Below are 60,948 nucleotides of genomic sequence, written 5' to 3' on the forward strand. Positions count from 1 at the left end.
TGGTGTGGTTTTGGTTTTATTTTTGTTTTTATTTTATTTTATTTATTTATTTATTTTTTTTTTTTGGTGTTTGTGTTTTGATACAATCCCAAGCGAAACTTGTGGGAGTCCCTAAATTTTTTTTTTATTTTTTTTATTTTATTTTTTGTGAGAATTGTAACATTTGGGGTAGTGGTCTTCCAAGTCATTGAAAGGATTGAACCTGCTTATATCCTTAGGAATGCAAGAGTATGTGAGCTTGATGGTTGTGCAATTTCTAGTTTATTACTTGACTTTGTTGTGTACTAGCTGAGAATGTCTTCACTCCCTTGCAAAAAAAAAAAAAAAAAAAAAAAAAAAAAAAAAAAAAAAAAAAAAAAAACCTGCATTAGTTTCTTATGTTTGAATAAACTACTCTGCTATTTGAGTTGCTTAGTAACCAGGGTATTCATGAGACCCATGTTTACTTTTGCGTCAAACCCTGGCTAGAATTATGAGTATGCAAAGCATTTAGGTGTTGTGACATTGCTGAGTAACCGGGGGCAACAATCACCAATGGGTTCATTCACGTAAAAAGGTAATGCGACAATCTGATGAAACTCATCAAATAATAAATAATAATATAATATAATAATAATAAAGACAAAAGAAAAAAAAAGAGGAAAAAAAATAATATTGGGGGCTAAGTATAAGTCTTGGTAAGGCAGATTGCACAATAGCGGGGTTGTATGTTTGGATGCATGAATTTCATTTAAAGCATGTTGGTTTTCTTTCCTTGACTTGGAACAACCACAAAATCCATGCTGATTGCTGAGTTTGTTTCTCTAATATTCTCTTACTTAGGGACAAGCAAAGGATTAAGTTTGGGAGGTGATAAGTTGCATAAATTTAGTGTTTTTAGGTTTGCTTTTATAGCCTTCTAGTTAATTTCTCATTTGTTTCTTGTTTTGATGTTGTTTTTGTTAAGTTTATGATGTGAGTGGTCAGCTATTGATTTGGAGAATTTGTGATTTTCAGGCTTTAATTGAGTGAATTGGAGCGTTAAAATGAAACTGGGATTCAAAAGCTTGAAGAAATTGAGATGATGACAATTTTGAAGGCAGGCCATGCTTGGGTGTTCACCACGACCATGGTGGTGGAATGAGGTAAATATCGAGGATAGAAAGCACCATGACCTAGGCCATGGTGATGTACATTTGGACGGCCAGGGCCGTGTTAGACACTTTTAGGGTTTTTTTTTTTTTTTTTTTGTTTTCTTTCCTTGTTTGTTTAGGACTCTTTGGGTTTTAAGTGTGATTGAGATTCTTTTTTGGGGGCCGAATTTTGCTATTTTTGGAGAGAGATTATTGTGTAACAAAAGAAAAAGGAGAATCAAGAATGAAATTCATCACAGGTTGTCTTTACTCTTTCAATATGATTTATTTCTTGAATTCTGCTTTATTCTTTTATTATGACATATTTTTCAGGCTAAGACTAGGGTTAGTCTATTTATAGATATGTGATCAATTTTTGCTATGGTCATTGAATATATTTCTAATGATGAGCTATATTTATGTGCTTAATGCTATTAGAACCTGATCAATTTCTGATAGAATTGTTTTATGTGATTGAGACAAAAGCAGATATTACATGAATGCTTAGTAAATAGGCATGGTTAATTGGATATAGAGATATATGAATTGATACATGAAATAGTTTTGTGCTAAAAGCTACAGGTTTCATAAAGCTTAATGCTCGTTATTTCATCAAATCTACATAGAGATACTAGGTTGTGAGATAGAAGTAGAATTAATATTGCTTGAGAAAGAATATGGTTAACCTAGAAATTCGTTGTCACATTAATTAGATAAATTCATTAACCAAGTAAATTGAGGGGTGCAGAGAAGTTTGAGGCCTGAAGTCTTAGCCATTTTCTTCATTGAATTCTTAAGTTTAGTTTCTTGCAATTGTTCGTTTAATATTTTAGCTTTTAATATTTTTAGTTTTAAAGATCACCATTCTAAGTTTTGATTATCTAGATAAAGTTAAGACTAATTAACATTTTAGTACTTGTTTACGCAATCGCTTGGGTACAATAACCTATACTTTGTTACACTATATTACTTAAGACTAGTGCACTGGTGTAGTTGTTTCAAATGACACAATAACAAATCCTGAGCATAGTTAGTAGTAGTTGTTTCAAATGACACAACAACAAACCTGAGCATACATAGGCTTCCAACAGCTGAAGCATAAGGAATGGTTTTCCTTTATTCCTTTTCAATCTCAAGTGTAGGACATTGGTTCAGATTGAACCTGTCACACTTAAAAATGGGTGCAACACTAGGTGAACAATCCTTTATCCTAAATCTCTCAAAAATTTTATTAATATAGGCTTGTTGAGATAGTCCCAACACATGTTGGGGCTTATCCCTATGAATCTTAATGCCAATGGCATAAGACGCCTACCCATATCCTTCATATTAAAATGTTGAGAGAGAAATTGTTTCACCTCATGCAGCAAAAACAAATCATTGGTTGCAAGTGGAATTCATCTACATATAACACAAGAAAGATGATTTTGCTCCCATTGCCTTATGGTATATACACTGATCCATGACATTTTCTACAAAACCAAAAGATGAGATAACATGTGAAATCTTAAATACCACTATCGGGAGCCTGTTTAAGTCCATAAATAGAATTCTTAAGCTTGCAAACAAATGCTCACCATCATTTGAAATGAACCATCAAGTTGTTTCATATAAACCCTCCTCCAAATCTCTATTGAGGAAAGTATTTTCACATCCATTTGATGTAAATAAAATGAATGTACAACTAATGCCAGATTGTGAAGGGGATCGTATCCTAGGTTATTTAATAAATAGTGAATTGGGTTATGGCTGTGTCTAGTCTAACGACTTAGTAAGGAGAGATGGGACTTATCAACGTTTGGTATTTTCTGAGCTAATGTGATCAAAAGAGTAGAAAGTTAAAGAGTACTTTTATTATATGTAATTCATGTCTAGTGGTGGAGAATAAACCTTCAATCTCATTTCTCTCATTGATTTCTTTTTCGTGATTAGTTGTTTGATTTACATTATTTTCTTTTAGTTTGTTAGTTTTTGTTTAGTTCTTATAATTTGTGACAAAACCCCATTAGAAGTAGCTAATTAGTTAAGTTCACAAATCCTCTACGAGAAAGACCCTTACTTGCTCTTTGTTACTACACGACTTTGCATTAGAATTTAGTGAAGTAAAATTAGGTATTGCATTTGCACACATCATGAAGTTTCTTAAAAACATCAAGAAATTTAAGAAAACTCTTATCCTGATTTTGTTTCTTCATCCTTTCAGGAAATGGTACGATGGAGTATGATGTGTAGGTTTCGGTGGAATCTCAGGATATGTTGACTTCATTTCCTTCTCTCTCATTGGTGCCCTCTCTTCTTACAACTCTTCATTAGCTTATCCTATGACTTTCTCTTCAACTTTAACCACTTTTTTTTGTCGAGGTTCATCTGCCAGTCCTTAAGGTTATCGCATTAACTTGCTCTTTTGGGTTTGTGACTGCTGTACTTGGCAATGCACCTTGAGATCTTTCCGTCAATTATTCAGATAACTGACCAACTTGAGTCTCCAAATTCCATATAGACACTTCTTGATTTCTAAAATTCGCCCTCTTCTCATTCATGAAATTGGTAGTTTCTTGCATAAAGCTTCCAAACATCTCCTCCAAGTTAGGTCTCTTCTTTGGTTGTTGAAATTGAGCTACCGATCTAGGTGCTCCTTGATTTCCCAAGAAAGATTTAGGTGGTTCCTCCATCCCGAAATATAAGTGTTGGAGTATAGGTTGTTTTGCGGCATTTGTGAACTTCCCATGTAGTTCACTTGTTCATTTGTTAAGAAAGAGGACAGATTTCCCACTTGGCACTCCACACTTGCCTGGTTTCCTACACAAAATTCACATATTAGTAGGAGATTGAACTAATTCACATTCATATCTTCCAATTGCTTCTAAAGTACTGAAATTTGAGTGAAAAGTGCAATAAAGGCATCAACTTCATGCAAACCCATATTCTTCTTAGGCATTGCTCAATCATTGAGTCTTTGATGGTTATTACTCACCAATACTTCAAGCAATTCATAAGTAGCTTCTGGGGTTTTGTTGTTTAATGCTCCTCCCAATGTGGTATCCACCATTGTTTGAACATTAGGAAGCAAACCATTGTAAAAGGTTTATATTTGCACCCAAATAGTCGTGATGTGGGCATTTTCTTACCAACTCTCTATACCTTCCCTATGCCTTATACAAGGATTCACTATCGCTATGTACAAAGGATGTTATATCATTTCTCATCTTGGCTGACTTAGCCAATGGAAAATACTTTGCAAGGAACTTTTGCGCTAGTTTATCTCATGTAGTGATAGCTCCCATCGGTAGTGACATTAACCATCCTTGAGCTTTATCCCTCAATGAAAATGGAAATAATCTCAACTAAATGGCATCATCCATCACTACGTTGTGCTTGAATGTATCACATATCTCCAAAAAAAGTTAGTTATTGTTAGGAATTAATCAAAGAAATAGGCAGTGGAAAACAAAAATTTACCGATTAAAACCTAAAGCCCCAAAATCCAAATATGAGATATACGTTGTTTACATGTTATAGAACATCAAAAACCCATTCAAGGTTTTAGATTCTTGCCCACGTTGATGGCTCCACTGCTTGATAATTGAAAAACGCTCACACTTCAAGGATAGAAGTGAACTCACGATATACACACAAAGGCAAGAATCAACACACAACCAATTTGCTAGTTTGATTTGTGATTGTTTAAAGAAGAAGAGAGTAAGAAAAATCAAGAGAGAAAAATTATCACAACTTTTTGGCTTGGGCAGCATAATGATAGAAGATATCCAGTTGATCCGACGTAGAATGAAGCAAGCTCAAGATAGACAAAAGAGCTATGCAGATTCAAAGAGAAAAGATGTGGAATTTGCAGTGGGTGATAAAGTGTTTATTAAAGTTTCCCCCTATAAGCGGGTGATACATTTTGGCGGTAAAGGAAAGTTAGCACCTAGATACATTGTCCCCTTTGAAGTGTTACAATGAGTTGGAAAGGTAGCTTATAAGTTAGCGCTACCACCTAATATGGATAGGGTGCACAATGTGTTCCAGGTTTCGATGCTCTGCAGATATGTCAGCGATCCCTCCCATATATTAAAAGTAGAAGAAGTGGACTTAGAAGAGAATCTCGTTTATAAGGAGCAACCAGTACAGATCTTAGACAAAAAGATTAAAGAGCTCCAAAACAAAAGTATTCCACCAGTAAAAGTCCAATAGAGGAATCATAAGGTAGAAGAAGCAACATAGAAGGTAGAGCAAGATATGTGAAACCACCATCTTGAGTTGTTCGTTTGAATTTCAGGGACGAAATTCTTGTAAGGGGGGAGAATTGTAATGCCCACATTGAGGTACGTAATTTTACTTATGCCCAAATATCCTTAGTTAAATTTTATTAAAGTTATCTTGAACAAGTGTGAAGAAAATCCCTTAAACTTTCATTAGGGGTAAAATGGTCTTTTCACTCATAATTAGTTGAAAATGTGGGGAGTGAAAAGAGATAGAATTTCATGGAGAATGTAATAAAATGAAAGCATTATGGTAATTGACTAACGGACATAGATGAAATTTCATAGAAAGTGCAAGGGCAAAATGGGAAACTAATAAATAATATTATGTTATATCAAGAATTGAAGAGTGAAACCCTAGCCACTTCTTCTCCTCTTTCACGCCNTTTTGCATATATTTGTACATTGAAGGCTTATGGTTTTATTGTGTAAAGTTGTAGAGAAGAGACAAGCATTTTAAAGGAAAGGAAAGTGCTAGTGAGATCTCTTCATTACAAGGTAAGTAAATCCCAATCCAAGTTGATATTTGAGAACTCTTTTGAGTAGAGATTTAGTAGAAATTGTGTATGCATGTTAGATGATATGTTATTGAGAATTGAGATGGAGATGAATAATTGCTTTGTGGTTAGTAAATACACTTCAAGTATGAGAAGTGTGATGTGTGATGAGAATGTAGTTTGAGATAAAATTGGAGGAGATTGAGAACTCTTTTTGGAAGTGTTATGTTGTGACAGGAATTATAGCTTGGTGAGGGAGTTTTCTCCCATTTTGGATGGTTCAAGAGAGGGATATAACTATAGATAAAGTAGAGTTTATGTATGCACACTAGTTGTTTGATGAAATGCCTAAGAGAATCATGAGTAGTAAACCTTAATTCTTGCAACATTGCATGTTGGCATTTCATGAGTGCATTAGTGGAGAAGAACCATCCATATGTATTAATTGTGCATTGAGAAGTGACTTGAGAAAGAGTAGAGACTTTTGTGTGTGAACTACTCTAAGAGTAGAGAGAATGAGAAAAATACTAAAAAACGGGTTGATGCTTTGTGATCTCCACCCGAAAGTTACGAAAAGCGGGTTGGTGCTTTGTGATCTCTACTCGGTAGATACTAAAAGCGGGTTGGTGCTTTGTGATCTCCACCCGAAAGTCACTAAGAGTGGGTTGGTGCTGTGTGAACTCCACCCGGCCGTGCCTCTGGTAAGATGAGGCCGTGACATAGAGCACAAGTGAAGTAAGAGAGCTGTGTGAAAGAGAAAATAAATGAGATGAGAAAAGTGTAAAGAAAGAATTAAGAGAAAGAGTTACGGGGACAGTCAAGTAGAGGATTTACTTACTGGGCATTATTTTGTGCTCACACCATTGTTTTTCTTTGTAGTTGCAGGATTTAGGTGAGAATGCGGTTGGATGGACGTCGGCAAGCGAGGAACAATAGCTACACTGTCCATTGTTTTAATGGCATTTTGTAAATGATATTCTATTTTGTATAAAGAATGTTTATATGTAAAAGAAAATTTTGGGCCTATTTACTTTTACTAATATAAATGTATTTTACTTAATATATTGCTATGAGTATCCTAGTATAAAGCAGTTGTTACAAGAGATATTGGAGATTATGTGACTAAGTGTTTGGTTTGTCAACAGGTAAAAGCAGAACATCAAAGACCATCAGATTTGCTTCAACCACTTTGTATTCTTGAATGGAAATGGGAAAGTATATCAATGGATTTTATCACAGGCCTTCCAAGAGTTCAAAAGGGATATAATGCAATATGGGTAATAGTAGACAGATTAACAAAATCAGCCCATTTTCTTCCAATAAAGGATAGCACTACCTCAAATCAGTTGGCCCAGATTTATGTCATGGAGATAGTCAGACTCCATGGTGTGCCCAAGAGCATAGTGTCAGATAGAGATTCCAGATTTGTTTCAGCTTTNCGGCAACAATAATAATAATCCAGTGATTCCGCCACTTTTGGAGGATCTTGCAGAAGCTGTAGCCCTACGTTCTTTAATGGATTATGGAATGTTGTCATTGAGTGGCACTGCTTCTAGCATTAGGATGCCAGGCATTGCAGCAAATAACTTCAAATTAAATCTATGATTATTCAGATGATTCAATTAGCCTGCCAATTCAGTGGTTTGGCCCACGAGGATCCAATGCTCACATTGGAAATTTCTAGGAGATATGTGATACATTCAAGTAGAATGGTGCCACAGACTATGCAATTAGATTGAGACTGTTTTCTTTTTCATTTAGAGATAAAGCCAAGGATTGGTTAAATTCTTTTGCTTGCAGAATCTATTACAACTTGGGATGCATTGGCTCATCGCTTTCTAGCTAAGTATTTTCCTCCCTTAAAACTGCAAGGATGCGTAATGATATCACTAATTTTATGCAAGTAGATGGAGAGTCGTTATACGAGACATGGGAGCATTACAAAGAGTTGTTGAGGAGATGCCTGTATAATGGATTATCAATTTGGTTACAGGTACAAACTTTTTATAATGGTTTAATCCTTGCTAACCGTTCTATGATTGATGTAGCTTCAGGGGGCACTTTAATGAAGAAGACATTAGAAGAAGCGTATGAATTATTAGATGAGATGGCTTCAAACAATTACTAGTGGCAGTTTGATAGAGGGCCACAAAGGAAGGCTGCAGGATTATATGGAGTGGATACAATCACAACAATTTCTACTCAACTGGAAGCATTAAACAAAAAGATTGATAGTATGAGTGCCCCAGTCATGCAAGTGAAGAGCATGAGTTTTGATCTATATGGAGGAAACCATCCTAGCAATGAATGTCAGGTAGGTAATCCGTTTGGTAATTCTACTAAAAGTGCTAATTATGTTGGTAATTTTCACAGACAACAACATAATAATCCCTACTCTAGTACTTACAACCCTAGTTGGCGGAATCACCTGAAGTTTTCATGGAGCAATCAAAATGCAGTGAAATCGTCACCTTCGGGTTTTCCTCAAGAAAAGAAGCCCAGTTTGGAGGAACTAGTGACGAATTTTGTAAGTTCCATTGAAACACGATTTCATAATCAAGAAGCTTCGATTAGAAATTTGGATCCTCAGATAGGGCAATTGGCAAATTTGATATCAGGGAGAGCTCAAGGAACGTTGCCTAGTGACACAGAGAAGAATCCCAAGGAGTATGTGAAGGCAATCACACTAAAAATTGGCACGGAAATTGGGCATAAAGAGTAAGAGAAAGAGAAAGCACCTAAAGTGCAACCAAACAACATTGCTAAAAAGTTGCTTGAACCTAAGAAGATAGAGATTCAGCCTCCTTTCCCTCTTGCATTGAAGAAGTAGAAAGTTGATCAGCAATTTGCAAAATTTTTAAATATTTTAAAGAAATTGCATATTAATATTCCATTTGCAGATGCTTTTCTTCAGATGCCTAGCTATGCAAAGTTCTTAAAGGAGATCCTTTCCAGCAAGAGAAAACTGGAAGAGCAAAAAATAGTAAAACTCACTAAAGAATGTTCAGCAATTTTGCAAAATAAATTGCCACCAAAATTAAAAGATCTAGGGAGTTTTACAATATCTTGCATTATTGGTTCACTTTCGTTTTTCCAAAGCTTTATGTGATTTAGGTGCTAGCATTAATCTAACGTCTTTATCTGTTTTTAGGAAACTAGGGCTTGGAGAACCAAGGGCCACCACAGTATCTCTACAGTTGGCTAACAGATCAATTAAATATCCAAGAGGTGTCGTGGAGGACGTGCTTGTCAAGGAAGATAAGTATATTTTTCCTATAGATTTTCTTGTGTTGGATATGGAATAAGATGTTGAGATACCTCTCATTCTAGGACGACCATTTTTAGCCATAGATAAGGCATTGATTGATGTACAAAGAGGTGAGTTAATTCTTAGGGTAGGAGATGAAAAAGTAACATTTGATGTTTTTAAAACTATGAAACACCTTTTAGAAGATAACACATGTTTTAGAATCNCGGCAACAATAATAATAATCCAGTGATTCCGCCACTTTTGGAGGATCTTGCAGAAGCTGTAGCCCTACGTTCTTTAATGGATTATGGAATGTTGTCATTGAGTGGCACTGCTTCTAGCATTAGGATGCCAGGCATTGCAGCAAATAACTTCAAATTAAATCTATGATTATTCAGATGATTCAATTAGCCTGCCAATTCAGTGGTTTGGCCCACGAGGATCCAATGCTCACATTGGAAATTTCTAGGAGATATGTGATACATTCAAGTAGAATGGTGCCACAGACTATGCAATTAGATTGAGACTGTTTTCTTTTTCATTTAGAGATAAAGCCAAGGATTGGTTAAATTCTTTTGCTTGCAGAATCTATTACAACTTGGGATGCATTGGCTCATCGCTTTCTAGCTAAGTATTTTCCTCCCTTAAAACTGCAAGGATGCGTAATGATATCACTAATTTTATGCAAGTAGATGAAGAGTCGTTATACGAGACATGGGAGCGTTACAAAGAGTTGTTGAGGAGATGCCTGTATAATGGATTATCAATTTGGTTACAGGTACAAACTTTTTATAATGGTTTAATCCTTGCTAACCGTTCTATGATTGATGTAGCTTCAAGGGGCACTTTAATGAAGAAGACATCAGAAGAAGCGTATGAATTATTAGATGAGATGGCTTCAAACAATTACTAGTGGCAGTTTGATAGAAGGCCACAAAGGAAGGCTGCAGGATTATATGGAGTGGATACAATCACAACAATTTCTACTCAACTGGAAGCATTAAACAAAAAGATTGATAGTATGAGTGCCCCAGTCATGCAAGTGAAGAGCATGAGTTGTGATCTATGTGGAGGAAACCATCCTAGCAATGAATGTCAGGTAGGTAATCCGTTTGCTAATTCTACTAAAAGTGCTAATTATGTTGGTAATTTTCACAGACAACAACATAATAATTCCTACTCTATTACTTACAACCCTAGTTGGCGGAATCACCTAAAGTTTTCATGGAGCAATCAAAATGCAGTGAAATCGTCACCTCCGGGTTTTCCTCAAGAAAAGAAGCCCAATTTGGAGGAACTAGTGACGAATTTTGTAAGTTCCATTGAAACAAGATTTCATAATCAAGAAGCTTCGATTAGAAATTTGGATCCTCAGATGGGGCAATTGGCAAATTTGATATCAGGGAGAGCTCAAGGAATGTTGCCTAGTGACACAGAGAAGAATCCCAAGGAGTATGTGAAGGCAATCACACTAAAAATTGGCAAGGAAATTGGGCATAAAGAGTAAGAGAAAGAGGAAGCACCTAAAGTGCAACCAAACAACATTGCTAAAAAGTTGTTTGAACTTAAGAAGATAGAGATTCAGCCTCCTTTCCCTCTTGCATTGAAGAAGTAGAAAGTTGATCAGCAATTTGCAAAATTTTTAGATATTTTAAAGAAATTGAATATTAATATTCCATTTGCAGATGCTTTTCTTCAGATGCCTAGCTATGCAAAGTTCTTAAAGGAGATCCTTTCCAACAAGAGAAATCTAGAAGAGCAAAAAATAGTAAAACTCACTAAAGAATGTTCAGCAATTTTGCAAAATAAATTGCCACCAAAATTAAAAGATCCAGGGAGTTTTACGATATCTTGCATTATTGGTTCACTTTCATTTTTCCAAAGCTTTATGTGATTTAGGTGCTAGCATTAATCTAACGTCTTTATCTGTTTTTAGGAAACTGGGGCTTGGAGAACCAAGGGCCACCACAGTATCTCTACAGTTGGCTAACAGATCAATTAAATATCCAAGAGGTATCGTGGAGGACGTGCTTGTCAAGGAAGATAAGTATATTTTTCCTATAGATTTTCTTGTGTTGGATATGGAAGAAGATGTTGAGATACCTCTCATTCTAGGACGACCATTTTTAGCCATAGATAAGGCATTGATTGATGTACAAAGAGGTGAGTTAATTTTTAGGGTAGGAGATGAAAAAGTAACATTTGATGTTTTTAAAACTATGAAACACCTTTTAGAAGATAACACATGTTTTAGAATCAATGCTTTTGATCCTTTGGTTCGTGAGTATTTTCAAGACAATGGGTATTAAGATCCATTGGAAGCTTGCTTGGTTAATTCAAAAGAAGATAGAGGGGAGAATAAGCAATTAATTGAGATTGTAGAAAGTTTGGAAGCCAATCCACCTTATAAAGGGCCATGCGACAAAAATTTGAAACATTGGAAAGGCTAATATTGTCTCAAACAAAGCCCTCAATTGAAGAGCCACCAAATCTTGAACTAAAACCTTTATCTACTCATTTAAAATATGTATTTCTTGATGAGTCTTCTTCTTTACCTATTATTATTTCATATTCTTTGATAGATTTGATGGAAGAGAAATTATTAAGGGTGTTGAAGGAGTATAAAGGAGCATTTGGCTAGACAATAGCTGACATAAAGGGAATAAGTCCTTTGATTTGCATGCACAAAATTCTCATGGAAGACAACTACAAGCCGACAGTTCAACCTCAAAGGAGACTCAACTCGAGCATGTAAGAAGTGGTAAAGAAAGAGGTGATTAAACTACTCGACGCATGTATTATCTATCCTATCTCAGATAGTTCATGGGTAAGTCCTATTCAAGTAGTACCGAAAAAAGGAGGTATAATTATGGTGAAAAATTAAAATAATGAATTGATACCTACTAGGATAGTCACAGGTTGGAGAGTGTGCATAGATTATAGAAAATTAAATGATGCCACTAGGAAAGACCATTCCCCTTTACCCTTTATTGATCAGATGTTAGAGAGACTTGTTGGGCATGAGTTTTATTGTTTTCTTGATGAGTCTTCTAGGTATACCAAAGAGCTATAGCTCTAGAGGATCAAGAGAAAGCCACTCTTACTTGTCTTTATGGCACATTTGCATTAAGGAGGAAGCCTTTTGGTTTATGCAATGCACCTCCACTTTTCAAAGATGCGATGTCCATTTTCATGATATGGTAGAGGAACTTTGGAAAGTTTTATGGACGATTTTTTTCAGTTTTGGTTCCTCTTTCAATGCATGTTTTGAAATAACTTTGGCTTAGCTTTGCAGAGATTAAGACCTACCTAATTTTCAATTGGGGAAAGGTCTTTTCATGGTGTAGGAAGGAATAGTTTTTGGGTCTAAATCCCCCAAAATGGATTGAAATGGATAGAGCCAAGGTGGACTGATTAAATTACCCATCTACATCATTGACGAGTCGTGGGAGTTTTTCCTTGGACATGCGGATTTCAGATGATTTATTTAAGATTTTGCTAAAATTTCAAAGCTTCTATCCTCAATTAATTAAAGATACTCCTTTTTGATTTTAAGGTTGATTTTTTTAGGTCTTCCTCACTCTGAAAGGAGAACCATTGTCCAACACCATGTATGGTTGGCCCCTGATTGAGTTTGCCATTGATTGCTGTTTGATGCTAGTGATTGTCAGCTATTGGTGTCATCCTCGGTCAGATAAAAAACCAGGTGTTTCCAAACTAACACTATGCTAGTCGGACCTTACACGTGGTCAACAGAAGTATGCAAAAACTAGAAAAGGAATTCTAGCATATGAATTTAGCATTTGACAAATTTTTCATTCATACCTTGTTTTGATTACAGTAATTGTCTACATTGACCATTCAGCCTTAAGATATTTACTTGCTAAGAATCCAAACCTAGTTAATTAGATGGATTTTGTTGTTACAAGAATATTTTGGACCTAGAATTAGATACAAAGGTGTAGAAGAATGGGTTGTTACCATTTTATTTAGGATAGAGGACACAAATTCCTAAAAAAGTAGATGGAATAACTAACAAGACTAGGAGTTTCCTGATGACATTATTTGCCCTTTTAATGCTCTATTCCATGGTATACATAGTATGCAATTAATATTCGTCATAGGTTTCTTCCTTTAATCTTACTTTTCCTCACCAATGAACGAAATTTTAGTCCAATGTTAAGATTCTTTGTGGGAAGAACATATTTGTTCAAAGTTTGTGTAGCTCAGAGTATTCGAACAATGCATGCCTAAGGATAAGAGACTTCCATTTTCATCACTACCATGACAGAGAGTATGGTTAAGCCACCATTAGCCAACCAGAGAGCTGCAAAGGTACTACAGACAGGTTTTACTAGCCTATGTTGTTTTTAAGATGCTTAATGCTTATGTCATCTCTGTGATAAGTGCCAAGAACAGAATATAGCTAGGCACAGAGATGCCCTTGACAATATTATTGATTTAAATTATGTTGTGTGGAAAAGACTTTATGAAACCATTTCCTACATTCTTTTCCATCATATACACCTCATGAGCATTCTACTATGTTCTTCTACTGGGTGGAAGTGTGAGGCATTTAAACCAATGATTCTAGGGTGGTTGTTAAATTTTTAAAGAAACGTAATTTTACTAGATTTGGCAACTCTAGGACAGTTTGTGATGGTGGACACATTTTTGCAATAATAGTTGATAACTTTGACAAATATGGGATCACACATAGGTTGCCCTCCTTATCACCCACAAACTAGTGTCGTAATAGGTTTCTAATAGGGAACGAAACAATTTTAGAAAAAATTGTTATCTCTGAGAAAAGATGGTCTTTGGGGGTGATGATGTATTGTGGGCATATAGAATAGCTTTCAAAACCCCGATTGCATGTCCCCATATGACTAGTTTTGGAAGCATGCCATCTCCCTGTTGAACTTGAGCATCGTTTATATTGGTATAACTTTGATATGTAAGTTGTACGTGAAAACAGGTTGCTACAATTGAATGAGATGGATGAATTTTGGAGTTAGGCGTATGAGAATGCGAAGATCTACAAAGAGAGAACAAAAAAATGGCGTGACATGCATATCACAAAAAGAGAGTTTGTTGAAGGAGAAATGGTCTTGCTCTATAATTCTAGACTAAGACTTTTTCCAAGTAAGTTAAGGTCTAGATGGTCAAGACGTTTTACGGTCACCAAAGTGTTTCCATCTAGCACCATTGAGATTTCTCATGAGGAGAAAGGCACATTCAAGGTGAATGGACAGCGTCTCAAGCATTATGAAGATAGAGGATTGGAAAAAAGATAAGATCTCCATTGCACTAAATGAACCAAAATAAGCAAGCAAAGAAAGTTAAGCTAATGACATTAACTTAGAAATTTATTTTATTTGTCTTTTATATTTTTTTCATTTTTTAATTATTATTATTAATTTTTCTTTGATGCATTTTAACTCTATTGTTGTTTTTGTTTTGTTATCGTCAGAACAAGGAACAGGTTTGGGGGAAGTTTGAGTGATCAAAGAAGAAGACAATTTTGGGCAGAATAGAACATGACTATCCTGTGTCATTTTACACGGCCATGTCCATCACCAAAAAAAAAAAAAAAAAAAAGGCTACAGACTAGTGTCAATGATCGCCTACTCAGTCTTGAAGCCAAATTTGACCACTATATGAGCCCAAATTTCTAGTTGTTTTGTCCTCTCAATTCAAGAAAGTTTCTGTCTCGCATTTTCAGTTTTTTGTTTTTCTTCTCTTTATTTTTCATGCATTGAGGACATTGCATTCTTTAAGTTTGGGGGAATGGGTAGTTTGGTTTGTGTTACATTGTTGATGGTCTATTTCTTTGGTTTGGTGTGTTTGTTTTTAGGAAGTGTTTATTTTATTTGTGTGTCTTTTGTTTTTATTTTGTTTTGTTTTTGTTGCATGGTGTTTATTGTGTTTATGCTTTTGATACAATCCCAAGCAAAACTTTGTGGAGTCTCTAAATTTTTTTTTTTTTTTTGTGTGTGTGTGTGTGTGTGTGATGAACTTTGTAATTGAAAGTTTTAAACCCTTATTATGTTGATTAAACCTTATGCAAAATTAAGATTACTTGTTCACGTTGTGCTTAATGAGTTGCTAAACTAATGATTTAACATATAATCCATCCACAACATATAATAAAGCTCACAACTTAATTTTACATGGTTCAGCAACAAGCCTACATCCATGGGACCAAGTCCAAAAGAAGCTAATCCAGTATGAAATACTTATGTGTTCAATTGCAAAGACAAGAATAAGTATCAGCTGTAAAAACTCCCTGTTTGGACAACACTTCAATCTTCGCTCTTTGGTTGAACCTCAAACCTTCATAGTCTAGCTTCTCCACCACAGGACCAGTAGGTCAAACTTGAGCTCCTCTCAAGTTTCAACAATGACAAATTACTTTGGCAGCAGTAGCAGCTTGAACACGTCTAGATCTCAACATGGAACAAGGTTTTAGAATCAATTCATGCGAGCAAGAGATAAAACACGGTAATTCAAAGCCTACCAAAGCATATCGGAAACCTTCAAAAACTAAACAACCTCAAAGAAAATATTCAGAGAATAATGGAGGTAAATAATATGGCTTCCTTAAAGAGTCACAAAAATAAAAGGATTATTTATACTTAAGTGACGTTGAAAGGATAAACAATAAACCAAATCTATTTTGGAAANTATACATATACAACCTCTTTTACTTATGGCATTTGTGAGATACTAAACTCAAAACGCTAATTTATAATCAATATACTCATGTATGGAATATTAATTAATAGAAGGGAGAGCCGAGACTTTCAAGGAGAAAGTTGAAGCAGATGATGAGCATATGACTATAACTCTCCACGACATTGAAGGAGATATCTTCAAGAACTTCAAGTTTTGGAACCAGTCTTTAAAGTTGCACCAAAGCAGCAAGGTAGCGGCAGCATTGTGACGGTGAGCATCGAATATAAGAAGCGAAACAAGGACGTTCCTGATCCAGTAGCCTATGTTGATTTCATGGCGAGCATGACTACAGATGTTGCCTCTCATATTATGAAGGCATAAAATCAAGGGTCAGCAAGATTTCTTCAATCTCTCTAGCTTATTATACAATAATAAGCTAGAGAATTTGAGTGGGTTTTGAAAGTTTTAAACCTTTATCATGTTGATTAAAACTTATGCGGAATTAAGATACTTGTTCACATTGTGCTTAATGAGTTGCCAAACTAATGATTAAATATATAAACCATCCACGACATAAAATAAAGCACACAACTTAATTTTACATGGTTCGGCAATCTTGCCTACATCCATGGGACCAAGTCCAAAAGAAGCTAATCCACTATAAAAATGATGTGTTCAAATACAAAGTCAAGAATAAGTATCAGTTGTAAAAACTCCCTGTTTAGACAACACTTCAATCTTCGTTCTTTGGTTGAACCTCAAACCTTCATAGTCTAGCTTCTCCTCCACGGGACCACCAGGTCGCACTTGAGCTCCACTCAAGTTTCAACAATGACGAATTACTTTGGTAGCAGTAGCTCAAACACGTCTAGATCTCAACACAAAACAACGTTTTAGAATTAACTCATGCAAGCAAGAGATAAAACACGGTAATTCAAGGCCTATCAAAACATATCGGAAACCTACAAAAACTAAACAACCTCAAAGAAAATATTCAGAGAATAATGAAGGTAAATAATATGGCTTCTTGAGATCCTATACTCCTTTATTGGACATGATTCTTTAATCTATAATCTCCTTATAAGAAAAGAATTCTTGAAATCATAATCTTCTTTTAGGAAAAGGAATCTTGAAATCATAATTTAATAAAGTCTTTTCCAGCTCACATAATACCTAATGCCCACCAAAAATCTTTCCACAATTGGAATTATAATCACATTTAATTAAGGCAGGTGCAATATGCATGAATATTAAAATAAAATCTGCCAGATGTGGTGTGATCACTGCGATTCTGTTTGTGAACACCTTTAAACTAAAACTAAATAGATTGTGCACTAATTTGAATGAATAAGTTGACAAAACCAAAATACTTACAATCTTATGCAAAACACAATTAATATCATCAATCAAAAACATTTGTGCATTAAGTAAAGAACAACTAAACTGAATAACTCCTCCTCAATTAGTATACTCCCCCTGAGTAACTAAACCAAATCACTACCAAGCGATTAATAATCAAAAGCACAAGAGGGTTAGTTTAGTTCTCAATCAATCAATGTAAAGTCAGATCACAAACCAATTAAGTATAAAGACAATGACTGATTGATTCACTGCACATGAAAGAAACAACATCAGCAAGTTCAATAAGGATCAGCAAACACAATAAATAACTTGCATAGGTAACCACGGTTCATAAAAAAAAAGTTGAGCATTAACAACTTTTTATCAACATGAAAACATAGAAAACTCCTCCTGTGTGAAACCAACCAAGGAAACACAACAAACACAAATAATTCTCCCCCTCTTTGTTCATAATGTTTGGCAATCCTAGAAAATTTAGGAACTTGAACAGTGTATGGATCGTAAAAATCAATGTGGGGACATGTAAGATTGAGGTGAGCACACCAAGAGTCGTTTGAGCAAACTGAACCAATTTAGACAGTGTGTGGTGACCGTCAACATGCATGTGAACACAGTGAATGAAGGTGACAACTTCACTCTCAAGGTGGAGACATAGGTACAAAGGCAACAGATTTTAAACACTTATTCTACTTTAAGCAAAAAATAAATAAATAAATAAAATAAAATATCATGAGATCAATAAAAAATTCATTGAATTTTAAGGAGGCAAATGATACACATCTGTACATATGACATTTTAAATAATTCTCAATCTTTAACAAAGATGCATAAGAAGAGTCTCTTCCATGTATTTCAACAATCAAAGTTTCATAACTCAATACATACATGATAGCAATCAGCAAGAAAACTTGATCATTTGTGTGTGTTTTGTCCTCAAGGGGGTGAATCATGACACATTGGTCAAATTGAAACAATATATATTGTATATCTCCGCCTTCCCTCATGCCTTTTTCCTTTTTTATTTTTTTTTTAAAAACAAAATCTCAAAAGTTTTGAATTCTTTTCCATATCAACTAAGATTAAATGGGCAAATTCTCTCAAGAAGTAACCAAGTGTAGCTTTCACACTTGCAAGGAGGTAGCCCTCTAAATGGTAGATTTTCCAAAGACATAGGGCTCTTTACATCTTAGAAAATTACTCAAATATGACTTCCACACTCCAAGCAAGGTGGCTCTTTCACAAGGTGATAAGAATCAAGCATTATGCACTCAAGGATGTAAAAGAGTCATTATAATTCAAGAGATGAGAAAAACAAGGTGGACACCACACTCGTTGCATACATTTCACAAGAGAGAAATATTTTCAATGACACTACACATATCAAATACACTTGCAACTCTAAAACAAGAAAATTTTCTCATGATCTAATAAATAAAAAAAATTCTCCTCAAGTTGAATAAGCCCAATGGACTTCCTCAATTTCACAAATATTTGAAAATCCAAAGCCTTTACAAACAAGTCTGCCAGTTGAGAGTTTGCGATTACATGTGTTTCTTATAAAGTAAAGCCTGATGTGTTTGGTTCTAAAGTGTTCTACAAGATCCTTTGAAATATTTAAGACACTTGAGTTATCACAAAACACAGTCACACACTCTTGATCAAAGCCATAATCACACAACATGTGTTTAAGCCACAAAACCTGAGTATAACAGCTCTCTACAACAATGTCAATATGTTCAAGCTCCTTATACACAACAACAACCCAGTAGTCATCTTTAAGAGCTTACTTAGCATTCTTTGGTTCTGCAAAAGAAACAAAACACAAGTTATTAATCTCATTCATTCTTTTGCTTCTTTTTACCATTACCTCTTCGAGATTTCCAATCACAATGGATGGTGGATGAGCTTTCTTGATCCAAGAGGGTGGTTCTATGCTTGTGGAGGTCTTTCTTTGAGTGATCTCATCTGAAAGCTTAACAATTAGTTCATGCCCATCACTTCGCAAAACTGATGCTTGTCCTTGTTGAGCTCCAGTTGTGCTCACATCATGTTTTGATGTCAACACCTTAGCTTGAGTTTGAGCTCCAGAAAAAATCGATGTGGTCACATCATCTTCACTTGTGGTCACCTCAATAAGAGTAGATATATTATTAATTTCATCTTCCTTCATGAATCCAAGCTTCTTGTGCCAAAGATCCACACAATCTATTTTGGAGCTTAAACAAGAAACTTTGTTAGACAATAAATAGCAATTATCATTAGATCTCTTTCCCTCAAGCAAGGAAGTGCCATCACTATTCAAGACTTGACACATATTCTTTGAAAATTTCACAATACAATCTTTATCACAAATTTGACTAATGCTTACAAGATTTGCTTTAAGTCCTTCAACATAAAACACATCATTCAGCTTTGGGAAGCCAGGAATGACAATAGAACCTTTTCCAAAAATCTTACCTCTTTTGCCATCTCCATAAGTTACATGACCAACTTCCCCAAATTCAAGATTAGTCAATAAAGATTTGTTACTTGACATGTGTCTTGAACAACCACTATCAAAGTACTATTGGTCATTTTGAAAAGCAAGCAATGATGAATGAGTAACAAGACAGTAAGCACTTAACTTAGGTCTCCACACTTTTCTATTTTTGAAAAAAATATTCTGATGTGGTGACTTTAAAGAAGAAAACTCATGATTTCCCATGCATCTTTTTAAATACGAAACTAGTTTAAAGCAATTTGGTCTGATGTGTCTTTTCTTGTGAAAAAAATGACATATTGGTATGAAATTTTTTACCTTTGAAATCTGCTCACACGGTTAAGCAATACATTTGGAACTGATTCAGATGCTTTAACGAAGGTGGTCACATTGGATTTAGAGGTGCTCGCACCAAGAGAAAATCCCAAACCTGCTTTATCATCGAAAGTCTTCCCTTGTGCAAGGACTTCATCTAACTTGTCTAAACCTGCATTTAACCTCTCAAGCCTTAGCCTTAGTTAGTTCATTTAAAGCTTGATTTAACAAAATTTCCTTGTTAGACAAATCAGAAAATAAGACTTTCAACTTATCACTCAAAATTTTCTTATCTTCTATCAAGATGCATTTTTCAGATTCAAGAGATTTAATCTTCTTGATATGACTCATACATCTTGTCATAAGCCTCGTGTTGCTCTTTGTAGACATCACATGAGCCATCCGAGGATACACTATCACTGTCCTCTTGGTTCACCGCAAAGGCTAAGTAATCTTCATCCTTATTAGAATCATCAACTCCACTTTCACTGTCGTCACTCTCACTTAGGATGGCAGCCATAGCTTTACCCTTTTTCTTCAGAGTGTTGGCACACTCAGACTGAATATGACCATACCCTTCACACTCAAAGCATTTTATACCCTTGCTTTTCTTTTCATAATCTCTCAATTTTTATTTTTTTTATTTTTTTTTTAGAAGCCTTCCTGACCAGTTTGATTAGAAAACTTTTTCACAAAGGGTTTTTTTTCCCTTTTTACCCTCACTCGGTTTTCTCATATTCTTCTTTAAGAACTTTGCAAAGTTTTTAGCAAGCAAAGCACACTCATCATCATCAATGTCACTTAATTCAACATAAACAAGGGATCCAAAGATTACCTCATGTTTCAGCGCAAGTCCTTTACTTGATTTATTATCCCATCGTTTTAGGTTTAGCTCAACGGTTTGCAAGGATCCAATCAGTTCATCCAATTGCATCTCATCGAGGTCACCACATTCTTCAATAGAGGTGGCTTTGGACATGAATCTCTTGGGTAAAGAGCACAACACTTTCCTGACAAGTTCAGCATTAGTATATATTTTACCCAAAACAAAACATTCATTTGTAACATCACACAATCTACCATGAAAATCAGAGATAGTTTCATCATCATGCATAACAAGATTTTCATAGTTAGTTAGTAATCTTCAAAGCCTAGTCTTTTTCACAATGTCCATTCCTTCATTTTTTACTTGGAGTCTATCCCATGCATCCTTAGCCGTTTCACAGTTTGCTATATTTTTCATTTGATTAATACTAACAGCATTAAAAATAGCATGAAGAGCTTTTGAGTTAAAATTAGACTCTTCTAACTCAGCCTTAGTCCATTAATCTATGGCTTTTCCTTTGCTTCCACTTGCTTCTTCAACTTTTGGTTCTTTCAAACCAGCAATGCAAGCCCTTTCATCAATTGATTTCAAAAAGGCATGAATCCTAGGTCTCCAAAAAGCATAATTGGTTCTCTCCAACAAGGGTGGTCTATTGGTAGACCCTCATTCACTAAATAAACTCATAGTAAACAAAATAGCAAAGGTCGTCACACAGGACTGATGTGGTCACACGAGATCTGTAGTGAAAAAACTGTAAAAAAATGAAAAATAAAAGCAAAAAAGCAACAGCCACCAAATCAAGATTTAAGCACAAAAAAAAAACAAGCAAGGATCTACTGTGAACATATTTAATTAAGGCAGGTGCGATATGCTTAAATATTAAAATAAAATATGTCAGACATGTTGTGATCACTATGATTCTATTGTGAACACCTTTAAACTGAAACTAAATAGATTATGCACCAATCCGAATGACTAAGTTGACAAAACCAAAATACTTATAGAAATTATTGCCAACTGAATTAATTTAATACAAGAAAATTGTCATTTCAATTGGTAGTTTTTCTCTTAAATTAATGTAAATCAAAACATAACAAAGATTTGGATAATTTCATGAAAATTGACGTCTTTTCTGGCAATAATTGATAAACTGATGGGATTTACTTGGCATTAACATAATTTTTAAGAGATCCATGACAATAATCATCCTATTTAAGATAAGAGGTCACGTGTTAAAAAATAAAAATTAAATTATCTTTTTTATTTATTTATTTATTTTTTTTATGTTCTTATAAAAATATGACTATTAAAATACCATCTCAAGTTTGGATTAAATAGCTATGAACTTTATTGTTTAAGTGATTTAACACATATTGCTTAAGAGATAAGCTTATATATAAACTTATATCGCTTAAAGGAATGATCATTTAGTAAAGAATTTCAAATTTGATGGCTATTTATTTCATTCTTATGAAATATAGAAGCAGTTTAGTAGTTTGGTTTAAGGGAAAATATGAAATATAGAGGCAGTGTAGTGGTTTGGTTTAAGAGAAGATATGAAGTATATTTGGGGTGTGTCTGCAAAGTATCAGACTTATGTAACCTTGGGGGTGTGTTTGTAAAATATCAGACCAAGTGTAAATGCGGTGCGTTTTAACTTAATAATGTGTATGAATACTGTTAACTCTTGTAACTGATTCATTTAAGTAAAAATTTCGTTTCTCTTCTGTTGAAACAGACTCTCTTGTTTTTCTGTCTCTGGTTTCTCGCTTCCTTTCTTGGTTTTTCTTCAATTCCTTCATGGTATCAGAGCTATAGACAAGCGTCAATGGCTGATTCTAATCCTGTGCTTTCCAATTTTGCTACGAAATTAGAATCCGAGCAAGTTGCTAGCTCCGGAGCTAGTAATTTAGCTACTCATTCAACACTACCGACACTCTCGGTGAAGCTAATGGAGAAGAATTATGGGTATTGGAGGTCCCAAGTCTTCCCTGCTCTTGCGTCACATGACCTCGATGGTTTCATTACTGGTGAGAATACTTGTCCTCCCATGTTTTTACTTGAAAAGTCTACTGCATGTGAAGAGTTTGTTAAAAGATCAAACCCTAAGTACTTTAATTGGAAACGCACAGATCAATTCTTAGTTAGCTGGTTGTTTTCGTCCATATCTGAGTCTATGTTCAGACATGTAGCTAGATGTGTTAGCTCGTATGAAATTTGGAATACCCTAGAATTACATTTCCAGTCTTTTTCAAAGGCCATGACATTACACCTAAGAAATCTGTTACAAACCACAACAAAGGACTCTCTAAGTATCAATGAGTATGTTTTAAAGATGAAAGAGTTAGGTGATGAGCTAGTGGCTAGTGGAGTAAATATTAGAGATGAGGAATTGCTTTTGTACATATTGGATGGTCTTAGACCAGAATATGATGATGTAGTAGCTAGTTTAACACACAATAACAGTACAATCAGTATACAGGAAGCTCAATTTTTGCTCCACAGGCATGAGATAAGGCTAGAGCGACAAAATAGGCTTTAACAAATTTTCATGAGCATCTAACATCTGGACTGATAGCTTCCAAGCAAGGATCAGTAGATTCTCCCATAGGGATGTCGGTGAATTCTAATATGTCAAGGACTGCAATTCAGAATAATTCACATATGGTACAATCTAGAGTATCAAACTATTCCCCTGCGTCTGGACTAGGATATCAGCATGGTTACTTACCTAGTGTTCATGGGAATAGGATATCTCAATACCAGTATGAATTATGTGAATACAGGTTATGAAGGAGTTGGATTTAATCAAACTATTTACTCAACTGTACCATCACAGTCTTTTGCTCCACAATCCTTTGCTCTTGGTGTTACTTAATTTCATGGTAATGTGATGAAAGGAAGAGGCAGAGGTTAAGGATTCTTTAAGCCAAAATTAATTTGCCAAGTATGTGGCAAATCTGGGCATTCGGCTCTGCGGTGTTACCACAGGTTTGATCAGGAGTATCAAAGCTTTATTACACCCTCTTATAGCTCACCAGTGCAAAATTCTCACTATAATGAAGCAAGTCCTCACTATAATGCAGCAGCTCCTACATAAGATAGTTTTTCTCTAGGTTCTAGTGACTCTATCCAGGGGTTACTAGCTACTATTTATCCCTCACATAATTCCTTGAATAGCTCATTTACTGGCTTTCATGATCACTCTACTCCTGCATTGATCAATGCAAATTAGGATTACATAGCACTTGCTGTACCAGCTCCTTCCTCATCATATCAAATCACACCTTAATATCAGAACACAAATAGCAAATACCTCAAATCCAGCATTCTCTAAGGCTGCTCCTGAGTCATCAGTACTTGTAGGAAACACTTATCAAGCAGTAGCAACTCCTAAGATAGTAAATGATCAAGCCTGGTATATGGATTCAGGTGCCTCTCATCACATGACAGCAGATGGTTCTAACCTAATGTTTAAAGCCAACTGTCCAGGATGCTCTAAAGTTCAAGTTGGTAATGGAGAGTCTATTACCATTACCCATACAGGTATGCTTTTGGTGCCTTCCTTTGATACTCATAAAGTTGTTAAACTTTGGAATATATTGTGTGTTCCATAGATTGCAAAGAATCTGTTAAGTATCTCACATATTACTAGGGATAATCTTGTTATAGTAGAGTTCCATACTGATGTTTGCTTGGTAAAGGATAAGGATAGTGGGACTGTGCTACTTCAAGGGACTGTGAAGAATGGCCTTTACCAACTGGAGCTGTCCACTCATGTTAGTCCTTTTGCACAAGTCTATAGCAATGCAGTTTCTTTTTTACCAATAAAAGCAGAGTGTTATTCCAATGCTGGTCCTCACACGGCTGGTGTTGGCTTGAGCTCTGAAGCTGTTCAACTTTCTAGTTCAGGATTAGAGAGTGTTGTTAACTTTACTATCTGTAGTTTCAGTTGTAATAAAGATACAAGTCTAGATTTGTCTTTGTTATGGCATGCAAGATTAGGGCATCCAAATATGAGAACCCTTCATGCTGTGTTGGAAAAGTTAAATGCAAAGCATAATGTAAGTAATAAAACAGCTATTTTTTGTGAAGCCTGTCAGTATGGGAAACTACAACAGTCTCATTTTCCAGCATCCAAATCTAGAGTAAAGGCTTCCTTAGAGTTGATTTATTATGATTTATGGGGCCCAACACCTGTGCTGTCTAGGGAAGGCTACAAATATTATGTCATTTTTGTAGATGACTTTAGTAGATTTACTTGGATCTGCCCTCTAAAACTAAAATCTGAGGCTTGTGCTGTGTTTGTTCAGTTTCACTTGTTTATGGAGAAACAGTTGAATGAGAAATTGAAATGCTTACAAACAGATTGGGGTGGAGAGTTTAGGAGTTTTTTTGGATATTGACAACAAAATGGAATCATGTTTAGGCACTCTTGTCTTTATCTTCATCAGCAAAATGGGAAAGTAGAGAGAAAACACAAGTCTATTACGGAGTACGGTCTGTCTATTCTGGCACATGCTGGTATGCCTCTGAAATATTGGTGGTCAGCCTTTAGTACAGCTACCTACATCCTTAACAGATTACCTATTTCAGCCTTTGAATTTGTCTCTCCCTATTATACATCTATACAATCAGGAACCCACTTATGATGAGTTTAGGGTCTTTGGTTGTAATTGTTACCCATATCTTAGACCCTACAATCAACACAAGCTATCCTATCACACTAAAATAATGTGTTTTCCTTGGGTATAGTCTATCTCACAAGGGTTATTTGTGTCTATCTTCTGCTGGTAGAATGTATATTGTCAAACAAGTGATTCAATGAAGCTGAATTTCCTTACAAAACTGGGTTTAAGATGAATGTTTCTGCTAGTACTCTTTCCCTAAATTTAGTATCTAAGAACAACACAACTCAACCTTGGGCTATTCTCAGCATATTTTAAGAAACCTTGATAAATCTGGTTTCGAGTCTGATCCATCTGCTTCAGTTGCTCTTAACTCTGCTTCTAACTCATCAAATTTCACTCCCGAGGTCTCCACTATTCCTTCAAATGTAGCTACTGTGTTTAATATAGTATATCCAGCTTCTGTTTTAGTACCACAGTCTTCTTCAGAGGACTTAAATGTCCTGTCTGGTTCAGTGAATATATCTCCTGGTTTTGATATAGTGTGTCCAGCTTCTGATTCAGTACCACAGTCTTCTTCAGAGGACTTAAATGCCCTATCTGATTTCGTGAATATATCTCCTGATTTTGATACAGTGTGTCCAGCTTCTGATTCAGTACCAAGCTCTTCGTCACGGGACAAATTTTCAGGTATACAACTAGAGGTAGTGCTACCTTGCTCCTCTAATTCAACACTAAATGTTCACCCTATGGTTACTAGGTCCAAGAGTCACATTGCTACATCCAAGTATCAAGCTTTAGTGTCATCATCCACCATACTTTCTGAGCCCAAATCTGTAACTGAAGCTCTGCAAACTCTTGAGTGGAAATAGGCCATGAAGAATGAATATCAAGCGTTATTGAAAAATAAGACATGGGAATTGGTTTCGTATGAAGAAGGCATGAATGTAGTTGGAAGTAAATGGGTTTTTAAGACCAAAGTTAATTCAGATGGTACGTTACAGAAATATAAAGCCAGGTTAGTTGCCAAAGGCTTCCAACAAACTCCGGGGTTGGATTATTTTGACACTTTCTCCCCTATTATCAAGGCTGCCACAATTAGGATTATGATGTCATTAGCAGTCCATCATAATTGGCCCATACAACAACTTAATGTTAATAATGCGTTTCTAAATGGGGATTTGACGGAACAAGTTTTTATGTCACCTCCAGAAGGTTTTTCAGATTCAGGTTCAAGTCTTGCTCACACCAAACTGGTTGGTCTGAAGCAAGCTCCTAGAGCTTGGTTTGATAAGCTGAAAAGTGCTCTACTTGACTGGGGTTTTGTCAATTCAACTTCTAATGTTAGTTTATTTTTTTACAAAAAGGAGTCTGATGTGTTGTATCTTTTAGTATACGTTGATGATATTCTTGTGTCAAGTAATGATTCGCAGCTTATTTTGCAAGTGGTGATTGATTTGAACAACAGCCTTAAAGACCCTTGGTGAAGTCCAATACTTTCTTGGTTTTGAAGTAAAGAGGAATAGTTCAGGACTATTATTGACCCAAACCAAGTATGCCCAGGATTTGCTACACAAAGATGGTATGCAGGACTGTAAACCATGCTCAACACCTATGGCTACAGGTCTGAAACTTGGCAAGGAAGATGGTGAAGTTTTTGATCAGCCAACACTCTATAGAAGTATTATTGGAAGGCTATAGTACCTCTTCCCGTCCAGACCAAATTTGGCATTTTCTGTCAATAAATTAAGTCATTTTTCAAAGCATCCTACAGTAGTTCACTAGACAACATGTAAAAGAGTTGTAAGGTATGTTAAGGATACTCTAGAGTGTGGTGTTCTGTTTACAGGAGATAAACCTTTTACTTTGGAAGCATTTTTGGATGCAAATTGGGCTAGAGATGTGACTGATCACAGGTCAACCAGTGGTTACAATGCATTCCTTGGTGGAAATTTGATTCAATGGTCTTCTAGAAAATAGAAGGTAGTGTCATTATCTTCTACTGAGGCGGAGTATAGATCACTAAGTCAAGCTGCTACTGAATTGGTATGGGTGCAACATTTGTTTACTGAACTTGGGGTTACTATAAATCATACTCCAGTAGTTTGGTGTGACATCATGAGTGTTGAAGCACTGTTACCCAACCCTATTTTTCATGCCCGCACAAAAAACATCGAGATTGATGTGCATTTTGTACGGGAGCTGGTCACCAGGAAGTTGCTGAATGTTCATTATATTGCTTCCGAATATCAAATAGCAGATATTTTAACAAAGGCTCTAGCTAGTACTAGATTTGCAATGTTAAAGGACAAGCTAAAAGTAAGCTCTTCTCTGCCAAGCAGTACTGATAGTTAAGACGAATGTTTCTGGTTTAGAGTAACCAGCAGTGAATGTTTCTGGTTCAGAGTAACTTGCAATGATTTAGAAGTAGTCTGTAGTGATTCTGGTTCAGAGTAACCTGCAGTGAATGTTTTTGGTTTAGAGTAACTTGCAGTGATTCAGAAGTAGTCTGTAGTGATTTTTTTTTTTTTCTTAATGCAGAAAGAATGTGTGAATGTAGTATGCTGATAAGATTGTGTTGTGTTGATAAAAGTCTGATGTGAGTTTATGGTATACTGATCAGGTGTCTGTAGGGAAGTTGTATTCTGCCGATAGATTGTATTGTGTTGATAAAAGTCTGATGTGAGTTTATTGAATACTGATCAGGTGTCTGCAGGAAAGTTGTATTGTATTGATAGAATCTCTGCAAGGGTTTTCTTTTTGAGAAGATTTGAAGTTGCAATATGTGAATATGTTATGCTGCAGGGTTTTTCTTTTTGAGCAGATTTGAAGTTGCAAGGAAAATATTGCCATTATGAGAATGCTGCAAATTTTTTCTTTCTGAGCAGTTTTGAAGTTGCAGATTCACAAGGAAAATATTACCATTATGAGAATGCTGTAGAGGTTTTCTTTCTAAGCAGTTTTGAAGTTGCAGATTCAATAGCTTTGATTGATTGTTATGTTCAATTGTTAAGTTGATGAGATACATATTCGACTAGGGAAGATATCAAATATACCATTGTGAGAATGCTGAGAAGGTTGTTCAGTAGTTTTGGTTTAAGGGAAGATATGAAATATAGAGGCAGTTTAGTAGTTTGGTTTAAGGAAAGATATGAAATATAAAAGCAGTCTAGTAGTTTGGTTTAAGGGAAAATATGAAATATAGAGGCAGTGTAGTAGTTTGGTTTAAGAGAATATATGAAGTATATTTGGGGTGTGTCTGCAAAGTATCAGACTTATGTAACCTTGGGGGTGTGTCTGTAAAATATCAGACCAAGTGTAAATGCGGTGCGTTTTAGCTTAATAATGTGTTTGAATACTGTTAAGTCTTGTAACTGATTCATTTAAGTAAAAATTTCATTTCTCTTCAGTTGAAACAGACTCTCTTGTTTTTCTCTCTCTGGTTTCTTGCCTCCTTTCTTGGTTTTTCTTCAATTCTAAACTTGAAATGATATTTTAATTAATTTTTCCCTAAAAATATATCTCAGATAGAACTAATTAATTGTTATTAATTGCAACTAGCATCTAACCACAATAAATTCTTCTTTAAAATTTGTTTCTTAAAATATTTTCATAAGAGTACTCGTTAACATGACCTGTTCTTTAATTTAACTTTTATAATTATAATAAGATATTTTCTTCGATTGTTGTCTGTCTTTTCTCACTAAAAATTAATGAACATGAAGAATGTGTTAATTAACATATAGATACATTCACCTACTGGTAATGATAAGTACATGGAATTACTATTGACAAAGAGGGCGATTTGGCAGGATTTGATTGAACTAAATTTCTATATAGAGGGAGGCCGAATTATCTTCTTGAAGCGCAACCTCTTGTGTAATCCTTTTAATTAAAGCTTTGTTAATTAGTGTGTGAGATCGAAGTGAAATCAACAATGGCAAGTCTTACTGGTAAGGTGGAGAAGGAAGTTGAAATCGATGCTCTTGCTGAGAAGTTCTACAAGCTCTGGAAGTCTGAATTCTTTCATGTCTGCACTACCTCACCTTCCAACATTCAGGGTGTTGAGGTTCATGAAGGTGACTGGGAGACCGGCGACTCCATCAAAATACGGAAGTACACCATGGGTAAGATTTTTTATTAACGTTCGATCTCTTTTGTGAATATCTGTATTTTCAGACATATTTTTTATTTTATTGAAAACTGTAAAAAATATATCATCTAGAGTTTAGTACTGCCATCTTTTTATATACACCATAGATCATCTGTTAAATTTTTTCTTAACACCCCTCTGCAACGCGGGACTGTGTCATTGTTGGTAAACAGAAGGACGTCGTTCTGCGTCATCCTATTTGAGATGAGATAACGATGCAACGTCGTAATCTTATTCCAAAATGCTAATGCAGTGTTAGTATCGGAATAGATGGGGTATTACACCAGTTGTTGCGTCGGGAAAGGGTACGTCAGTATAAATAAATTTTTAGTAGTGTGAACTTAAACCCTAATTTATAATCAAGATATATATTACAATGAGCTTGATTATATATTATTTCTCATTCATGCATATATATATATATATGGATTGACAGAAGGGAGAGCTCAGACTTTCAAGGAGAAAGTTGAAGCAGATGATGAGTATATGACAGTAACTTTCCATGGCATTGAAAGAGATCTCTACAAGAACTTCAAGTTCTTGAAACCCATCTATAAAGTTGCACCAAAACAGTGGGACAGCGGCAGCGTTACGACAGTGAGCATCAAATACGAGAAACGAAACAAGGACGTTCCTGATCCAGTTGCCTATGTCGATTTCATGGCCAGCGTGAGCAGAGACGTTGCTTCTCATATTATGAAGACATAAAATCAAGGGCCATCGAATTTGTTCAATCTCTCTAGCTACTATACTATATGAAAGGATGAAGAAGAATCTTCTTCTACAAGAACAAGAAAACCAATAAAGCAGAGAGAAAACAGAGAGCACAAACTAAAACTAAATAACTTTTTCTAACTAACTATTACAAGATACACGTGATGAGCTTATAAGTAAATATTGCATGAAAGAGTAAACGACATCGTTTTCACATTTAGCTTTTCTCATTTAGCTAATTTCCACTTTTGTCCTTCATTCTAACATTCCCCCATAAACCAAACATTCTCTACTTCTCCTATACTATTCTCATCTTCATATTCCCTCTTCATCGTAACATTCTCTGAACTTTCTTCACAGTTCATCTATCTGCAGTTCTTCACAAGACAAAATCTCCACTTTTGTCCTTCATTCTAACATTCTCCCATAAACCAAACATTCTCTACTTTTCCTATACTATTCTTCATCTTCATATTTCCTCTTCATCGTAACATTCTCTGAACTTTCTTCACAATTCATCTATCTGCAGTTCCTCACAAGACAAAATCTCCAGCAAACAACAACTTTGACTAACTTCTTTCTCCAGCAAACAACAACTTCAACTGACTTCTTTCTTCACTAGTCTTTCTCTCCCACTGATTCTGTAACTTTTAATAATGAATATGCAACTTTTAACTTTTCCCTTAGCCACTGAAATCTATGTCCAAACAAGAGTTTTGTTAGTATATCTGCCACTTGATACTTAGTACCCACATACTGCACACTAACTTGTTTATCAGCAACCAACTCTCGGATGTAATGCACATCTATTTCAATGTGCTTCGTTCTTGCGTGGAAGATAGGGTTTGACGACAAAGCCCCTGCACTCTTGTTGTCACACCACAGAACATGCGTGAGTGTGTTTTCAATTCCCAGTTCTGTAAACAGATTTTGAATCCAAACCATTTCAGTGGCAGCTTGACACAAAGACCTATACTCTGTTTTAGTAAATGACAGGGAGACTACCTTTTGTTTTCTTGAACTTACTGGATCAAATTTCCTCCAAGAAAAATTCCATACCTATTGGTTGATTTCCTATCGTTAGTGTCACTGGCCCAATCTGCATCAGCATAACCTTCAAGAATAAATCTTTTATCTCTGGTGAATAACAAGCCATGATGAATGGTCCCTTGAATGTACCGAAGTACTCTCTTACAGGTAGACTAGTGAGCAATCATAGCAGTCAACAAAAACTGAATAAGTTTATTTACAACAAATGCTATATCTAGTTTGGACAAGGTTAAGTATTGTAGGCTACCCACAACCTTCCTATAAAGAGAAGGTTGATCAAATAATTCACCATCCTCTTTGCTGAGTTTTGTTCCTAGAACCATAGGGGTCTGACAAGGTTTTGAATCTGCCATACTAGCTTTATTGAGAAGCTCATGAGCATACCTGTTTACGTTAAGAGTAGTGAGGAATCATTTCTAGTCATTTCAAAATCAAGAAAGTAGTTAAGAGACCCTAAGGTTTTGAGAGCAAATTGTTTATTCAAATCTGTCACAATTTGCTCAATAAGATGATTATCATTCCCAATGAGAAGGATATCATCTATATACACCAACAAATAGATGACTTGAGCTTCTCTTTTGAAATCGAACATACTAACATCAGCAGTAGAATTCTCAAAACCCTAAGACAGTAATACACTTTTCAACTTGTCAAACCAAGCTCTAGGAGCATGTTTCAAGCCATACAAGGCTTTATTTAGATTACAAACATGCTTTGATAAAAGTGGATCAGCAAATCCTTCGGGTTGATACATGTAAACAGTCTCGGTTAGTTCACCATTAAGAAACACATTGTTGATATCGATTTGATGGATATCCCATTGATGATGAACTGCCAAGGATAACATGACTCTTATGATGGCAGCTTTGATAACAGGGGAAAAAGTCTCAAAATAATCCAAGCCTGGTGTTTGTTGGAATCCCTTTGCAACAAGCCTTGCTTTATACCTTTGCAAAGATCCATCAGAATTTAGTTTGGTTTAAAAAACCCATTTATTGTTTACTATATTCATTCCAGGCATACAAGGCACCAGCTCCTAAGTCTGATTGTTCATAAGTGCATTGTATTCTATCAACATTGCATCTTTCCATTCTGGTATATTTAAAGCTCCAGTTGCAGATTTAGGTTCAACTAGGATTGTCTAACTTGATAAATAGGCACAGGGATTGGATGAATTCAAGTTGCTCTTAGACCTAGTCACCATCGGATGAGTATTCTGTGTTTGTAACTTAGGAAAACATAGATCAACTTCTAACTGAATTCCTAGATACTCAGAAGAAGGTCTGTACTCTGTAGTTGTTGTGTATCTATCAGGTGGTTGATCATCAGACTAATTTCTTTGTAATCTAAAACATGGAAGAGACATTGCTGATGATACATCCTGCTGAGAAAATACGGATTCACATGTATACTGATCTCTTTGTAACCTGGGACCTGGAAGAGATACTACTGAAGCAGGTACTACGGGTGACATATTCTACTGAGCAGAGACTGGTTCACATGCAGTAGGTTGAGGTCTTTGTAACCTAGGATCTAAGAGATGTACTACAGCTGAAACATTTTGCTAAGATGTAGATGCTGATGCATGTGGATTTGTATGATGGTGTAGAGTGGACACCAATGGTGGTTGATAATCTGGAGCTGGGACTGCACAAAACTCAGTTGACCTGAATCTGGGAAATTCATTGCAGATGAAACATTTTGCTGAGCTGCAGGTACTGATGCATGTGAAACTGTATGATGGTGTAGAGTTGACACCACTGGTGAATGATAATCTGAAGCTACGACTGTGCAAAACTCAGTGGAACTTGTAGTTACTGGATCTGAAGAATAGAGAGAACAATTTGGAAGTTGCTAGGAACTTTGGATGGGAGCATTAGTCAGTCCAGCAACCTCACTATCTTCACATGAAACATTCTTGAAATCATTTTTAAATGGGAAATCATACTCATTGAACTTGGCTTGCTTGACAACATACAACTTATCGGATGAAGACATACACTTATAGCCTTTGTGAACTAGGCTATAGCCTAGAAAAACACACTTCTCGGTATGATAACCAAACTTTTGCTTCTGATATGGTTTGACGAAAGGGTAGCAACAGCATCCAAATACCTTTAGATCATTCTAGTTTGGTTCTTGACCAAATAACATTGTAAATGGAATTGAATAATCAAGAGAGGCTGGGGGGCAGTCTATTCAACAAGTAAACTGCAGTACTAAAGATTGCCACCAGAAACAAAGTGGCATAGCTGCATATGCAAGTAGTGATAGTCCAAACCCAGTAATGGCTCTATGTTTACTTTCTACCCAACCATTTTGCTGGTGTAGGTAAGGGCATGGATGTCTAAAGAATATGCCATGTTGATCTAGATATTTTGAAAATATCCTAAACTCACCTCCCCAATCTGTTTGCAAACATTTAATCCTATGATTCAGCTGTTTTTCAACCAAACAATGAAACTTTGTAAAGATGGGAAATGCTTCAGATTTAGCTTTCAGTGGGTATATCCACATAAATCTGTTGTAGTCATCCACAAATATGATATAATAGCGAAATCCTTCAGAGGATTTACAGGGGCAGGCCCTTATAAGTTAGAGTAAACTAATTCAAGTGGAGCTTGTGAATGAGAATAAGAGGTAGGAAATGGTGCTTGTTTCATTTTACCATATTGACAAGCCTCACAAAAAGGTGTTTTATTGCCAAAGTAACCAGATACATTCAGCTTATTCAACACAACTTTTAAACTCTTTTCTTGAAGGTGACCTAACCTAGCATGCCATAACAAGGTAGTACTAAGTTTTGCATCCAATATAGGATGGATAGGAGTACAATTATTTGCTACCAAAACAGAATTAAAACTAGAAGGTCCAACTTGTGAAACTGAATCTTTATTTGCTGCATCATTACGTTGAGGATAGAAATCTTGAACTACAGATGAGGAAATCATGGATGACATAGTTGCATCAAGAGATCCAGAAGATGGTAGAGATATATGCAACTAATACAGCCCATCTTTCAGGCTCCCTTGTAGAAGTATGTCTTTAGTTGTTTTGTCCTTCATAAAGCAATGTGCAGCATGAAATTCAACAATAACATCATTATCCTTTGTTATTTGTGAAATACTCAAGAGATTTTTTGCTATACTAAGAACACACATCATATTTCTCAAACTCAACACCTTAGAAGAGAAATCAGAAGGTATAAAATTAATACCTGTACGTGTAATGGGAACTGTATGTCCATTACCAACCTGAACCTGAGTATCTCCTTCATAAGCTGATGGAAGAAACATATTCTAAGGATCTGTCGTCATATGATTTGTAGCTCCGGAGTCTACAAACCAGGTCTGATCATTTAAGGTGTGAGGAGTGGTAGATGCAAAGGATCCTTGTTGGTAAGGTAGACCTGTGACTACTGGATTAGAGTTTACTCTATCACTGGTAAATGGAGTTGTCAGGGATGATGATCGAGGCACATTATACTATTGTGATGGAGGTGAAACATAATGTGGAGATGCAGCACTGACTAAGGTATAGGATGGTTGAAATTGAGTAGTGTTTGATTGAGGTGGCTGTGGACGAAAGTTAAATGTAAGACTGTGGTTAGGCTGAGGTCCATATGATGAGTATGAAAAGGGCTGAGGAGGCATGACTCTTGCTGCCATTAATGCTTGGGTCGAAGCATCAGTGTAATTAGGAATTATGGTATTGGCTGAGTTAATAGGAAGTGAGCCAGCAATACTCTGATATTCATGATTAAACCGATTATAGCAGTGGAGAGCAGAATGGCCAGTCTTCCCACATACTTGGCAAATCAGTTTAGGATGAAAATAGCCTCGACCTCTGCCTCGTCCTTTTTACATGTTAGGGCTAAACATCATCATTCCAGGATAATGAGAAAAACCACCATCAGGAGAACCATTCTATGGAGCCAAGTACTGAGAATGAGAAAATTGAGGATGTCGATATTCATGTGGAAATATTTCCACCATCAGGATGGCCAGTCTGTAAAGTCAAGTACTGAGCAGGAGGATAAGTAGGTTGAACACTTGAATTCTCAAGATGTGGTGATGCATTTACTGGTACAGATGCTATTATATTCCTATTCTTGAACTGAGAACTTATATTGATAGTAGTTTCACTCTGTTTTGTAGCAAGTAATGCTGAAGCTAAATGATCAGAAAGATTAGAGTGCACATTATGTTGTCTTTCAAGTCAGATTTCATGTTTATGGGGAAGAAACTGAGCTTCCTGTAGAGTAACTTGACTACTTGTTGCTGTTAAGTTGGCTACAACAGCATCATATTCAGGTCTTAGTCCATCTAGTATGTACAATAACAGTTCTTCATCACTGATTAAGACTCCATTAGCTACTAACTCATCACCTAGTTCCTTCATTTTCAATACATACTCATTCATAGTAAGTGCATCCTTCTTAGTACTTTGTAAAAGACTTCTTAAATGTAAAGTTCGAGCCTTAGAGGCTGAATGAAAGTGCAGTTCAAGTGTATTCCAGATATCATAAGCAGCAATACATTTCCTAACATGATGAAACATGGACTCAAAAATGGTAGAATTTAACCAGCTCACCAAGAACTGATCAATTCGTTGCCAAGAGAAGTAGTTAGGGTTACCTCTTTTCTTTGGTTGCTCAGATTCATCTGTATTGTCAATTATAAACATCGGAGGACAAATTTTCTCTCCCGTGATATGGCCTTCAAGTCCATGGCCAGTGACAGTTGGAAGAATTTGAGACTTCCAGTAGTTATAATTTTTGTCGATTGAAGGTAGTGTTGGCGGTGTAACTGGATTCTCCATTTGAATTGAGGTATTTTCCATCTGTTTTTCATAGAGAAATTTTCGCAAACAGAGACTTGAATTGAAAAGAAAACCAGAAAGTCAAAAAACATAGGATCAAATCTTTGCCAAAGACGTGTGTCTAAGGCTCTGATACCATGAAAGGATGAAGAAGAATCTTCTTCTACAAGAACAAGAAAACCAATAAAGCAGAGAGAAAACAGAGAGCACAAACTGAAACTGAATAACTTTTTCTAACTAACTATTACAAGATACACGTGATGAGCTTATAAGTAAATATTGCATGAAAGAGTAAACGACATTGTTTTCATATTTAGCTTTTCTCATTTAGCTAATTTTCACTTTTGTCCTTCATTCTAACATTATACAATAATAATACAGCTTGAGAGTTTAATACTGTGGGTTTAATTTTAAGTTTGGTTTGTGTTGAGTTAGAATTAATGTACTATAAATTGTGCTTAGAATTAGGTATGCTTTTCTGTACATAAATTAAGTTGTTCTTGGTGTTGTGTCCTAAAATTAAAATGAATAAAACTAGCAGGCTAGCAGCTCCTTATGCGGTAGCTGTTTGCTTTCTTCTTCATTATATGCGTTATGGCTCCCTCTCAATCTATAGTTAATTAATTCTTGTTATTCAAGCTTTAAAGAGATGCAAGCCTTATAATAAATAAAGTCCTTGAACATTTATAATTTATTAGTAATTTTAAACAACAAAATGGATTAATCTAATATTGTGTCTAATGATGATATACTACCACACCGAAACCGAGATCAAAGGCACAACTTAATTGAAGAATTTTTTGTCTTCGTGAATTGAATTTGTTCATATAATATTGGAGTTGACGACATGTTCCCACCAAAAAAATGGTCTATTAACAAATTCATACCCGCTCATTTTTTAAATACCCATATATTATGTTTTAGGTGGAAAATGCAGCCTTTTCTTCTCTTCTTAGCCTTCTTCCATTGGGACTTTGGGGAAGCGAGGTTAGAGTGATCTAGGAGATAATGATGGCCGGAAAAAACACAATGCCAACACAACTAATCAAAACCCACTAATCGAGCTCCAAAAACCCAACGATTTGTGGAGGAAACCGCCACAAATTGTGACTGTCCCATGGTGGAAAGAGCTAGACACGGGTGGCAAATGGCAAGCACGAAGGGTTAGGGGAGGGGTGGGTTTTGAAGAACAGAGGGTAAGGAGTCAAACGGTGGTAGCAGGGGGCATTTTGAGTGATGAATTGGCCAAGAAAAAGCCGTGTAAGTATTTTTGTCAACTTATGTCCTCGTGTGGGCACTTCAGAGTCTGTGTGATCATAACGCATCTGGCAGATATTTTTTTCACAAAGCACATATCGCTTTTGATTTGCAAAGAGGCAAATATATTCCCTTTTAAGATATTTGTTGTGATCCATTTACACTTTTCCTCATATAATTTGATGTATTAAAAAAGTTGTTTTGCCTTGTTTGTGGTCCCAAATATTTTTTTCTAAAAAGCAAAACACAAAAGTTTAAATTTAACTTTTTTGTCCTCCAACCCTAGTCACCCATTTCTCTATATATTCTCTTGTTTGTGTGACTTTGTTTAAGAAGCCTGAATATTCCTTTGATAATTCTCTACATTTTTTTTGAGGTTTCTTTTGTTTTGAATCTGGTTTCATCTGCCTTAGGTAGATTTACAAATACCTTGGATAAACTTTGTTTATTTGTTCATGGCTAGAATGTGGGTTTCCATTGGTGATGCTTGATGGGATTTCAAGCTTTTGGAGCTGAAGTGCGTCTTCGGTGTTGAAGCTTGAGAGGAGCTCAAGGCTGACCAGGTGGTCTCGTGTGTGAAGCTTGCTATGGTGGCTTGAAGTTGAACCAAAGAAGAGAAGATTGAAGTGTTGAAAACAGCGACAGTACTTTTACAACTATGTTTTTTCTTACTTTATATTTGAACTCATAAGTTTACATAATGGATAGGCTTCTTCTAGACTTGTTCCCATGGATGTAGGCATGTTGTCGAACCATGTAAAAATGAGTGTGTTCTTTTCTTGCTTTGATCGATGTTTCATTTATGCTTTAAATAAATCTTGTGCACAATATGAACAAGCAACCCACTGCGTATAAGTTTTGATCACTTGGTATATACATTAAAACTTTTTAGCCGAAAAGATGGGAAATTGTGCAAAAACTCAGGCAGCAATTGGCAGGTGCACTAGGCTCGACGTTAACAGATTAAGGGTCAGAGAGGCTTGGGGAAGAGGATGGAGGAGGCGGTGAGTTTCAGGGTGGATTTCTAACATCAGAAACAACCAAAAATCTAGCTTGAAAGTTGGCTGTGTGAATGGAGGTGGTGGTGGGAAATTGTGAGTAATGACGGCAAATAGAGGCTTGTGCTTTGTAGATAGCCAGCACGGCACAACATGACAAAGCACGACACAAAAATATGCAGGTCGTGCCGTGGGCCTTAAAAAAGGCATGTGGGCCGGCACGACACAACATGAAACAAATAAAATTAAAAGATTAAAAAAAGTAAAATTAACGGCGGATTTCAAGCTTCAAAATCATGTTGTTGAAGATATATTTTAAGATTTTAAGAATTTATAAATTAATGAAAATGAAGATGTATAATAATTCTTAACCTAATTTCTAAGTTTGTATTTGTAATTTATAATTATAACTTATAAGTAATAGCAAGTGTTAAAATTCAATTAATATTTCAACGTCTCATTATTTTATTATATTTCATTGTGATTATATATGTTTTTAATTAATATAAATACAAAATGTCACTAAATATGATATATAAAATATTTTTATAATAATTATTAATACTAAATCAAAATTACCATAATTTATAAATATTAAAATTAAATATTTTTACAAAGCACGTGGGCCAGCCCATGGCACGACCCAAGGCACGGCAGATAGATAGCGGGTTGTGTTATGGGCCTTTAAATTTGGTAGGCCAGCATGGCACAATTTTTTGTGGGCCTTGTGTCACGGGCTGGGAGTTTCACACCCAAAAGGCTAACCTATTAGGTGGAGGGACTCCCCCCATTTATAAGCCCAAGACCTCCCCAATACGCTTTTAATGTGGGATTTGTTACATTCTCCCCCACCCAATCCTGTGACGCCCTCGTCACAGGTGGGGCCCCCTGCCTACCCATCCACTTCACTCTCATGTGGACCCACAATCACACGTGGACGCCCCTGCGTGGACGCTTGGTGGGACATCGAAAGACGGATTGGGTCTGCTCTGATACCACTTGTCACAGGCTGGGAGTTTCACACCCAAAAGGCTAACCTATTAGGTGGAGGGACTCCCCCCATTTATAAGCCCAAGACCTCCCCAATACGCTTTCAATGTGGGATTTGTTACATTTACTTGTCACGGGCTGGGAGTTTCACACCCAAAAGGCTAACCTATTAGGTGGAGGGACTCCCCCCATTTATAAGCCCAAGACCTCCCCAATACGCTTTCAATGTGGGATTTGTTACACTTGGCACAACACGACCCATGGCACGATGGACCTTGAATTTTTAGGCATGACACGGCCCACCGCCACGTCTATTTGTAAAAGAAGTGCTGGGGATTCTGTGGGTGGTCTCGTAAGTGATTTTGGACGCAGGGATCTGTCGAAAAAGGGCAAAAACCGTAGACTGCAATGCTGCTAATGTGTGCCTTCCCTTTTCTTTTCTCTTCATCGACGGCCAAATGTTTGTTGACCATTTTGTCCTCACTAATAACGAACTTTTGACCATTTTGCACTTCCCCACAACGAAAATTACTAACAATATTGTGCTTCGGGTACTAAAAAGATATTTAAAAAGTGGGCGGGTATGAATTTGTTAATGGGCCATTTTTTGGGTGGGAAAATGTCATTAACTCTATAATATTGTGTACAAAAATTTCCAAAGCTTAATTATGATGCTTTTTTTTTCTTTTTAATTAAGAGTTTATGGTAGGTATCACAAATCAATATATGTAAATAAAATAAATATTCGGTTCAATAATTATTAATCATATTAGTTGTAAATATGGGTAGAGGCAGAATATAGCTTAGCCCTCCTAAAATATTTCAGAATTTTAAATATAAATAAAACAATTTCATACCTTGTAGGTTATTTTATTATTATCTTTTATTGAGAATGCAAGTTGCACTCAAGCAACAAACAAAATGTTGGATTCTAGACTGCTAGTGATCCTACTCTCCAACGAATTGAAGCTGCAAAATTCAGTTATGCTTCCCATCCAAAGTCAAGTTTCAAGTCAAGCGGTATAGGTTGTTAGGCAAGTTGATCAAGTTGCTGGAAGTTGTTAAGCAAGTTGGTCAACTTGACGAACAAGTTAATCTCCTTCCCAGCAAAATCAACGCAGTCAAGACCTCTCTATTTTTCTATTTTAATTCAATGGTTGAGATCATCTTCCATTATTGTTTAACCATTTGCAGTATAAAAGAACGTCTTCTGTACTTGAAAAATCAATGAAAAAGCAATTGCCATTTCTACTCTAGTTTCTTTAGTTTTTCAATCTTTGCTCTGCATTTTTTAGGTCACCAAATTTTCACTCTAAACAGTCTTTACATGGTATCAGAGCTATAGAAGACTAACGTCTAATATGGCAAACCTTGATCAGTTGACTCCAGTTGTCAAAAGCAATATCAACAATCAACTCCCAAGCTCAGCTTCTTCAATCATGGCGCCACTTCGAACTATTACTGTCAAACTAGGAGAGAACAACTATGTCTACTAGAAATCATAGGTTTTTCCTTCCTTTGTTGCTTATGAATTGGATGGATTTGTAACTGGTAAAAAATCTTGTCCTCAATACTGTCCTTTTAAGAAATCAAATGAGCAAGAGCAAGAAAGTAATCTAATTAAAAATGAGTATAATATGTGGAGGAAACTAGATCAATTTCTAGTCAGTTGGCTTACATCCTAAATTTCTAAAACAATGTTTAGACACATAGCTCATTGTAGCACTGCTTTTGATATTTGGCATACATTGGAAATGCATTTTGTTACTAATTCAAAAGCTAGAACATTGCACTTGAGAAACATGCTTCAAACCACCAAAAAGGATAATTTGAGAATCAATGAATACATCTTAAAAATGAAAGAATTCGCTGGAGCCCTAACTGTAAGTGAAGTTCTGATTAGTGATGAGGAACTGCTACTCTACATCCTAGATTGTCCAGGACCTGAATTTGATGTAGCTGCTGCAAATCTCACTTCAAGTAGCAGTGAAATTTCTCTTCAAGAAGCTTAGTTCCTGCTCCATAAACACGAAATGAGGTTAGAGAGACAACAATTTGCATACATTGGATTTCATGAGGCATTAGCTTTTCAATCTGCTAAACACATACCTACAAATCAATCCTTCTCAGTTACTCACAATCAACCAAATACTCACCAAACCTTTCCAAACCATATACCACATCAACCTAATGTACCTGCACCAAATTCATACAATACTCAGTTCAATCGAAACAATTACAATCCAAACTTTAGAAACACTTATGATCACAACTTTAATCCGGATGTTGGCAGAGGCAGAGTTCATGGTAGAAACTTCTTCAAACAAAGAGTCATCTGCCAAGTATGTAGAAAATCTGGACATATAGCATTACAATGCTATCACAGATTTGACACTTTGTTCTAGGGAGGACAGAATCATGGAACCTTTTCACCTCTTAGAACTGAAATGTTGCCACAAAATATCCAGTTAGCTCATCAAGCGTACTTCGTTGCCTCAAACATGAATGCTTTAGGAAATCTAGCACAAGGTGATAAGTCAATGCACTTTGGATATGTTCAACCAAAGTTGCACAACTAGAATCCAAATAGTCACCAGCGGTTCAACGACAATAATCACCTCACCAAAATCAGTATAGGGCTTGAATGTTGCATCTCAACAGCTTAAACCTTCCCAAATGTGGGACAATTTCCCTCTGGATCATCGTCTCAATTGCAGAACATTGCCTCTTTAGATACTGTGACAGATCCTAGCTAGTACATTGACTCTAGAGCCACACATCGTATCACCACTGATCCACAAAATCTCTCATTCAAAACTGATTATTGTGGAGCAGAAAAACTACAAGTTAGCAATGGAAAAAATCTGTCCATATCACATACAGGTTTGCTTACTCTACGTTCCACATCAAGAAATAAATCTTTATATCTAAAAAATATTCCATGTGTACCTAATGTGACAAAGAATCTGCTTAGTATCTCTAAGATTACTAGAGATAATAATGTCTTGGTAGAATTCTCAGCTGATGTTTGTGTTGTAAAGGATAAGGCTTTTCAAGAAATTTTGCTACATGGATTTCTTTAAAATGGTCTCTATAAGCTAGCTATTCCTACCCATGCATCATCATTTGCACCTGCTGATTCTAGAAAAAAGTTTCAAAGCTCTCCAATGAAGTCCTTTCTAGCATCATCTGAAATGAATAATGAGTAGTCTACTTGTAATAGTCCTATAGATGTTCATAATAAGTAAGCATGAAATAAAACTATGCTATTATGGCATTGGCGTTTGGGCCATCCTAATGTTGCTATGTTGAAGTCTATTATGAGTTACTTACATGTACCTATCTCTGAAAGCAATAAAAGAGAGCTTTGTGAAGCTTACATCTTTAGCAAACTAACTCAAGGATTCTTTCCCTCTTCCACGACTGTTTCTTCAGCACCTTTTGAAGTAATCTTTGCCGATGTATGGGGGCTTGCACCCATAGCTTCCTCCACATGATTCAAGTACTATCTTTTGCTAGTAGACTTCATTAGATACTCATGGATTTATCAATTATAATATAAAGTTTAGCTGTTCAACAGTTTTATTAGCTTGTTAAGCAACAATTTAACAACAAAATTAGAAGTTTTCAACCTGATTGGGGTGTAGAGTTTTGACCATTGCTCTCTTACTTTGCCTCTCATGGAATTCACTTCAGACATCCATGCCCCTATGTACATCAACAAAATGGCAAGGTAAAGCTCAAACATAGACATGTCACTAAGATAGGTTTGGCTCTTCTTGCTAAGGCTTCTATGCCACTCTCCTTCTGGTGGTTTGCGTTGCATAGGATTGTGTATCTCATCAATAGAATGCCATCAGCTGTGATAAATCATCAGTAACCATTTGAGAGACTGTTTCATAAATTACCTAGCTATGAGTCATTACACACCTTCGGATGTTTCTGTTATCCCTTCATAAGGCCTTATCAAAAACACAAATTTTTATTTCATAGTGAGCAGTGTGTGTTCCTTGGCTACAACTCTCATTATAAAGGGTATCTTTGTTTGAATAAATCTAACAAGGTTTACACAGCCTAAACCGTCAAATTTGATGAAGACACATTTCCTTTTGCAAATGGTTTTTATCTCACCTCTACCAACTCAACTTCATCCCAGCAACTAGCACAACTCCCCCCTTGGACTATTCCATCATCCTTTCCTGATGTTCAGAATAGTGCATCAGATAATTCCTCTGCACCATCAGGCACAATTACCCCAAGATCACCATTCTCTCCTGCTACTGCCATGCCTCAATCTCATCACTCCTCTAATAATATTCAGTCCCCTCAAATAATTTCCTCTGGAAAATCTTATCCCAGCATTCCCTTATACGTAGACTTACAAATTCCTACTAAAGTTGCTAAACCTACAATTCAAAATCATCATCCTATGATTACTCGGGGTAAAGCAACTACGTTAACAGCCCCTTCTTCATCTTCCTCCTCTCTTGAACCTGCTTTAGTTCCAACAACCTTACAAGATCCTAATTGGCACCAAGCTATGGTTGACAAATACAATGCTCTCCTAAATAACAACACATGGTCTCTAGTTTTATATTCAGATGATATGAACATTGTTGGGAATAAATGGCTCTTTCGAGTAAAATATAATGTTGATAGGACTCTACAAAGGTACAAAGCAAGACTTGTGGCTAAAGGATTTCATCAAATTGTTAGTGTATGCCCTAGGAACCAATCGTGTTGTCGGTTTCAGGACATTATATCTTATAAATTTATTATGAATAAAAGAAAGTGTTCTTATTTCACATGTTGATTTACTGCTTCATTTATATTATATTTAATATTGCATGTGAAATGTCCGGATGACACGGATCTTCAGAAGATCAAATCATCGAAGAATTCCCTACGCAAGTAATGTTAATTGGGCAATAACATTGCATAGTAGGCATGCTGAATGTCTCCATTGAATATCATGTGATGGTATTAGTGTGGGTGATTATAAGAGGTATATCACGAAGACATTAGCATGGATAAATGGTTAGTGAACTATTTATCGAAAACGACCGATTACGATGAATCACATGGATGTGGTCAATGATGCATCGTAGGATCGTGCTAGTGTATCACTGATCCTTAGACTTGAGACATCACAGTTGAATTCAACATATGATGCATATGGTTCATATGGTGTATAAGCACGAGACTAGTCATGTCTTGTGTAATAAGCCGGTTTGGTCATATGTTATTCATGTGCGAGGACAAGTGATGGTCAAGATGGGATTCGTTAACTCAAAATAGTCTAATCTCGAGTTTACAAACGAATGTCAATAAACATTGTAAAAAGGAAATCTCTGGCCAGAGTATAATGAATGTTAGATAAAAAGTAGTTTCATGTTGACGCGTTTCATTGTATCGATTGACAATTCGATTAAAGATTAAGTTAAGGGTTTTGACATACCATGAACTATTGTTAATCGGGATTAGATAACGAAGGGATTTTACTACATGGTACGTACGATCAGAATAGGTTCATTGGAGTTTATACTTCATTGTGGTTTAGGGGTTATGGAACATCACTAGACGTCTACCATAATCAGTGGGAGTTTCGATTATAAAGAGTTATAACAAAACATATTAAAATCTGACATTGGGCCTACGGCTAGATCACAGTGAACCAAAATGGTCACACATAAAACCAAGCTCAAAAAGAGAGAGTAATACATATCATTGATCGGATTAATGATGTTTGGACATAAACATTTGCATCCGAAATAGTGTATTGGTGAGAAATGATTATCCATGGATAGTTAGCACTAACCAAGGGTAATAAGGATTTATTAAATATTATTATTGAATTGGATTTTATGATTGGGACAAAAGTGCATTGGTTTTATTCTAAAGAGTTAGAATAATTAATAAAATTAAAATTGGGCTAATTATGAATTAACCATAAAACCAAGGACTTGAAATAAATGCTCTTTCCCAAGATTAATTTTAAATTGTTTAAGGACTTCCCAAGACAATTTAAAATTACACTTTGTGCCCATGGTATATAAACCAAGTGTTATACCATTTTCATTCAATTGGTAACAATTGAAAACAAAAGGCACTCTCTCAGCTCTCTATCGTCTTTGGCTTGGGTGGATTACATTTTGAGTTTCTTCATTCTCTTTTGAAGAATCTAGACTCCAAGTTTCAACATCAAGCATTTAATAGCAAAGGAGTAGGTAATATACTATTCTTTTTCCTTAAAAATTGCCATTGATGTTATGTTTGTTTTCTACCTTGCATCTATCATCTTGTTCATCCATTTTACACCATTTCCATGTCCAAAATGCATGAATCCCAACACAAGCACCTGGATTGGACTATCTAAAGACTTTCTCTCCTGTCATTACAGCCTCTACCATCCGCATTATTCTTTCCTTAGTAGTTACTCATGGCTGGAAAATCAAGCAAATTGATGTATATATGATTCAGCTTGAAGGATTCATCAATTTTAAGTTTCCTCAACATGTCTGTAAACTCAACAAGGCCCTCTATAGCTTGAAACAGACTCATAGGGTCTGGTTTGATAAACTGAAAAGAGCTCTTACAACTTGGGGATTCAAGAATTATACCTTTGATACCAGCCTCTTCTATTATTCTTATGGGACAACACCACTTTACATGTTAGTGTATGTTGATAACATAGTCATCACTGGACCTGATACATCTGATTCAGTGTCTAGTAACTGATTTAAATCATACTTTTGCCTTAAAGGATCTTGGTGATTTGCACTACTTCTTAGGCATTGAAGTTATTTGTACAAACCATGGCTTACAACTCATCAGCAGAAGTATGTGCAAGATTTGTTTGTTAAAACCCAGATGCAGAATTGCAATCCGTGTGTCACTGTAACGCCCACATTGGGTATGTAGTTTTACTTATGCCTTTATACCTTTAGTTAAATTTTGTTAAATTTATCTTGAACAAGTGTGAAGAAAATCCCCTAAAATTTTATTAGGGGTAAAATGGTCTTTTTACTCACTAGTTGAAAATGTGGGGAGTGAAAGAGATAGAATTTCATGGAGAATGCAATAAAAATGAGGGCATTATGGTAATTGACTAAGGGACATAGATGAAATTTCATAGAAAGTGCAAGGGTTAAATGGGAAACTACAAATAATATTTGTTATATCAAGAGTTGAAGAATGAAACCCTAGCCATTCTTCCTCCACTTTCAAGCCACCTTCATCCCCAAATTCTCTCAAGTTCTCAATCTTTTTTTCAAGGAAATTCATAAATCTTGTGTTATTTTTATTGGAATTTCAATCCCCAAGCATCCTTAGTAAGATCCTTGCACTAAGATATGAGTTTTAATTTTTAAAGTGTTGAATTCTTATGATTTCTGTTCATAGGATTTAAGAGAAAGAGAGTTGGATCAAGAAGACTACTAAAGTGTTGGTTTGCTCACATCTAAGGTAAGTAAATCCACCCTAGTTATGACTGGAGTAATATTGTGTAGAGAATTTCTTTTATTCTATATTTGCTTATATATGAAGAATTTTTGATGGAATGGATGTTGAATGATGGTTAGAATTTATCCATGAGAAGTAGTGTTTGTGTACTTGATGTTGATGAGAGTTTGGATAATTATGGAAGAATTGGAGTAGAATTTATGGAGTGTGAATCCTGGACGGTTTGACGTTAATCTTGGTGTGTTTAATTCCAAATTTTGGTGGCTTAGAAGAGAGGTAGAAGTGTAGCCAAATTAGAGTTGATATGTGCATATAAATAGTTTGATGAATGTCAAAGAGAATGCATGTATGTGTTAGAAACGACCCAGTTGCGCAGCGGAAAACAAAAAATTTTACAACCACGGATCGTTCCTTAGAACCCAAAATCAAGGCACGATTTTACATTTTATGCATAATAAGAATCTGCAGAAAAATAAATCCAAATGTTTAGATTCATACCCCCGTTTGGAGGCTCCACCAATGTTGTCCCTGAATGTGTTTGCTACCGATCCAAGTGTAGATCGAACCGTAGAGGTCCACACGAAGACAATCAACAAGAACCAAGGAGGGATTTGCTAGATCCTCCTTGGCCTTAAGAAATCAGAAGAAAATCAGTATTTGATTTTTCAATCAAAGATGAAAGTGGCGGTGGAGTGAGTGTAAAAGGGGCTGCTGTGTGTGTTTTGTTTTCAAAGGCAAATCAATTAATTAAATAAAACACAACACTATTCCTTTTATAGGCAAACTAAGTTGCCCTATTCCCCATGGAATGGGCTTGGGCTCCAACCCAAACACCCCATGTTGCCAAACACTCCCAATTTGATATTTTAATTTAATTCATCATTATCTTAATTAAATCAATTATATTTAATTAACATTTAACATAATGATGATTTAATTAAATATGTGCGAACACACATTTAACCGTAATTTCACTTATTTAATTTTATTAACAAATTAAATAAAGGCTACGACCTCATCAAATTTAATTGCACTATGAAATTACCAAAATACCCTTTCGCCTAAAAAGACGAAATTGCCCTTCTTTCTTCTTGGCTCTTAAATTATCTTTTATGTGTGTGACCCATAGGCTCCTCATCATACCGGTAGTGTATAGTATCGCGATTAACACCAATTATCGTCTCACTAATACACGACCAGATGGGCCCCTAGCAAGGCATCATGGCCACCCGATAGTTCGGATTCAGCAAAGTAGCTACCTGTCAACGATATGGTTACCGTACAATACGATCCTTTCATCATTCGTTATCTCGACAGACGAAGTTATAGAATAGTGTCAACCTTCGGTTACTCTCGATATTATATTTCAGTTTCTGGACCAATGACCCGTATTATAATCTGGATAGAGCAACACTCAATCCCACTGTGGCCACAGTTTTAGTGTCATTGCCATAATCGGAATTGCGCCGTGAGATAACTTCTCCCTACCCAGGAGTGATGAATCCTTGTCAATCCACCATATGTTTGATACACTCCTTGATATAGCCAATCACCACCGTACTGACAGCTCTGAATAAATGCGTTAGGCTAGTGTCAAACTGTACCAATCGGTGCACAAGGCACTCCGGTGATCTCAAGTCTAGGATCACATGCACCACCATTCGTTAAAGGATTTGTTCCATAGACACTGGGGTTCCATCCATATGGAATCCTCTGTGGGTCAGTCCAGTGAACTTGCTGCGGTAAACCGCCTACAACAAGCACCCAGTGTTTTGCACCAGGTTGTCACCAAACAACCTTGACAGTGATCAGTCACTGCCTTTCGACAGGTCGTTCAACACTATGATAGCCTTACCGTATTTCTGTGCCCTTACTTCAGAATAATCACTGAGGCTACGGACGTTTCTAGAATGGCCACCATATGTGCTCATAGGGTTCTCACTATCAAGATTTGAAACACTTGATACCCTCGTCACGGTTCTACCATTCTAAGGACATATATCAATACATATTGCAATAATAATGATTTACGCGATATAGAATAAAATGCCTTTTATTATTGATTAATGAACATTATTACAAAGAGTCAATTCTACAATAATTGATTGGCTCTAGGGCATCTACTCTAACAGTATGAGTATGATTATTTATTATCTTGAGATGAATTTGTAGATGGTAGAGAACATGTTTACATTCCATATTGCATTATTGCATCCAAACATGTGAATTTAGAAAGAATAATAAGCATGAGCCCATCTACATCCATACATACTCATAAGATCACTTAAAAACATTAAAGAACATTAAAGAACAAAGAGAAAGAAAAGAGAAATATTCTATAGTTCAAATCTGAATTTTTATTTAAAGAAGTGTGAAAAGATAAAAGAAGAGAAGGTTGTTGGGATGGGGAACCCGTGAGTGACATAGCCCCGTATGCACGCCACCTTTAGTGAGCAGCCTCAAAATTCAGAAAGAAGAATTGTACAGTCCGTTAGAAGTGCATGTGGATGAGGACTGTACCCAGAATTAGAGAATACACTCACACGGCCAGGGTTTCAAATCCATGCCCCAACCGAGTCTGATCAGCAAGAAAGAAAGAAAGAACAGAAAGAAAAGAAAAGAAAAGAAAGAATAGAAAGAAAGAAAGAAAGAAAGAATAGAAAGAAAGAAAGATTAGAAAAGAAAGAAATACAGAGAAAAGAAACAGAATAAGAATAAGAAAAATAGAAAAAACAGAAAAGAAAATGCACATCCTATGCATTTGCATTTGCATCATACCTATGCATGATACGATGCCTACTATTATGAGTAGTGAGAAAATTAGAAATTGAGAAAAAAGCAAAGAAAGAATAAAGAAAGAATAGAGAAAGAGCAGGGAAAGAATAGAGAAAGAGCAGAGAAAGAATAGAAAAGTGTGATATAAGGAAAGAAATTTAGAATTTAAGCAACGAAGAGAGAAGGGTAGCATAGCGGGTTTACTTACTGAGCAATTAGTGCTCATCTCGTTGTTTTCAATGTTTTTGCAGGTAGTAGGTGAGATGCGGTCGCTTAGAACGTCAAGAAGTGGAAGGGTTTGGCAACACTGTCAAGTTACTCTTTTGTGACTTTATTATATTATGTAAAGATTTGTATATAAAGAAAAATTAGTTATGAGCCCATTATTTTATACTCATCTACACATATATTTTCTTATATATATTTAGTGAGTTTTACTGTTATTTTACGAGTATACTAGCTAGAAATAGAGTATTACAATCACTCCCTTGGTTGTCGGCTCCAAGCTTAGTATAGAAGATAGTCCTCTGTTTGATCAACCTTTTATGTATCGCAACACAATTGGTGCTCTTTAGTACCTCACCTTGACCAGACCCGATCTATCTTTTGCCATAAATAAGCTCAGCCAATTTCTCAAGGCTCCCTTTATCAACCATTGATAGACATGTAAGCATATTCTTTGGTATATTAAGGGTACATCTGACTATGGTTTACACTTGCAATCTGGTGATAATTTGAAACTTGAAGGCTATGTTGATGCTTACAGGGCAAGTAACCTCTCTGATCATCACTCCACCAGTGGCTATTACATCTATCTTAGATCAAATCTAGTCCAATAAAGCTCAAAGAAGCAACATGTTGTTGCTTTGTCTTCCACCGAGGCTAAGTACCATGCTCTTGCTCAAGCCTCCACTGAAATGGTATGGATACAAAATCTTTTTCAAGAGCTATGCATTCCATTATCTTTGTCACCAATCCTCTGGTGTGATAACACTAGTGTCGCTGCACTAGCTTCCAATCTGATGTTTCATGTTTGCACAAAACACATCGAAATCGATGTACACTTTGTGCGTGAAATGGTCACATCAAAATGACTGGTTATTCTATGTCTCCTTTGAGTTTCAAACAGCTAACATTCTCAGCAAGCCACTCTTGGGTCCCATGTTTCATTTGCTTTGTGAGAAACTCACTGTTCTCCCCATTCCTTCTGCTATTCAATCCAAGTTTTGTCTGAGGGACGATAGGGATGGTCATCNAATAGTTCAGCTGAGTTAGTTCAGGGGCTTTGGCTTACGGGAAGATATTGGAAACAAGTATAAGAAGTAAGGTTGTTTCTGCAAAGATTAGAAGTTAAGTAGGGTTGTTTTTGTAAAGAAATAAAATTGTCACCACACGGTGCGTTTTGTGTGCTTTTGTATCAGACTATATAAAGTCTTCTGTAACTAATATTGAGTAAACAAATGTTTTAATAATAGAACAAGAAACAGAGTCTTTCTTCTTTCTCTCTCGATTCATTCATTTCTGTTTATTTTCTTTTTCAAGTCCGTCACTAATCTTTCACTACACCAAATCGCGTAAATCACTCTAGAAGGTGGGCAATGTGACATAAAGAAGGGTTTGCACGGATAATCCCACCAACTTACAGATTTAGTAATGATAACCTTGATCTATCTCACTATAAATTGAGAGCTCTTATCTCATTTAAGGGATTAGCCTCTTTCTCTCTAAAGAAAAATAGCATTATCTCTCTTGTATAATCATTTGTAAGTCAGTCCGCTAACGCGACCTGACCCCTATCATTAATATAAAATCAGTGGATGTAGGATTTGCTTCCTTAGCATCTGAACCACTTTAAACGCTTTTTTCTATTGCATTTACTCCCACTTTCACATTCACGTGTGTTTTTTGGGCCTACTCAGTATTTCACATGTGCATTTCATTGATGTCAAAATCACGCATCAACATTAGGAATAAAATTATGAGTTCAATTAGGAATAAAATATCCCTACATGTATTACACATTTAATAAAGGTGAAAACTAATTTTAGGTTATAAGTAAAAAAAAAAAAAAAAAAAAAAGAGTTAAATAGACGATGTAGTGTGAAAAATTGGTTTAAACACTAGGTTTTGGATTTTTTTAATACCAATTAGATACTTGGTCATTAATTATATGGTTGTTGTATATCAGTGTAACATTATTAGAGGATTTTTTAGATGTGTTTCGGTCCCATTAAATATGAACCGAGGATTGTTTTTAATATAATTTACAAATCCAGCTATTCATTGAATAAATGAGTAATAGATTGGCATTCAATTATCAACAAAGTTACGTACACCGAAAAATTTACACCGAAAATTTGTACCGACCTACTTGTATCAAGCGCCTAATTTTTTTTATCAATTTTTTTCTAGTGAACAGTCGTCCATCGAATTTGGACGGTCGTTCATTCACATGGACTCCCTCCATATTATATGGACAATGGTCCATATACCAGAGACGGGCATCCCCATTTAAACGACGTCCGTCGCTGAATAAAATACAATAAAAAAATTTGTTAAACATTAGGGATGGCCATCCATCCATTATGGACGGCCGTCCCTTAATTTTGGACGACCGTTCAAAAGTAAAGGACGTCCATCCTTGACCCAAATATAAAAATAAAAAATAAAAAAACTTTGAGGATGACTGTCCCATTTTGACGGGCGTCCATTCTGTCCATACTTTAAAAAAAAAAAAAAAAAAATTTCTTGCAAAGTATGTCCACGTTTCCACTCCTCTTCTTCTTCTCCCTCATCGTCTCGAAAACGTCCTCGTTTCGACTCCTCCGTCGTGTGTCCGCGGAAGAAAAGCCCAAAGTGGAGGCAGAGGTTGATGAGGACGACGTCGATAAGTCAGTTATGATACTGTCAACAGTCGCGATACTGTCCACAGTATTGGCACGAACCAAACCGCAGTTGGGTAGAAAAGGAACCGAACTGTCCACACTCCCAATACTGTCCACGGTATCGGCACGAGCCAAACCACAGTTAGGGATTTGCATAAATGTAACCGAAGATGAAAACGATATACAAAATTCCAACTGATTAGACCCATCATCAGGATGATCTCCATTCATGGGTCGCTCAAGAACTATCTCGATGTACTGGTCATCGTTACCATCCTCCTCGTCAGAGAAGGCAGCGAGCACGGGGCTAAAATCCTGACCGCTAAAAGAGAAACTAGCTTCCAGTTCCGGATCTCGATTCATGATACTTTGCTCCGTAGTTCAATATTATCTATCACTGCTACAATGAAGAAAACAGAGTGACGAAGCGAATTAATAGGAGGAAGAAGGTAGAGATATTTACATTAAGAGACAAAAAACAGATATTTTGGATAGGATCTTTTTTGAGTTGTTACATGTAAAAGAAATGAAACCAGATCATAAGATGAGATTTGTTGTTGATGAGAGGATATCGACACGTGCATGGCTAAACTTAAAAATTTTAACTGTTTGATTCAGAGAACTTCAAACTAGAACTAGTACAAGGACTCGTGTCCATTTATACATGAAGAATCAAGCTCCAATAACTTAAAAAATGGAAGAAAATTTGTCTGCTAATTCAAATATTTTAATGTTGAAGATGATGACAGCTTTCCCCATGAATGACATATAGCGCATGTGGGGATCTTGTGGTGAAGGAAAAGATGAAATTTAATTGTTATTAAGCAATCTACCATGGGAGTTGATCCAAAAAAACTTGCAGGTGGCTTCGCAGAAGCTGCTGTTGCAGCTTGTAAGTTTGATGAACTAGGCATTGCACCAGATGATAAAGCATTTGCAGTTGTTGATCCTGTTCCCTGCATTATTCCAGTACCAGAGGATGGCACTTTCTCTCCGTCTTTCAATCCAGAGACTGAGCTACCATCTGAACTTGTGCCCTTGTTCAACTAAAAAAATAAAAAGCAGCATTCAGTGTCTACCAAGGAATACATATTACTAAACAAACATAAAATTGACCACATGAGAGAAGAGGAAAGAAACAACTTTCTTAACAATGCAGACTCTTCATACCAATGGTATCTTCTTAACACTGCAGAAAAGCTGAAGAACTCATTTTGAAGAGCAAAGCTAGACTCAAGTAGCATTGATTGGAAAGTGTTAACTTGACTTTGCAAGAATCGAACATACTTATTGTGATGATGTGGCTTGTGTTTGTGCCACGGTGGAGTCAATTAAAAATTGGGAGAGTCAAAGGGGTCCAAGCGACATCGTTTTAAGATGAGCCAAAAATGACTTTGTCTACTCATTCGATCCAGCCCTCTTCTTTTGCACAGTTTTCTCCTCTCTAACTGTCTTGTTCCAGAATGTTCTAATGGGAGACGAAATTTGTTGCTTGTCTACGGCTGGATCTTCTTGAGGTACCAAGTGGAGGCTGATCCTGGAAGGTGGCTGATGTATAAATTGATTCCATTTGATATGGATTGGTAGAAAAGGGAAAAGGGAAGAAAGCTAGGGTTTCTTCTATTCCTCTTTGCTCAATCTGTTTCTTTCTTTGTTAAATACCCTGTAAATTGTCTCCTTGACTGTGATAGTAATGATATCCTATTTGTGCCTTGAAGAGTGGATGTAGGCTACCCAGCCGAACCACTATAAATTCTTGTGTTGATCTTTATTTTATTTTTGCTTGATCTGTTGTTTGATTAATGCTTGATGATTCACTGCTTTAATCTGTGATAACTTTGTGGTTTGGAACGATTGGTTGTTACCCAGAGAACAGAATCTGTGATTTTTTCATCTTGTTACACAGTTGATTTGTTAGCCCAAGATCTGCAATCTGTGATAGCTTAGGACAAAAGAAAAAAAATCCTTAACACTTATAAGCCTCTTCAAGCGTGGTAGCAGTATCCATTTTCTTCTCACATGGCATCAGCTTTTGCAAGCACCGAACCTTGTCGCTGTTGTTTTGTTGACGTTGACGAGCCAACACACGTTGCGGTTGAATAGGAGGCGAGAGTACATGATTGGGACAGATAAAGGAGTTGAAACGAGGACGTTTTCGAGACGATGAGGGAGAAGAAGAAGAGTTGTTGAAGGGTGGACGATGAGGGAGAAGAAGAAGAGTTGTCGAAGAAGAGGAGTCGAAACGTGGATATACTTTGCAACAATTTTTTTTTTTTTTTTTTTTTTAAGTATGGACCGTCCAAATGTAAGGGACGGCTTCTAAAATTTAAGGATGGCCATCCCAAAATTTTTTATTTTTTATTTTTTAATTTTCATATTTGAGTTTAGAATAGATGTCTTTTATTTTTAGATAATTGTCCAAAATAAAGAAATGGTTGTCCATAATAGATGGACGACTGTCTCTAATGTTTAACAAATTTTTTTTATTGTATTTTATTCAGTTCATCTCTGATATATAGATTATGTTTATATAATATAGATGAAAATCTATGTAAATGAGCAATCATTTATCAAATTTGAAGGACCATTCACTAGAAAAAATTGATAAAAAAATCAGACATATAATACACTAAACCAATATAAATATTTAATATAAATTTTTCGGTATCTATCAGTGAGTGGTTGAATTATTGTCTGAATAGTGATTTAAAATCACAGCATCATTTAACACTCTTACACTCTTAATAGCTGACGTGACAGACGATGTGACATATGTCACATCGTCTGTCACGTCATCGGTGTTAAAGGGTTAGTAAGGTTGTCAGTTAAAGTAATATTACCGTATTTTTATCTTCAGCTTCTTAAATAGTAAGAGAATGAAATAAACAATGAATAAGAATAATAAGAAACAATGAAATTAACCGTTCTTCACAGGATTTTGTCCGTATTGAAAAGAGGAAGCAAGAAATAAGAAACGATGAAGCAAGCTATAAAAAACTGCAATTTCTTTTCCCCATAAATGGTGAAACTTTGGACTAGCTATATAAGCAAAATCAGCAAAAGGATTTATGTAGAAGATAGCTGCTTCTTGTCCGGAAATTAGGAAAGGCAAACATACAATATCAATAATCAGCGAGAGAAAATAAAACACAACATTAAATTCACATTTCATTAATTTATAATAAACAAACACTGACTGGTCGAACAAGCCAATTATTCAACTACTTCCGAAAGTAGCTCTTATTTTCAGCTGCCAAAACACACACGAAAACACAGTAAAATTAATGACATGTAGGTTTATGCCTTCTGCTCGGTAAGATGGGCATCGATATCTTTGGTCATGCCGAGAACTAGCTGAACTATTCCTCGGGGTTCCGGAATATTTTCTTGCAGCTTCTCATAAGTGAAAGTCCAGTGCACCAAGCTGCCCTCACCTTTTGGAGTAGCCTGAACCACGATATGGAAGTACTTATACTTCTCCAACAAATGCCCTTCAATCACTTTAAAAGTGGTTGAGTTTTTCTCATTATCTATGGCTTCAATTATCTCCTTAGCAGTCTCAGGAACCCCATCTGTATACGGTTAATTAATTCACAAACATAAATACAATTAGTACATAGAAATTACAAACATATGCAATAATATGAATATTGGCCTGTGTATGGGTTACCATGGGTGTAATTCCAGAAGATAACAGAGCCCGGCTTTCCCCATTCACCTTCATGAATTTCACAACTCTGAATGTGTGCGGGGCTGACATTGGAAATGTGGTGTGGCCTGCCGCTAATAACCTCATGAAACTCAGCAGCAGGAGCCTTGATCTCTATATCAATCTCCGACTTACCAACAAGAGACATTTTTTTTCTTCACTTGATGATATCAAGAACCAAATATTATTCACCAGTAAATTTTTAGAAGATTGTGTTGAGGAACGCTGGTCACTGGCCTTTATATAGAAGATTGTTTATACTTTACATACCGTATCATATAAACAATTACGTAATAATATATAAATCTAACACATCCTTCACGTGAGATGGGGACCAGATAGATGATTTAGGGATATATGATATGGAGAGGTCTAGAGATCATAATTAATATAATTAAGACAGATAACTAAATATTATAAAAAATTTAAATGAGTGGAAATTCGAATTTAATACATTGAACTTTGATAGACTACTAAAGTTAATATCATTTCTACATTATTATAAATAAGTGAATATAAGTATATTTAATCATGTATATTACACTTCTAAAATAAATACACAAATTTAGTGTTTCTTTTTCGGAAATCTTGACGTTACGAGAGAAAAAAATTTGGTAAATATCTCAAATAATGCGAACAATTGATTAATCAATGTCACATTAGTAATAAGATGATATTAAAAATAATTATATGAAGCTAGCTATAAAATTAAGCTTTACTTAAGTATTTCATTGTGCTGTTTATCATGCATTACAGCAATGTAATTCCATAGTTTTTTAATTTCCTTTAAACACATGATTCGTGTTATTTTGAAATTTCAAAACACTATTAATGGAGCCTTACGTGGACGATTGATTTGTTTGGATGTTTGAAAAGCTGTAAAGGTCAAGGTATCAGGTGAAATGATTAATTTAATAAATATTTAGAACAAGTTTGACGATTTATTGTTTTTTTTTCTTCCCAAAGACTAATTGATAAAAGGAATTGTAAAATTGGTACCAGTGTTTCTAAAATGTGTTTATGGACTTGAAAATACCTGAAAATTAGAAAGAAATAAAATGCTATATTCATGAAATTTTAACCCGATTAAATTTACAAATTAAGCAATAATTTATGTGGATTAAAGTGTCAGAATTCAGAAGATGAGGACTTAGTTGATATTTAGCTAAGTAACAACAAAACACAGTCGTTTTGTGTCTCTCTTAAACAAAACACGCGAGCTTTCTTCTCCACTTTCCCCTTTTTCCCTTTACTTCATTCAGCTGCTGTCGTTACTTAAAAGTAGCTACAAACCCTCATTGTAATTCATTCACTCATTTACTCAATTGAATATAGTAATTGAAGCTAAATTTGTTTCTCTTTTTCTTTCAATTTACAAATCTCTCATGGTATCAGAGCCCAGGTTTAGTTGAGCTGAGCGCTTGACCAGTGAGTGAGGAGTTAGAGCCAACAACTACCTCCATCAACAGGCATGACCCAACATATGGGCTTGACCGTGAGGGGGAGTGTTGGAGTCCCGCATCGACTAAGCACACTCAAGCCTATTGGGTTATAAGAGGGGATAATCCTCCCATTAAACAAGGCCTTATTGGGTAAGGAGTCAAGCCACCTCAATGGCTCTGATACCAAACACTAATCACTCTGAAACTAGCTTCGAAAGGATGATTCACAGTGTTTCAAGCTCAGTTAGCTCAGCTTTTCTAACAAGTCTTCAGGTCGTTACTCCAAAGTTGACCAGAGACAACTATCGCGACAACTATCACTTCTGGAAATCGCAAGTGCTCTCAGTTGTGGGAGCTCATGAGCTTGAGGATCATCTCACAGGTCTTGTATCCTGTCCTGAGCTTTTAATTACTGTCAATAATGACATATTGCATGATTCAGGAGAAGTTAGGTTAAAAGAAAAAGTTATTGAAAAAATTAATCCTGCCTATATTTCTTGGAAAAGGACTGATAAGTTCTTAGTCACATGGCTATTAACGTCAATATCTGAGTGTATGTTTGCCTCAGTTTCCAAATGTCAATCATCTACAGCAATTTGGCTAACCTAGAAAGTGAGTTCGTTAATGATTCTAAGTCTAGAGCTCTTCAATTGAAAACCTTACTTCAAACTACTCAAAAAGGTCATCTGAGCATTAGTGATTATGTCAAAAAGATGAAAGAGATAGCCCAGAGTTTGTCAGCTAGTGGCCAAGTAATTTCTGATGAGGATTTGTTACAGTTTATACCAGATGGACTAGGTCCAGAATTTGATGCTGTAATTGTTAATCTCACATCAAGAATAGAGTCTAAGTTTGATTCAGTGACTTTATAAGAAGCTCAATACTTGCTTCAAAAGTATGAGATGAGGATTGAAAGATTTAATTCAAGTGAGTTTCTTAACAGTTATGTTAACAGTTCTGTTAATATGGCTACTATTAGCAATCCAGGACTCCATTCATCAGCTGTCAATGTTTTACCTACAGCAACACCAACATCAATCCTTTCCAACCAATCTACTGGTGCCTTCAATTTATCACCAATATTTACCTCCAGTCCTACTGCTCAACACACCACCAATCCTCATATTAGACATCAATATCCTACCCTTGTCAATTACCAACACCTGAATGTGCCTTTGATAAGTGAACTGTATAATTCCTCAACCAACATTAGACAATATAGAGTCCCTTTTACCGCCTATAGGTCACCACCTGGTTTTATTCCTTATGGACGAGGTAGAGGTAAAGGAAATCCTAAAGGAAAACCTATCTGCCAAGTCTGTAACAAAATGGGGCACACTGCTGTGCAATGTTATCACAGGTACAACTCCATGTATAATGGTATACCTCCACCCTTTGAAGGTCAAAAACTTGGTGGTAATCCAGTTAATCAACATGGTGGTTATCAACATACACAGCAACAACAACAATCCACAATGAATCACAGTCAGCTTGTACCAAACCTTCACCTACAACATCACAATCAGCCTGTACCAAACCTTCCCCTACAACAGCAGCCCCTAACAAATACTACTCATTCACACTCAGCCTATACACTACCTAGTCAACAAACATCTAACACTATACCAAGTCAAGCATATTTTGCTGCTCCCCAATCTTTTCCCAATCCTACCCTTCCTGCTCATATCTCATCAACACCAATTTAGGATCCAGCCTTGTACATGGATTCTGGAGCAACAGATCATATCACCTATGATTTGAATCGATTGAGTGCAAGTAGACACTATGATGGTCCTGAACAAATTCAGGTTGGCAGTGGTGAGTTCCTCAATATATCTCATGTTGGTTTTTCACTATTGCCTAGTTCTTTACAATCCAAATCCTTATATTTGAAGAATGTTCTTTGTGTTCCTCGTATAACCAAGAATTTACTTAGCATTTCAAAATTTACTAAGGATAATAATGTTGTGGTTGAACTTTCTGCTACTTGTTGTGTGGTTAAAGACAATGCTACCAAACAGGTACTGCTGCAGGGAGACCTTAAGGCGGGATTGTATCAGTTGAACCTGTCAACCTTCCCTTTACAACCCAAGTCTGCTAACACTTTATTAGCCTCTAATAGTTCATTCACAAAACAGTGTCATTTAGGCAAATCAGCATTTACCAGGACTCTTATTGAGAATAATAGTGTCTTCTAAATCTAGGTGTGCTGAAAATACACATTCTAGTCAGTCCATACTTTCCTCATGCAATAAAGTTGATGATTCTACCTTTCCTTCATGTAACAAGAACAGTGATGAGCATCCTGCTGAATTAGTTTCTGATAGTTGTAAATATTTGACTAGTAATAAAAAAACAGATTTACTTTTCACTAAGCCTACTATGTTGAATTTACTTTCCACTGGTAATTCTAGTTTTGTGAATACGCATTCTAAATCTGATTCTATTACTAAGTATGCTACTGCAAATATGCATGATGTTTCCTCTGATTGCTGTTCTGATATTGACAAAACACACACTGATTTTATATCTGAAACTATTTCTAATAATATGTGTTCTGTTCTTGATAAGCACTCTGATTATTTGATACAACCTGCTGTGCACATAACAACCACCAGGACTGCTGATGAGACCTTTGTTTCTAGGACTGCTAATGACAACACTTTTGCTTCAACATGGCATAAACGATTAGGTCATCCTCATAATGAGGTATTTAAGAAAATTATGACCACTTTGCCTAAAGCTAATTCATCACTACCAACATTTTGTGATGCTTGCCAATTAGGAAAGATACATAGAAACAACTTTCCCATTTCTCACTCAAGAGCCACCTTACCTTTAGAGTTAGTCCATAATGATGTTTGGGGACCTGCCCCTCAAGTTTCTTTTGAAGGTTTTTGGTATTATGTCCAATTTATTAATGACTACAATAGATTCACTTGGCTATTTCCTTTAAGAACCAAGAGTGAAGTTAGGTCCGTTTTCATTAGGTTTCATCACTTAGTTGAAAGGTAATTCAGTTTAAAGCTTAAGTGTTTACAATCGGATCAAGGGGGTGAATATAAGGGTCTAATTTCTTACCTCACCAGTGCTAGAATTTAGTTTAGGCACTCTTGTGCTTATGTTCACCAACAAAATGGTAGGAGTGGGAGAAAACATTCTCAGAAAACATAGACATGTAGTTGAGATTGGTTTGACCCTACTTGCACATGCCTCTATGCCTTTACAGTTTTGGTGGAATGCTTTTAATACAGCAGTATTTTTGATTAACATGATGCCTTTTT

General features: G+C 35.9%; 2 protein-coding genes and 1 non-coding gene across 3 annotated transcripts; 2 read left to right on the plus strand and 1 right to left on the minus strand.

The window, feature by feature from the left end:
* The first annotated feature begins 4,214 nt into the window (after nucleotides 1-4,214).
* Nucleotides 4,215-4,321, plus strand: LOC116130982. The gene has a single exon (XR_004128175.1). It is a non-coding gene; the product is annotated as a small nucleolar RNA R71 (small nucleolar RNA).
* A 25,025-nt stretch (nucleotides 4,322-29,346) lies between these two features.
* Nucleotides 29,347-30,270, plus strand: LOC116130848 (MLP-like protein 28). The gene is made up of 2 exons (XM_031416541.1): nucleotides 29,347-29,536; nucleotides 29,999-30,270. The coding sequence occupies exons 1-2, from the start codon at nucleotides 29,347-29,349 to the stop codon at nucleotides 30,268-30,270; spliced, it is 462 nt and encodes a 153-aa protein (XP_031272401.1).
* A 25,386-nt stretch (nucleotides 30,271-55,656) lies between these two features.
* LOC116130958 (MLP-like protein 31) lies at nucleotides 55,657-56,447 on the minus strand. Its single transcript, XM_031416636.1, has 2 exons — nucleotides 56,184-56,447; nucleotides 55,657-56,085 (listed from the first exon to the last, which is right to left on the minus strand). The coding sequence occupies exons 1-2, from the start codon at nucleotides 56,368-56,370 to the stop codon at nucleotides 55,811-55,813; spliced, it is 462 nt and encodes a 153-aa protein (XP_031272496.1). The 5' UTR covers nucleotides 56,371-56,447; the 3' UTR covers nucleotides 55,657-55,810.
* Nucleotides 56,448-60,948: the final 4,501 nt, after the last annotated feature.

Source organism: Pistacia vera, unplaced genomic scaffold, assembly GCF_008641045.1.
Source record: "Pistacia vera cultivar Batoury unplaced genomic scaffold, PisVer_v2 Contig1061, whole genome shotgun sequence".
In the NCBI taxonomy this organism is placed as follows: Eukaryota; Viridiplantae; Streptophyta; class Magnoliopsida; order Sapindales; family Anacardiaceae; genus Pistacia; species Pistacia vera.

Bases quoted from the DNA above. Each gene is read 5' to 3' on its own strand.
- LOC116130848 (XM_031416541.1), top strand. From the start codon at position 29,347: ATGGCAAGTCTTACTGGTAAGGTGGAGAAGGAAGTTGAAATCGATGCT. The intron at 29,537-29,998 runs GTAAGATTTTTT...ATGGATTGACAG, and splicing joins AATACGGAAGTACACCATGG to AAGGGAGAGCTCAGACTTTC.
- LOC116130958 (XM_031416636.1), bottom strand. From the start codon at position 56,370: ATGTCTCTTGTTGGTAAGTCGGAGATTGATATAGAGATCAAGGCTCCT. The intron at 56,086-56,183 runs GTAACCCATACA...AACCGTATACAG, and splicing joins CTTCTGGAATTACACCCATG to ATGGGGTTCCTGAGACTGCT.